The sequence below is a fragment of the Cygnus olor genome, chromosome 3 (genome assembly GCF_009769625.2).
Source record: "Cygnus olor isolate bCygOlo1 chromosome 3, bCygOlo1.pri.v2, whole genome shotgun sequence".
NCBI classification, from domain to species: Eukaryota; Metazoa; Chordata; class Aves; order Anseriformes; family Anatidae; genus Cygnus; species Cygnus olor.
In genome coordinates, this window is record NC_049171.1 from 71,625,790 (window position 1) to 71,697,878 (window position 72,089).

Sequence of the window (72,089 nt, forward strand, 5' to 3'; positions counted from 1 at the left end):
TCTGGCAGTGTGGTACATAGCCCTGTCACCTGGGGTGAAGCAGAGTCCCTGCTCATGCATGGACAACGGGTAGCCCCTTCTCCTGCATGGTATGCATGCCAGCTGGGGACATGGCTATTTGCAAGTATTTCTGAAAGAGAGGGGAATAGGAATAATTTCAGAGACCACAGTTTGGAGAGGAAATACCCATGAATCATGAGCATGTTGCAATGCCGAAGACTCAAGTCCCTCCTGTGTGTGTACTAAAATAAAATAGCAAGGCTCACTTCTTAATGCAGGTCTTAAAGCAAAAGCACAAGCTCGTCTTCCCTCTCTGTACATAAAGCTGTTGCAGAGATGGACGTTCCTTTTGTGGCCAAAGGCCAAACTGTTGTGTATGAGGATAGGTGGATAACTTTTGAGGATCTTTCCCAAACCTGTCTCTTACTTTTTTTTTTTTCCCCTCAGAGTTTTCCTGTGTATTTTATAAAGCTGTTTCTAAGAAATAATTCTTTCCTGTGTTTTTTTCCTGCTCTGTATCATCACATACTGATTAACACCAGGCTCCACAAGCTGCCTGCTTCTGAGTCACTTTACACTCTACATGCAAAACTCCATACCAGCTCAGTTAATAGAGTGTATGTTTTTTCCCTTGTGAGGCAGCTCCCAGTAGGTTATAGGCAAGTATTTACACTTCACAGTATGAATGCTTCATAAGCATCCTTTTAATTGTACACTGTGGTACACAGCAGAAATTGTTCAGGACTGCTCATTTTGGGCCACGTGGCATTGCAAGCATAAATTTTTCATTTACTCCCATCTGTTTCCAAAATTGTTTTTTCTGGAAAAGTGATAGGGGCTTTAATCAAGCCTGCAGAAGGTCAAAAAACAACCCCTCTAATTGAAGGCACTCTTGGGAATTCATTTGGAAATAATACTCCTCATTTTTTTGTCTCTGTGGCTGGCTGCCAGTGTCGAACCACAGAATTAGAGCAGCCCAGCTCAAATAAGCCAGCTTCTGTATCAGGTCCAGCCAGTGACATCTCTAAACCTTTCCATTTGCTGATACGAGGAAGATAATGGAGAGAAAGTGTGCAGCTGAGGTGGAGTATAAGGATGTGCTGGAGGTGGCTTAGCTGGATATTAGAAATGCCTTCCTTTTGAGAATAATCCCCTGCAGTCCATACTCAAAGAACCAGAGAGAGAAAGGAAAGGGCAAGTGACAGTTGTTTCAGAAGAAAATCACTGTGTACATTGCTCCCCTGTCTGGGGCTCACAGGGTACAGCTTTTCCTACGAATGTCCCTGCTGCTGTCAGCTTTCAAAAATCTCAGAGACTCGGGGAGACAAGCATGTGTGGCTTCTCAGATGAAAGCAGTGGGTGACAAGCAGTGCACAGCAGCCACCATCTCCATTGCTGGTGGCTCTTGGCTAGGCTGGAGCAGAGGCACTGCTGTGGTCTCAAAGGCAGGGTGTGCCTGTGGTGCTGCGACTGATCCAGGCTGGCCAAGTTTGCCGAGAGGCTGTGTAAATAGTAGTTAGTATCTCTCACAATGGCTTAGTTAACAGTTGATGGAAGATGGACACATCCCACATGGTCTCCTGCAAACTATCCCTTCAGCATCTTTGGTGCTGCTCCAGCCAGAGACAACCGCCGAATAGTCCTCCCCCAAGCCCAGCCTCAGCGCTGAACCAATATCGAGACATGATGATAGTTTGTCACCTTCTGACAAGTCCCTTGGGACATCCAGTTACCCACAGGCACACCCATGGAGACACAGGCCTTTTGAAATTTCGTGTTGGCAGACCAGGAAAGAAATGCCATCAAATTAGATTATTTTAGGGAGCTGCCAATCTTTCTGTTAACTTGAAAAGCTTAGATCTGAATGAATGAGCAAGCATTTTCAGATACCAAAATGGATTATATAGGATTATTTAAGACTTTCCATGTTCAAGAGAAAAATTATTTTTAACAAGAGAGATTGGCCTGATGTTCTTTCCTTCAGTCAGTTTGCTCTCATTTCTTAAAAGCCTCTTGAGAATTTTTCTCACGTAGAAAAACAGGGAAGGATTACAGATCCATAAGAGTCTAAGGCATAAATGAAGTATTTTGTTAATTGTAGGAACACAGAGATTTGTAATGCTCCTAAAAGCTGTTTTCTTGCACCATGAACATAAATAGCTACTTGAACATGTTCTTCAGAGCTGTATCTGTCATGCAGTAATGACTTGTTTTTATGGGATTTTATACCCTGTCACTCCTAACAGCTTGGGAATGGTTTGGCATTAAGAGTGGCAAAATGACAGTCATCTGTACTAATGTCCTCTGAAATTGTCCTCATGGGCACTTGGAAAGGTAGAGGAGGAATTGTGTTGAGAAATAAAAGAATTTCTCGTGTCCACAGTGAGATTTAAGTCATGACGTCTGTCCTGCCCTGCAGAGCTCTCGGACACAGACTGGGGAAAATCTGCTGTTCCCAGGATTTCCCCTTTGAGGCCTCCTCATCCCACCTATGGAGCACAGCCTGACAGCCCACTGCAGAGAGCCAATGCCTGGGAAACACCATTCTTCCAGAGTGAGATGCAACATTTGAAAGCCAGGCACCATGTCGTCTGTGTGGACTTGAGCTATTTGCAGCACTTGCTTTGGCGAATTAGCTCTCAGCTCCTCCAGCTGGTATGGACTGGACTGTCCCAGCTGTGATCTGCAGCTGGGCTCTGCTCAAGTAGATGTGGCAGGAGGATTATATGAAGGGGAATTCATATAATTCATAATTTGTAATGTATGGACATGGCAAAGTAGGACAAGGATAACTGTACATTTAGTCTGTGCCACATCTGCAGTCATTGGAGGGAGAGGACTGGAGGTATGGGAAGGTGACAGGGATCGCTATTTGCCATTCTTTCTCCCTCCCTTTTTCTCTCCTGTGACAGGCATGATAAGGCTTCATAGCTCCAGACCTGCCCCTCCTTCTTGGGTCCTCAACTTTCAACGTGTCTTCACTGCTGAGAAATCCAGTGTGGGCTTCGACATCTCTTGTTCAGCTAGTGAAAATGCTGGCACAGCTGATTTGCTCTAGTTTTACAGTTGTTCTATGTGAGAAGATCAGTGGGATGTGAAACATGTCCACTTTCCTTCATTGCTCTTGAAATGGAACCAGAGGTACCTAGAGCAAAGGTGCATGCACAGACATGTCTCTGAAGGGTTTCAAAGCAAATACAATCTTAAGTAACAGAAGCTTTTCCCTTTGACCAAAGTACAAATGCAACATGACTTGTTTGCTTATGACCAGGGAGAGACTGGAAATGTTGTCTTTTTCAATACAATCCAGCTGTAGATTTTGTAAAAGAGTCAACAGCCCTGGATCTTCAGGAGAAACATGTCCTCAGCACAGCTGCGGGATCCACAGCTGCTCTCTTAAAATTAACCATAGGAACGTGGGGCTGGAAGAGATCTCAGCCTTGTCTGGTTCAGTGCTGTGACACCAGGCCTGACAGATGTTCATCACATCTGCTCTTCAGACCTTCCAGTGAAGACTCCGCTGCCTCCCCATCATTGAAGGCAATCTTTCCCCAAACCAGAATTCACTATTTTCCCCCATATTGATCTGAAACCTCCTTTGCTGCAAGTTTCTTCTTGTCCTCCACTGTCAGCTATGAAGGAAGTTAGTATAAGAGGAATGGGAAGTGTTACAAGGCAGAAGTGAAAAGCACAGATATAAAAAGGAAAACAGGCAGCCAGACAGGAATGTTATAGAGAAAGGTCAAACAACTATACACAATCAAAAATAAAAATGAGTCAATAGCACAATTTTGGTACCATCTCTCTGGTTTATTAAAATAATTTTAGATTGATGCTTGTTCTCTCCTGTCTTGCCAACAAAGTTTATAGGAGTTCTCTCAATGCCCAGGTCCAAATTGTAAATGAAGGAAAAAAAAAAAAGAAAAAAAAAAAAAGAAAGATATGGAGCAGACCTCTGATGAGCTGGACAGCATGACAGATAATTGCTGCTTGCACGTGCGTGGTTAGACATCCTGGTGTGCACAGAGATTCTGCTGAGACTGTTTCACTTGGTTTCATGTAAGAAAATCAGGATGGAGAGTGCCAATAGCTCAAGCTTCTCCATTATTCTCCAGGTGAATTAACCCTTCAGAGGAAGAAACCAGATTAGTCTGAGGCAGTCAGTTCCTGACAAGATCGTGCTGATGGCTTTTATCACCTCATTCTCTTTTAAGCCTTATTAATTGGTTTGTTAACAGCCTAAGCACCACGGATATCATGCTGATGCCCTAGTCACTAAAGGACTAATTTCTGCTTCCCACTGCTCTCTTTTGATGAAGGGGTCTGGGTGCTCTGGGGCTAAGACAACATCTGCTGGTGAAACACCTGCCAAAGAGCAGGAGGGTACAGAGTGATGCATACGGTGGTGTCCTGCACCACAGCATGAACAAACCCCAGAGCCTGGCTGCCTCATTACTTCAGCAGGAAGAGATCTGAGAGTAACATAGTGCATTTTTATGTGACAGCCCAGGCTTACTGCAAGTGTCCTTCCAAACCAGGGACTTCTCTCCAAAAGGATGCTGGTTTGGGCAGCTTCTCTCAGTAAACACAGTTTTCGGTGCCACAGATGACGTGCTCTGAGTCACTCCAGTACAGCATGCTTACCCAGCTCACCACAAAATCCATTTTGCCGTACGTCCTGCTCGGTGGGGAGGCTTGGCATGCTTGTGACCCCTAAGATGGTGGAGCAGAGAGCTGAGGAAGAGGGCAAGGAGCAACAAAGCTGGGGCTGTGCTCAGGCAGGCTGCCTTGCAGGCGACTCTGCCCCTTCCCACCCAGCTGTCTGGGGCAGCTGGCAGGGCACAGGAGATGGCTCCTGCAGCAGGAGCTGCTGAATATGAGTGAATGGGGCTGCAAGAGATGGTACTGCTGCCCAGGTCCTCTTCTCTTGGCCCAAGAGAGCAAAAACAGCAAATACAGGGTGTGCTGGTGTCCCCAGGCAGCACCCCTTGGGGATGCCCCAGACTCACGGGACTGTGAGTCTCCCTCTTGAGTCCACAAAAGGTGTGAGCAACCTGCAATGATTTTTTTTGTGGCATGTGACATAGGGATATCTTGGTCCTCACAATTTCCCTGCTTTTGTGCTCTTCTCAAACTCACTGGGCTATCTGCCATAGGCAGTTTGGACTGTTGTGGGCTTCTGGGTGGAAAATGCTCTCTGACACTTGTGGTTTGCTGAGCCTAGACAGCAATGCAAAGTTAAATGGCTGGATGGCCGGTGATTTGGCCCTGATTTTGCTAGGGTTCTCAGGCTGCCAACACCTTGGCAAAGCTTTCAGAAGATGAAGAACAGAAACTTCTAATAGCTTAAATCCAGACTTCTCTAAATGACTCAGAGGCCACTACCATCATGGGTGTGGAGAGAATGGGAGGAGGACCTAGAAGAAAACCAAAACAAATCAAATAAAAACAAAACAAAATAAAAAAGATGCCTCTGGGCAAAGTGTCAAGTTCTGCTATTGGAGACTGCTAAAGACATTTCTCTGCAGAGTTCTCCAAGATTTGCTCCAAATTCATACATCTTCTGATGTAAGTTGACTCAGGGTCTTTCTGACAGGAATGCTAAAATGAGGAGATCTTCCCAAATAAAATTGCTAATATTTCAAAAAGTGAGTTTACTAATAGTCACCCCCAATTACTTGGTCTTATAGAGGCCGGAGATCCAATTTATACTCAAAGATTTTTTAAAACCATTGCCCTGGAGGTATGTTAACATGTTTTTTCCTCAAATGCTAGTATCAGCATATAAATTTTCCAACATAACTGTAGTAGGAGATTCCTAGAAGGTGCTGCCTCTATATGCTTTGGGTAACAGTGTCTTAAGCATAAGCTACCTCTTCCTGAAACAGCTGGTTGAATAGGCAGATTCTGGGCCAAGTTCTTCTCTCACTCATTACTAACTGTCCTATTAACTTTAATGGATTGGAATAGGCACAGTCCTGTCCCCTCTAAACCAAATTAAACTCTTGTTTTCAGAACAAAGACTTGCAAGGACAGAGAAATCCAAGCCTGCAGTACTGGCAGTTCTAGGAACTTCAAAGAAAGAAAGCCAAGAAAACCACCTAAAAGTCTTATCCGAATAATTACATGCCTTAGTAGCATGTCAAAAATCATGTCAAAATATAAAGAAGACTAGGTAAGTGGGAAAGAAGTTTTCAACATGAAATATATATAGTCCTTAAAGGCAATATTTAACAATGTTTGACAGTTCATTTCATAGGTCACGAGATCCTGAGACTTGTGTAATTGCCAAAAAGCTTCTTCATGTTTGTGGGTAAACTGGGGTAAAAAAAAACATAAAGTAACACTGTAAAAATCTGGGTGAGGTTTTCAAAAATACTTGAACTGGTTCTAACACAGTTCCTTCCTGTATTGCATTGCATGCATCTCAACGTGAGAAGAGTCACAGCCAGAAAAGGCTTTTGAAAACCCCTTAATCTTTTCTCCAGCATTCAGTTTCAGCACTCCCATGTAGGAAAATAGTGTACTTTCTTACCTTCAGACTGTAAAATGATAATGATTGAAAGCAAGTCTAGTTGCACTGACAATAAAGGCTGACTTGTTCCTTCTATCTGCATGAAAAAGACAGTCAAATAGATGATAGTTACACATTTTACTCAAAACCTTTAGCACAATTTCTGAAACGTGGTTGGGTCCCATCAATACTGCAAGACCATAGTGGGTTCATACCTGAGCTCCTTCAACTTCTGCTTGTGGCACTTGAAAGGTCCAGAAAGACAAGTCTCTATTCTTCACAAAGACTTTCATTACAAGGCTGTTCAGAGTCCATTGATGAAAGCCTTTAAATGAGAAGAAGCATGTGATGTTGACAAAGCTATGGCAAATTAGTCCAAAACCAGAACTGAGTGAAGAATTCGGCAAAGATTTTGGCTTATCCTTAAATCTGTTATGATTATATTATGTTTGCAAATATTACAGTCACTCTTCTGGGGTGAGGGAGTCAGAACTTTTATTTTTGACAACATTTCCTGCAAGGCAGTGGTGAATAATCATGTAAATGTGGTATTTTCAAAAAGCATTATACTGAAGCTGCTCCTGTAGACATTCAGATGTGGCTGAAAAGAGAGTCAATACAATATGGCTCTGACTAACTAATCATGTAGCTCAAATATTGGATCTCAGATAAGTGAACAAATAGTTGTGGTGATCAACTTGTGAGCCAGTCGCGGACAGATGTTTGCCTGTGGAAAACATTCAGCTAATAGTAAGTATTTTGGGAGGAGTCGTGGTCTGTTTACAGGCAATTTCTGGTGTGAGGGGGCTATATTCATCAATTAAAATGTTTAGTCTGAATTGGTTTCCAACTCTAATTGAAGAACTAGCTAATCTGGTTTGTAGCACTTTCCTTTTAAAGAGCTCCAACACACATGCCTTTCCTTGCTGCATTGGTAACTGTGCATGAGTTTATTCAACTTCGTCTTTACTGAAGGGTGTGGTATGCATGCTGCTTTTCTTGACCTCTCATGCTGTTTGACAGCTTCTCATTGAACTCTTTCTTAAAACTTAAGAAAGAAGGAAATCAGTAAGAGCAGGAAACTGTAGCACAATGAAATAACACTAATAATATCACATAGGTCTGCCAAACCATGACAATTCCCAGCTGGTTGCAAAGTGGGTACTGAGTGTAAGAAGGAGCATCCTCACCTTGTGCCTCCCCAAGGAAATTGCTCTAATGGGACCCTGACAGGGTCCCAGAACTGGGTTTCACTCTGCATGCATTAGCTCCCTCTGCCAAGGAGACCCCCCTTTCCCTGGAGTGTCCCTACAGTCCTTGTTTCTGCTCCGTGGTGAAAGGGTGAAACCTCCTGTCCCACTGCTGCTGTGTAATGGAAATGATCTGCTGTAGACATCATTGTGCTGGGTAGCTGCAAAACCATTGTAAACCAAAAAGCACCACTGATGAAAGCCTTAGGGTAGAGGAGCAGAAGGACTCTCCAGATCACACACGCTGCCAAAATTCTTGTCAATCTTTGAAATGAAAGGCTTTCAGAAAGGTCTGCCCCAAAAGAGAAAAGGCATTCTAGGTGTGGGTTAAACCTCAAATGCATGTTAGAGATGAGAACACTAATTTCTGCTTTTACAATCTGGGATATGCCTTGAAAAAGGTGTACAGTGTAAACTCTGCTGGCCCTTCCCAGGGGTGTGAACCTAGGATCACACCAGCACACACTACCTGCCTCCTGGTGTCTCAGGGCTCACACAAACTTCAGCCCACCACAGGGTGTTCTTCACCAGGAAAGTCCCAAAGCACTTCCCAGCTGGGGCTGTCCACAGACAACTGCCAGACTGGGACAAAAAGAGTGGGTGCCCATTCCTCCTTGCCCATGTTTTCATGCAGGAGAAACCCGGGTCAGGCAGGAGGAGAACTGTGCCTTCTCAATGCAACTTTGGCCACTGCTGCTCAGCTCCCTGCCTGTAAAATGGAGCCACCAAACATTCACATAGTCTGGTCCTGGCAGCCAAGCCAGCAGCGTGAGTGAGGACTAACTTGTGGCTCCTCACCCTTGTGATTTTCCAGGCATTTGAGAACAGCTGGATCCGTCTATAAGGGAAATGTGACACACTACCTCTTAGTTTTACTGTTGTTTTTGGCAACAGGGAAATATATTCAGCATGCTCCATTACCCAATACCAGAAGATACACGGTGTTCTAATAGAGAATACAGCTTCAGCTTGCATCCCCTACTGTAATGAGCAAGGCAGATTTGAAAAGTATTGCACCTCATGGCAGTTTAACTGTATATACAGTATTTGGAAAGCATCAACAGCTAGAGAAAAGCCAATATTGGTACTCAAATATCTCTGAAACCACAGACCCTGTGACTGGAGTCAAGAAATAAAGCCAGTATTCCCACTCCATGAGGATTAAAACAAAAGTCATTCGGGAATCTGGGGTGTTGACCAGGCTGTACAAACTGATGGAAGGATAGCGTGTGTTGGGATAGTCGTGGACAAGCCAATGTCTCGTAAAGTAAGAACTAGCTGGTGCTTGTTGGATAAGCTTGCTACTGAAATGCTGGAAATCTCTTTGTCTCGTGTTTTAGTAGGCAAGCCAGATGCAGTAAATTAGGTAGGTTAGCTGGGGTGCCAATCTCAGAAAGAACGATTTTCTTTTGAGTCAACTTTATTCAGATTTTCTACTGCACTAATGATGATAAATATCAGAGGTCTGAGGTAACTAGGAGAATGCAGCTAACCTTCCACAAATGTTTCTCTCTACTCCACAGTCAAAATGAATGGAGGAAGCAGAAAGAGCAGTCCCTGATTTAGTGCAGTATCCAATGTCATTTCTCAAGACACTGTCCCATGACAGCAAGGAATGCTGGCCTTGTTCTCCTTAAGAAAATGGTCCAAAACAATGCAGGCTAATAAAGCACAGTCTTGAAGGCTCAGAAACCTGGAAGCAATGAAAACAACAACAAAAAAATCACACGATATTTTTAAATAATGATTTCAAAATAAGTCAGATAAATAAATCTGACTGACAATTTCTGGGCACATGGCTGGGCAGCACAGCAGGCTCAGACAAGCCACGGCAGCGTGAGATTTGGTGGCTGAAAGTGTCTGAATTCCCTTGCAGGAGCTGCAGCCGTGCTGGCTCAGCCGGTGGCACACACAGAAAACAACACACCATGTCCGGGCTGGTGCACGGTGCTGTCCTTAGGTCAGCAGAGAGAGCATCCCAGTGGCTCTCCATGTTGAGGGTTGGCTCCATCAGTGCTCCAGCCGAACACCTCCACGTCCACCAGTTTGTGTAGCCACTGAAACACAGCCACGACCCAGAACCAGCCAGGGAGCTGGATGATTCAAGAGCAGGCTGTCGGCAGCTTGGAGAGTGCGAGTGAAACACCAGCGCTTGGAAAACTGAACAACATTTTTCAGCTTGTCCGCAGCTCCCCGAAAGGAACGCTCCCCAAAGCAAAACTCCAAGGCTGGATGTATTGTAAATGATATAAAATAATTGTGAGATTGGCAAGCCAGGCCAAAAATGTAGCTGCACAAAGCTCTTTCCCAGACAGCTGGAAGTGTGCGTGCATGCCTGTAAGGGACTTTCATCCCCTTCACAGCCCCAGCACCTGCTTCCTCCCCAGCTGGGCAGGGAGAGGAGGAGCAGGGCTGAGCCGAGCTCAGGTACAGTCTGTCCCCGGGAGGTATTTTCCGAGACTGCGTGTCCTCAGGGAAGTGCTGCAGATCCTGTGCTCTGAGCGTGCCTTCCTGCTTGGCACCAAAATTCCCCATTAGTGTGAGCGACAGGAGCTGTGCTGCCAAAAGGAGATAGTTTAATTACTGCTTCACACCCTCCTCCCTTATTGAAGTGGCTGTAAAACTGCTCACTGCTGAGCCTGAGCCATCCCAAGGAGTTGAGTGAGTGAAATATTTAAGAGGGCTATTTATTTAGGCATCAGACCCACATGCTTCATTCACAGCTGTCTGCGCAGCTCTGAAGCCATCGAGTATTTCCATATCAAATAATACGATTTATTAGGACTGTCTTGAGTCTGTATGTACTCTCAACCATCTCCACAGACCAAGTCATGGAATCGGATACAAGAGGAGCTGGTTCAAATCAAGGGGCGGCAAAGTGAGACTTCCCCAGACTGAAAGGCGCTTGCACCAGGGCTTCTGAACTCCGCTGTTGAATGTAACAGCTTTCATGAAACCTTCAAGGGTGGGACAAGACAGGATTAGTTTATAGGGAAACAAGGAAGTCAGCTTGCATTTACTTGCTTAGAGCACTAGTTTGATCATAGCATCTCCAGAAATGTTTGTCTCAGTAAAAAGCCAGTTCAGCTTCTGCAAGATGGGAATTCCCTTGTGCTATATGCCAGCACACTGTATATGGAGCTGCTCATAGCCAGTAGTCTGGTGAGGCCCTCAGCAAGGAAGAGGGTATGATTAATAGACAAACAAAGAGGCAGATGGGAATAGACAGCATGAGATGCTCAGACCACCAGGAAGGCTGGTTTTCAAGATTAAAAAAAAAAACAATACTTGGGTTCAATTGCCAAGCTCACTTTTGGGAAGGGAAACTAGTTTTTTTTTTTTTTTAAAGAAAAGAAAAGAAAAGAAAAGAAAAGAAAAGAAAAGAAAAGAAAAGAAAAGAAAAGAAAAGAAAAGAAAAGAAAAGAAAAAAGAAAAGAAAAGAGAAAAGAAAAGCAAAGAAAAGCAAAGAAAAGCAAAGAAAAGCAAAAAGGAAAAGAAAGGAAAGGAAAGGAAAGGAAAGGAAAGGAAAGGAAAGGAAAGGAAAGGAAAGGAAAGGAAAGGAAAGGAAAGGAAAGGAAAGAAAAAAGAAAAGAAAAGCGAAAAGAAAAGCAAAGAAAAACAAAGAAAAGCAAAGGAAAGCAAAAAGGAAAGGAAAAAAGGAAAGGAAAGCGAAAAGGAAAAGGAAAGGAAAAGGAAAGGAAAAGTGAAAGGAAAGGAAAGGAAAAGGAAAGGAAAGGAAAAGGGAAAGGAAAAGGAAAGGAAAGGAAGAGGAAAGGAAAGGAAAGGAAAGGAAAAGGAAAGGAAAGGAAAGAAAGGAAAAGGAAAGGAAAAGAAGAAAAAAGAAAAGAAAAGAAAAAGAAGAAAAGAAAAGAAAAGAAAAGAAAAGAAAAGAAAAGAAAAGAAAAGAAAAGAAAAAGAACAAGAAAAGAAAGAAAAAAAAAAGAAAGAAAAGAAAAAAGAAAAGAAAAGAAAAAAAAGAAAGCTCTGAAATCTCTTTTCTGTGGAGTGAGTGAGGCAGGGAAGTGAATGAGGAAGAAATGCTTGAAACACCTTGGAAGAGCTAATAGGAGCATTGGAGTATTGTGGCTTGAAACAGGATGCAATATCAGAATATTCTAAAATACTGACTTTTTTTTTTAACCTGAAAGAAAGAAACAAAGGTGTATCAAGAGTTCAGAAATCTGGCTGCCATTTTCATGTATATTTTGGAGGATTAAACCTTCCATCTTCAGAAGCAGGGTCATATGTGGGAGTAGGATTACAGCATCCAGGGTGAAAATAAATCCAACCCCATTGACAGGCTTCTAAATGGCAAGTAGAAGAACCCCAACAACGGCTATGTCATGCAGAAGGCCACAAACCCAACCTGGAGCAACCCAGGAGGCAAGACAGAGACACACCAAGCTAACAGAGCCTCTTGAAGATAGACTGTGTTCCTGGAGATGAAGGAAGAGCAAATACTGTGCCCTTTCTTTAGGGGAAGGGATAAGCAAGACTGATGGAATTACAAACTAAACAGCATAATTTTAGTTATTTAGAGAAGGATCTAAGAAGCCATCAAATAATTTATTTTGGGATTCCTAGAAGGTGAAAAAGAGAAGGACAACTAACACAGATACCTCAATGACAAATCATTTCATCCCTTCATTCCTTCAAGGACAGAGTAACAGATCTCGAGAATGAGGAGAGGCAGAGATGTAATACATCCTTACTTTGTGAAGCTTTCTCCCAGTGTTTTGCAAACTATCTTTATAAAACAGCTTGGGAAACAGGAACCAAGTGGGTACAAAACTGGCCAGAAAACCAAATAGAAGAATAGCTGTTACTGAGGCAGCTTTGCACTGGAAGTTGGGTACTGAATAGGACTCTCCCGGGGACGGCACTATTCACTGTTTCAGTGACTGGAAAGATGAAAGAAAGAATGTGCTTATTAAATTCAGATCTCCTGCCAAATTTCCAAAATGCCAGAAGACAGGGTGAGAGTTCAAAGTGATCTTGAAAAGCTGGAGCAGAGGTCTGAAGTAAGTGATGGAGAAGGAGAACAACTCAGCAAACAAAACATAAAGTACCATGCTTGGGTAGAAAAGAAGAAAAAAAGTGTTTCTATACGACTTTGAATAATCTGGCAAAATTATAGGTCTGTAGAAGTCTTAGGGATTAGCCATGATGACAGACTGTCTGTACCCGAATCAACAGTGTCAGAGAGTTGCAGAAAAAGAACAGACATTTTTCTGGGATGCATAGGCAGAATTGTTGTCGGGCATGCAGAGTTAGGGAAGACTGAAAGACAGGCAGAGGTCTTGTCAGAAGAAAAGACTGAAAGGAGAAGCAATAGCTTCTACATATGGTTTTACATAAATGCCTTTGCAGCTTCATTTTATGTTCTTCTGGAGCCAATGAAACAATGACCCAAAACAGTGGCAAAATCAACTAGCCAAGCTGACAGGCTGCAGGTATGGTGTGAGATAGGTCCAGGCTCCATATTGTGAAGCACGTGAAATCAATGCCAGCAGCAGTGGCATGAGGATAAAAAGCTCACAAGCCTGGCAAGGCACTATTAAGGACAATGCTGGTCGGACTCCAAGGCTTGTGTGTGGTGGTGCAGCCCACAGCTCTGACCCTGCAGGCACACCCTGCCCACCTCTTTGGCAGCCTATAACTTTCTAAAGTAATCATTTGAGAAAAAAATCTTTACAGTCCTGAGCTAAGATAAGAGCAAATTCTCAGGGACCCTTTCTAAATATTGAGGGAAATGAGACAAAGATGATCTTCATCACCATGAAAGTTTAATAGGCTACTTTGAGCATATACATCACTCTGAGACAAGCAATAGTTTTGAAATTTGTCAGGAAGACAGGGAATAATAGTGCTCCTTGAAAATCTAATGACAAATGATAGTTAGTTGATCAAGCTATGATGTCTGTGGTCACCTAGTATTTTAATAGCATTAAGTTCTAAAAAAGATTTCCAGCACCTTAACAGACAGCACCTATGTGCAAGTGTAACATTCCTCAAATCGGATTTTGAATGTCTTATTACATTCACGCTCTTGCCCTCAAGAAACCTGTCAGAGCTGACAGGGTGATTTTGTTAGTAATGAGGGGTCAGTGATACTGCAGTCCAGGCAGTGTCTGGAGCCAACAGAGATCTGAGCTGGCGCGGCAGAGCTAGTGCTTTAAAAATAAACTTAGCCCAAGGCACCAGTGAAGCTTACCACCAGTGCCTTACTCATTCCACTCTTTGTGTTTAAACTATAATGATGGACACAGATTTGCTATTGCTTCAGGTTTAGTTACAATTAATTAGCACCTTTCTAAATGCCAGATTTCCTACAGGAACTGCTACAGCTCCTAGGAAGATTGGCAAGGATTAGCATACATCCTATGGGGCTTGACGTCACAGATGATCTGCTTCTTCTCCAACCAACTGCTGCATATAGATATAACTACCTTCTGGTAAAGCAATTGCTGTAGGAAAGTAGTTGAGGAGATTTGTGTCTTTAGGACTTTGTTTTGTAAAAGCAGCACACCAGGGATCCCAAGGGAGGGCAAAGAGAAGCTGCTTACGAGAGAAAGAGGAGTCAGACTGAGTGGGGAAGGTAATAACGACTGGCTGTGTGATACAGAACACTGCAAATAGAAGAGAATAACCATGATAATGCTCCTGGACTGACACCAGGTGATCAGCAGCAGTGCAACTCCCTGGGCTCTGCTTGTGGCCAAGGCTTCTCCCCCAGCATCCCTCCTCCTCCGTTCTGCCACAGCCTGAGGTGCACCTTCCTGCTGTGACACCGGTGTCCAAAGCAGCCCAGAAAGGAGGCAGAAAGAATGCAGAGAGTCAAAAGGGAGCCACAAAAGTGAACTGAGAGCTGGGCAGCGGTCCTTGCAGTAGGAGATCAGCATATTCAGTCTTTCCAACGGGGCATGGGAAGGTCCAGTGGCTGGAAGCACACAAATTCATGTTTGAAACAAGGAACTTTTCCAAGCAGGATGAGAACTACGATGCAGATTCATCACTGACTGGATGCCTGAAGGAGAGATTGACTATCTTTCTAAAGGATGCACCTGGATGCAGAATAAATCTTTTGCCATCTGTGTGTGCAGCTGGGTCAGGCCAGATGGCTGCACTGATCATTTCTCCTGTTGGCATTTAGCGTATCTGTTGGCTCCCAACCCACAGACAGGAGGCTGCCCTGGCCTCCCTGCAGCCCACATCACGCTCCTCCTGCTGCTGAGGGACGTTTCTGCCCACCATCTCCTCACCTTTCCAGTTTCTGTCACAGTACAGACCCAGATGAAGTTGTAGCCACCACCAGGAGATAAACCAGTGGAATGTAGTAGCCCATGAACCACCCAGGGCCAGAGCATGTCCCATCCCCGCTCACTGTGTTTTGGAAAGTGCACACCTGGGTTGTGGACACGTCCAACATATAATGAGTGCCATCTGCTGGCAAATGTGGATAGGGTATTGGCGATAAACAGCATAAACAGCGTGGGATATTTGAACACTGTACATATATGTCCTCCAGCCTTTGGTACTGCAATGCTGGATTTGCTCCCCCAGCTCCTGTTGTGCCATGGCTATAGATGCTGTGGATGTGATAGATGGATGGTACAAGCCTCATGCCTTCTTTCACTTTCATACATGCATGTGTGTGTATATGGTTTCTATTTACTTTATTATGTAAAAAACGTGACACAATCTATGTAAATCCATTGTATTTATCTTCCCTGGTAAGAACCTTGAAAGATATGAAAATAAATACTGGTCACTAAGCATCTCTTTTTTTGTGCAATTGTTGAGGTGTAATCATGCAGCAACACCCAACCCTTTGCCAGGCAAAATAATTTGTGTGCAGGCACTTCCAAACCAAGTGCCATTTAAACAAGAGTTCTACAGGGATCCTTTGCTTCTAGATGTGAGGACTTAGCAGTGCTTAGTTGAGGTCACTTTTTTCCAGTGATGGGATGGTGTGAATCCCGGCAGAGTACAAGACAACTGTGTATTATCTATGAGATAGTTGTACTCAGTAAGGGGAGACAAACGCCTGGCTATATATGCCTTATCAGCTAAAAGAGCTGAAGTATGGTGTTGATTCAGAGGAAACTAAACTGTAAAGCTTTATTTCTGTTATAACCTGCACATTTTACCATTTTAATTTGGCAAAATAAATATTTCCTTCCTGCCAGTTTTCCAGGGACACTGCCTTACTTGGTCTGCCTGAGGATCCTTGAAACTTCCCAGAGAGTAAAAACATGTGCAATGCATATGAGAACCCCGGTTCATAGTTTCCAAGTGAGCCTAAGTTAGGCATTGCTTCTTTTTCCGGAGAAAGTAATTGCTAGTGGTGGTGTCTGAATCCACCAGCACCATAGATCTGATGTTGAAATAGTTTTTTCTCACTTGAAGGGTGCAATGAGATGTAATTTTCAAGACCAAAGTTGAAGAAGCTTGTCAACCTCAAAGAAAATTGGTCTTGCAACAGCCCTTGGGTGTGAATGTGAAAGCTCCAAGGAATGAAAACCGTGTGTAATATTTCTGCTGTTTTGACTTGAAGTCTCACTGCATTGGTTGTTAGGAACTTTCCAAGCTAGTGGAGCAAGCACTTGCTGAGTTAAGATCTCCAATGGACCTGTGAAGCCATAATTTTGTCAAAATGGGGGAAAAAGAAAATATATATAATATATATATAATATATATGTATTATATATATTATGCAGAATATATATATAATGGGCAAAATGGGGAAAATATATATTTATATATTATATATATAATATATTTTATATATGTATATATTTTATATTTGTGTATGTGTGTGTGTATATATATATACATGATAAAGTTCTCCAAATGTCAGTTTGGTCATCTGCTGTGTTAACATGTTATGGGCAATGTCTATAAAAACAAGTGTTGCCACAAACATACCCGGATACATGGCTTTTGTAAGATGTTACAAAGACAATGAAAACTTGGAAAGAGAAAAGTAAAAAAAAATATTAAATCAGCTTCCTAGGCAGGAAGGTAAGGAAGAAAATAAAATTGCATTCCAAAGAGTTATTTTCACAATAAAAGCAACTCAGTGCAGGCAAGCTGAAGGGGATTTTATTTGCATTCTCAGAGATACACGGGCTAATCAAGTCTGAAATCTGTAGGACCTCCTGTGTACTATTAAACTAGACAGTAGGAAGGGAAAGGAAGTGAGGTCCTCAGAGATATCTTGAGGTTTCATTCCAATGAAAGAACAACCAGAATAACTCTAGGGAAATGGCTGACTATGAAGAGAGTGAAATGATGAAGGACAACATTTTGTAGTGCTGACGAATTGACTTATTAATGGACAAGAAGAACCTAAGGACACTGAAGGTCCATAGGAAAAACCTAGGGAACTCATCTCAGATTAAGTCTATTTCTGTACAGACTTGTATAATTTATTTTCAAATAAGCAGTGAAGAATTTAGCCAGCTACTTTCTATACCGAACTTACAAAAAGCTCTGCTTTTGGCCAGGCTAGTGGGATGAGTGCATCTGTTGTCTGTGTTTGCATTACTGCTTGCATGCTCTCGTGCCTTGGTGGGTGTGCGGTGTGATCTCAGGTGAATCTGGCAAGAACAGAGTTTGCTGTTGCTCCATCTCAATAACAGAGTATGAGCAAACAAGCCCCTGGAGGCGCATGCCTTGGGGATGGGTTTTGGAATTTTAAATTCAGGTCTACATATGCCATTAATCTGCAAAGATAAGATGAAAGGCTGGAATTGCCAGATCCCAGTTGCTGGAAAGAGACTTCCTCTGGCAGATGTAAGGACCGCCTAGCAAAGAGATGATGGCAAGACATCTTACAGCTCTGATGCTGCAGACTGTACCATGGTGGCAGGATCCAGGCTGACATCCAGACAGCTGAGAGAGCTTTAGACCTGGGCAGCTGGAATGAGCCCTCTGCCCTCTCACAGCATACAGTGAGAAGCTGAGGTTTCAAGCCATTTCCAATATGTCTTTACTTTCACAGCAAATGCAGATATGCTAAAATCTTGGTGTTGCCCTCCCTCAGCACCTGCATGTGTACTACTTTAACCATTTAACTATGCTGTTAACCAGCCTAGCTTATTAACGTCATTACCAGGAACCTGCCTGGGACTGAAGGTGGGCAGCGTTGCACTGTGTGGTCACCAGATATTCAGACAGATGGCTTTCTTGCTTCACTTGATCTAAATTTACTCTAGCTTTGGGAAGTGAGATTAAATGGCCAAGCCACCAAATCCAGTGGTGATGGGAGGGTAGAAGAGGACCAGAGAGCTGATCTGGGCATGCTTGTCAGTACAGGTGTCTCCTGGGTGGGAAAAGACGGGTTAAGTACCACTGGGCCAAGCAGAACACATAGCTCAGAGCCCGTCTGAAGGCAGCAGAAGTTTTACAACTGACTTTAGTGTTATCTGGCCTTTGCTTAAGTATCCCATACAATCCACAGAGGAAAGGAGCAGGATGCAGAGTGGTCATATTAAGCTGCAGCACAGTCCTTGGCTTTGCTCACAAGGCCAGCTAGGGAAGAGCTGTTAACAAAATGTAATCGGCACAAGGGTTATATCTGTGTACCTGTGGGTGCACATTTGCACAAGATCACAACTCTTTGAAAGGAAAGCCTGTCACTGCCCACTGTCTGTCCTTGCCCTGTGAGCCCTGCGGTTATGGAAACATAATGGATTAAGTCAGCAGCTTGCCAGTTGCTAATGTAACAGCCTATTTTGACCCAATTTATTTACACTGGGAAAAAATAAGAATGTAAACTTCTTCCACAAACATTTACTGTATATTTTTACCAATGTGTTTTTTAAAAATAATCTCCAAGTGCACTTCATGATTACTACAGTATCTAACTATTTATGCTCATACGGTAACAGGCAAGGAATGAAAGTAGATGCATTGTGAAGGGGACTCCATTCTTTGAGATTTGTTTGTAGACCAGCAGCTCAAAGTGAAGAACTCACAGATGCTTCTAACTGAGATGGAAGAAGGACAGAGAGATCCTAGCTATGTAACATCTATTAAACCTCTGCTAAATGACTTTATAGTCTGTTTTTTAGAGATCACACATAAACAGAGATTTCTTGTTTATAAACAATCCTCTTCATTTCAGAGAAGCATGCATCTTGTTGTAGACAACAGCAAGGGCTGCAAGCGGTTTTTGCTACTGCTCTTCTGATCTTGTGTACTTGAAGTGACACCCAGTTTCCTGCCCCTCCATGCTTAGACTTTTAAATAAGAGCCTATAAAATTTGAAGTGGCTGAGGATAAGAAAGAGCAAAGGTTGTGTATGTTGGACAGGGATGTTGTAACACGTTTGCTCCACTTGAAATCTGAGCTGGTTGAACACGGTCGCACACATCTTCAGGTCCACCTGCACATTTGGGGGATCTCCAAGGTTTCTCATGTGAAGGTGTATTTCTCTGAAGGTGGTTGGAGACTCCAGGGACAAGGAAGTCCAACAGCTTTCCCTCCTCCAGCTGGGTGGCCTATAGACAGCTCCTGCAAGGGAAGCAGGCAGTGCAGTCTTCTCTCCATTATTCAGCGTAGCGAAGGCTTGATGTCCTGCTTTTGTTGCAGTCCTTGCTGGGAGCACTGTGCAGTGGCAAGAAGGGCAGCTGTAATCCATCCAGACACACCAGCTCTGGATTCACCTTCTTTTGGCTGGATCGGGGCTATTCCCTGCAGAGCTGGTGAGCAGTGTCTGCATCACATCCTCCTCTGGTCTGGCTGCCAGGAGGCTTTATTAGCTCTGACTGCGTGGAGCCACCTGGGACTAGTGCTGGACTGGGGCACTGTACTTCCCTGAAAGGCAGGGCTCTGGGGACGGCGGTGCAGATGTGCTCATAGGGCAGGTCAGTACACAGCTCAGTGTTACTGCTGGCATTACTTCCAGCTCAGTATCAGCCATGCTGGCTGAGATGGACTTCCCAGGGCTCCTGGTCAGAGGCAGTGCAGGCAGCCCAGATGGGCTCCGGCCTGGCGGGGCTGATAGCACAGGTCCAGCACAACCACACTGATGCAAGGCCATAGGAGCAATGCTGCTGCCCTCCATGGGGTTTGCAGCTTCCTCCAAGCACGTATGTGATTCAGAGAATCCTACCCTTGACACTGAGCTGCCTGCAGGTACCAGAAGTGAAGGCCTCGTGCAGCTGTGAAATACAATTGTATTTCTACATGTACACATCCCCCAGACAGCTTTAATCCAGTTAACAAGTGCAAAGGGCAGTGGATGGGAACCCTGTTTTCCACCAGCATCACGCTGGAGAGGGCCCTTCACAGATGAAAGCCCCCTGCTGTTCTGTCCTGGGAAGGCCTCTTTGACATGACTCTCACTGGAAGACTGAGAAAATATTTCCAGACGTGGCCAAATTTCTTTCCTCCATCCTACCTTTGCATGTAGATACTCCCTACTCTACCCTACCCTGCCCCTACCCCTCATCCTGATCTTATTTGTCAGAGAGCAAAAATGGAAAATTGACATGATTTGTTTAATTTTGTAACATCAGTTTTACAAATGTTGTTGGTTGTCTAGCTGGATTTTCTGGGGGAATTTGGAATGTTGGAAATAAAAGATTGTTTTTGTTTTGGGATAAATTTTTTGGACTCTGTAACAGTTTCTGTCTTTTCCCCATAACTCTTGGCAAGAAGACTTAAACAAGATGAGGCGAAGAACTCCAGATGAATGAGCCTGTGTGAAATTAAAGGATTGTTTGTTTTTGTTCAACAAAGTCTAATGAATTAGTACGTTGGAATGTTCTCTTCATGGTGGATCAACTTCTGGTTTCCAGACATTCAAGTCTGGACATTGAAGAGAAGACCTTTGTGCAGAGGTCCTTGTTTTGAGGACTCTGGTTTTCTTGGATGATATGAAAACTGGGAATCCTGAACGTATTGTGATCACTTTCAATGTACTGGTGCTTTTCCCAGCAGATGTCTGAATGTTTATGATGCACATATATTTACGATGCACATAAACATCCTCAGCTTACAAAAGGGAAGCTACAACAGATAAATAGAAAGTCAGCTTGTGTTACTCTGGCAGTTTCCTTTGGAAACACAATGCATTAACTCCTGTGTCAGCAGACAGGCCCTCTTGTACTGAACAAACTACCTCCTGAATATAATACCAGCCTGAATAAATATCATCTAACAAGTGGTTTCTAGACACGAACAAAAAAAAACAGATTTTAGAACCTTACTGAGGATGAAAAGGTGAGCAAAGACAAGAAAAAACACGCAGTAGATGAAGAGATAAATTCCAAGAAAGTTCAGTAAATGAGTTAAAAACAAAGCCCGCTTCTGGCTTTGAAATGACCGTTGCGGAGGCCTGACAAGCAAAACCTTTAAACTGTCCAGTGGTGACTCTTGCAGGTAACAAGATAATAACTTTCACCCTTTTATCTGAACCTTTCGTATGCTGAAAGTTCACATCATCAGAACTTGCAGTTCAGCTGTCCTTTATATAGATGTAAGACGGGAGAATGCAGTTTCTAAGCTCTAATTAAAAAACAAACAAACAAACAAACAAAAAACTCCAGTGGTCCCAGGTCTTAAAATAAGGTGATGGAAATGATCATTTAAATTTCTGGGACTGAGTCCCACCAACAGATAAGAAGCTTGAAAAGGCAAGCTACTAGCTTAGTTTCTGAGCACGCAGTGAGAGGCTTAGACTACTGAAGACAAATTTATGAATTTATTTTCCCCTTGGTCTTTGGCTTCTTGTGCATGCACTCAAACCTGTGGGGTTTCTTTCATGCTCCTGTGGACCGAGAGGTGCTAGCAAAGTGATGGATCATGTCAGTGTTGGGATCCAGGCTGGAAACTAAGACTGGAAATTTGCCCCCCACAGGGTCTACCTGGTCCACCTCCCCACATGACAGAAGAGGAAAACAGAGCTGATGAAAGTACAAGAGCTCCTGATCACTGTGAAAAGCTGCGCTCAGGACTGGTGTGTCCCAGGAGATGCTGGCTGCCTCCTTTCTCTGCTGGCTTCGTCACTCAGGCACCCCCCACACACACACAGAGAAGTGTTACAGACACGGAGGAATGAAGCACAGCGGATACATCTCCTAACCAATGGAAGCATTAACACAAAGTATAGGTGAAGGAGCTGAAATCTCCTCACACCATAAAATGCAAAGCTTCAAGCAGCATTGTGGAGTCACACAGCAAGAAGATCCCAGTGCATAGCTGGTAAATGTCCATCACACATAAGCAGCATAATATGGAGCAATTTACTGATCTGGGAAGGGAAGGCAGGGATCTTGCAAGATAAAATTCACATCTCCTTTAAATTAGCTTTAGTGAGCAGTGATGCATCTGTGCACATGATGTCTGGAACTGACCTTATTAAGCAGACTGGTAAATTTAGCATTACTTTTTGTAACCTTTTTTAATGTATATTTTTCAGTTTGCTGTTATTTTAACAGTGCAACTTTTATCTTCATTTCCTAAGTAATCTTAAAAATCAAATGAGTTAAAGGACAGATGGGGCTTTAACACTGTTGTTAAAGAATCACATTCAACAAGCAGGAGTTAGCAGTGAGCAACTGGAGTAAGATCTACTTTGTGGTGAAAGTCTGTCCATGTAGCCCAGATGAGTAAAGTCCCACTGTAGCTCATGGAATTGAAATAGTTAGCAGTGCCCTGCTAGCATGTCAGTTAACCAGCCACCAACAGCAGATTTCAGCTGCCAAAACATAACCATCTAATGTCACCTGAGACACCACAATACACGTGAGAAATATGCACAGGGATCATAGATATGATGCAGAACATACAGGAGACCCACACCTTGCTGAAGCAGCACAGGGGAGCCAGATGTGGTATAGAAGGGGACATAAAATGGCACAAATTTAGGCAACAACAAACATATTTAGGCAACAACAAACATATTTAGGCAACAACAACTCAAATGACTAGCTTACATATGTACCTTTGCAAGAAAATCTCCATGCACAGTGTGTCTCTGTGAAATCAGTCAGTCTTGAGATGTTCATGAATCCAGGTATTTCCAGCAGGTTGTGTTCAGGGTGTGCACAAAGCTACTCACAGACCTCTGAATAAATGTTGCATACAGGTACATGAAAGCAGTCAGGATCAAGCAGTTTCTATCTTGGGCTTCCAGTTACTGATTTATAACTTCTCAAAAATAAAATAAAATAAAATAAAATAAAATAAAATAAATAAAATAAAATATAAAATAAAATAAAATAAAATAAAATAAAATAAAATAAATAAAATAAAATATAAAATAAAATAAAATAAAATAAAATAAATAAAATAAAATAAAATATAAAATAAAATAAAATAAAATATTAGATTGAGGATCATGGTAGGTTGAAATCCCTGAACAAGACATTACTGAGGGCTGAAAGTATTCTGCAGTCTCACACTGTTTCTGTGTCCTTCCCAGCCACCTACTATTGGACACAGGCACACAACAGTCTGCCCATGTAGGTATACTCTGGGTCTGATCCAGAAGGTTTACTGACATTTTTGTTTCAGAATTTAGTAAGGGAATTCTCTTAGTAACTTCAGGCATTTAAAAGTTCAGTGGTCTGAGACTAATCAAGGCACCCAAGCCTCCTCCGATAACCAGTGAGGAGAAATAGGCATCTAGGTATCCTAATGCAAGAAGAACTGCACCTGGAGGAAGATTTTCTCCCCAGAAGACTATAGTTGACTTATCTGGGCTTAGGTGACTAATTTTAGATACATAAGGGAGGAGATATGGCTCCCACTCACCCCATTGCCAGGCCTAGAGAGAGGTGTAGGGGGAATCAGAGGAGAGGGCTTCAAGTGCTAAGAGCTTCCACTCCGATCATGAGAGACCTCTTGGCACCCAATAAAAAGAAAAAAGAACATGTTTGATTCAAAGTCTTTCCTTCCCACCCCCATTCACTCGCCTTTTGATTTCAGGTTTTCCTGCCAGGATCCGAATAATCTAGAACATACAGACTGGCGTGGTTCCCTCCAGCTGACAGACAAATGGGAGGGAGAGGGGAGATCAGCTCTTGCTCCTGCCAGCAGGCCTTACTTTAAACAAAATCACCACCTCATTCCTTAGATGCAGCAAGACTCTTGTAAGCTGCTTAGTGTGCAGTAAGAGCGGCACAACTGGTGCACAATATCGATGCCAGCTCAGTTATAATATGATATGGCACTAATCAGGAGCAGCGGCCATGATGCACTGTTTCCCCTCCTATCTGCTTGCTCAGAAGACAGCACACTGCAAGCTGGGCTGTTATGTGGGTTTCCATGTAGTTAGCGCCTCTATATATGCTAACCACAAGTCAGTGGGACTGTTCGTATTCTTAAAATTAAGCATGTGTTTAAGACCTGACAGTCCCTCTGTATCCATGTGAGGCCCTGGACCCCGCTCAGGACAGCACGACTTTTGAACTCCTTGAAGAGTTCACCACTCTGCAAGCTGATGGTGCTCAGCTGTACTGATCAGGCCACCTCTCCGGAGCAAACAGCCCTGCTCTGCAGTGTCGGCATGTCCTCGGAGACATTGCACGGGTTGTTCAGTGACCTGACAGTGTTCAACCTGCAGCATTCCATGAATTCATTTTCCTACAGTCTATCATGTTCCCTTTCCCAGGGATCACAGCCTCCTAGCATCCCCACTGTAAATCTTGATCATAAAACCCAGCTCATGAACTAACCCAGTCTTTTGCTAGCATGTTCCCTCAAGTTTTAATGAAAAGCAACACGTGCAGGCACAAGAAACAGAAAGTCTCCTTCAGATTTTTGTCTTTAAGTCATTAAGCATTGAAGGAACAATTAACCTCTTAATCTTCTTCTATAGGCAGCAGTTTTGCATTGCTACACAGCAGGAAAAAGCCATTGTCATCAATAATACACCTTATGTATTACTACTGGTGTAAACTGCTATAGCTCCAGTGAAAGATGTAGAGGTACTTGGTTTTATGTCAGCTGAAGGTCCAACTCTAAGCCAGCCTTTGTGAAACAGATGGCAGCTCATTCAGTACAGCTCATGATGTTATTCTATTGACATTTTAAAATGTTTCAGTAGCTAAGATAGGGTTTGCTTCAGTAGAAAAAGTCAAAACTGGCTTCTTGTGCCCAAGTTAATGACATAACTTTTTTTTTTTCTTTCTGTGTACAAAAATAATATAAATAACAGTCTTGCTAACGTATCAGCATTTCTTAGGGGTGATACAAGAACAAAAAATAGTTCCAGAAAGCAGCTTAAATAACACACAGAGCAAGATAAAATCAGAGGTGTGAGGTTATATGAAATTTCCACGCAAAGATTTCTTTAGGCAGCTACCTTCTCAGACTTGTGCACAATTTTGATTCGAGGGATGAACAGAGAAAAGGGAAAATGAGCTACCCATAAATAAATTTTTAAAAAGCCTTTGTTTTTGTTTTTGTTTTCCAGGTTCTTAAAGATATTAGTGATTCACAAAATTTTATTTTTCTAGATATCACTGCCAATACTTAAGCATTATTTTTATCTACAAAGGTCACCTGCTGTGCATATTTTGGGTTCAGAAATAAAGATCAGATATAACTGGTACACACACATTTGTGTTCTTTTCTGCATGTGATAGGGTGTGCAAGCTGATTTTTTTGACTGAGCAGTGAAAGCAGGCAAACAGAATCCAGGGGGATAATCTGACTAGCACGCTCGATCCATCTGGATCACATCAGCTTTTTTTTTCTCGCATAAGGATATAAGAAAGAGGCAAAGGGAAAACCTGATGAAATGCTCCCTCAATGCAAACCTCAGATTAGCTGGCCACTTACATAATCTTTGGGCTCATTTCATAAAATATGGCCCTGATACTCTTCTAACCTCACCATACTACATGATTTTGAACTCAACCCACTCAAAAGCCTATTTAGCTTCTAGGATGCTTAATCAAGCCTGTGAGCAAAGTATCCCTGAGGATTTCATCACACGAAGTGCATTCTAGCAACTTTTAATGAATACTTACTGACTTAGCTCAGCTACTTTAAAGTTCTGTTTAACAGTCATTTAAATAATCCTCTTGCTTATTCAGGACCTTTTCAGCAATGAGATCATTGATGAGAACAACACATGAAATCTCTGTCCTGTTTGTTTCTGGCCGAACACTTGTCCTCTCACAGAAAGAGAACAGAATGACCATCCAGTCCATTGCCCTACCCTTGGGAAGGAAGAACTGTGTAATTGCTGGCTGGTGCTTGTCTAACTTCTTCCTACAGACCTGCAGTGATGGAAACTGTATGGACTCCCCAGGAAATCTGTTCAAAAGCTTCACTATCCATAATGCTGCAAGTTCTTCCTAGTGTCTTTTCCCAGTTAAGTACTGAACAGTTCAGTCAAGAAATAGACCCAATTTCTCTTGAATCAAGAAGCCCCAGTGTAAACTTTCTGGGGCAGATAAGTCAAATTTCTTCTAACAAGGAGGAATGTGTGGCTACATTTTTTAATTTTCATTTTATACCAATACCAGAACTGGAATTAGCAAAATGGCAGTAGAATGATTATATGTTGGAACAAGACAAGAATGCTCAGTTTTGCAGATGTCACCAAAAAAAAAAAAAATTCAAAAAAACCCAACACCTCCTTCTGGAATATTTTGTGTCACTCAGCCAAAGAAGAATAAAGCACAGTAGGAAGGAAGTAATCACACTTGAAGCTGCTGACCTGAAAAGATCTCCACACCTCCAAGGTGTGCTGTTGTCATTGCAGAGGTAGAAACCAGCAGCAGATGTTGGATTAAACAGATGACAGTGAAAAGTTCCAAAACTGTGATCCACGAATAAGCTAAATTAGTAAGGATTTCGGCAGCTCTGTCTGTAATTGATGTGGTGTAATACTGCCTGTCTGATCTTTTAAGACTAAAACCCTTTCTTCAATTGTGGGTAATGTTTCCTTGATGAGCAATAGCAGTGAAAACTCTTTGTTCACTGAAAGTTCTGTTTCTGCACCTGCACAGCTGCACCTGCCCTCCTTTTTTTTAATGTTGGGCTCCATTGTACCAGATTGCTGGGACACAAGCTGCCGTTTCTCAAGTGTTTCCCAAGAAGGGGTAAGAAAACTCTTGCCTTTAACAAAGTGATAAAACAAATTTCTGCTCTTCTTAAACCAATGCCATCTCATGGGAGCATGTCAGATGCCTCAGGTTTGGACATAGTCACTTAGATAGATCGCACTCCATGAGGACAATACTGCATTATGCAGCATGCAACCCCAGAGGCTGGTGCAGTTATCCAATATCTATGGTCATTGCACTAATTCTGTGCTTTGTCACACCATCAGAATTGCATATGTGGGGAATACTGCGTGGTTCACAGTTTAAACTAGGCTTTGGGCTATATCACAAAATATGTTCTCCTCCACTTTCCTTCCTGCTCTTGCACAAAAAAGAGAACCACCCTGTTCTCTCAATGTAGTGGGTAAAGACACAACTCCCAGTGGCTCCAGCACCAAGATTTTCTTATGTAGGGACTGTTCCCTGGCAGACTGATTGCTGGTCCCTTCCTTTTCCTTTCTATTATGCACAACAGCTGGGACTGATATGTATGAACCCATCTGTATCTGCTACATAAACAGCCTTTCTGAACAGAGCTGATGGGAAAAAACGAGCTATAGGACTTGGCTTTCTTTAAGCAGCACAACAGAGCTAACTCCCCATCTCATGAGACCAAGAGAGCTGATACTCCTTGTCACAGGACTTTTCAAAAATGGAGATGCTGTCTAAATTAAAGAGGTTTGGTCCAAGATGTTTCCAAGCACGAAGAATGAGAACTGGCTTGTGTAAATATTTTCACAGGAGTTAGTAAAGCTATATATTTTTGGCTTGACTTTCCCTTGTTATACAATACTAAGCCCTACAACAGCACAAGATCAAAGCTCACCCTTTGGGAGATGGGGAGCTTGAATATGCCTGTTGACCTTCCAGCTCCAGCTTTTCTGGGGGGAAGACAGCTGCCTCTACACGCTACTTGTCCCTCGACTGCTTCTTCCACTTTTGTGCTGCCTGTCTGCCCTTACTCTGTGCAGTAACAACAGGAGAGATCTGCTCCACAAGTTCCTTAAGTCACTCCCTTCCACAGTGCCCCAAATTTCAGTTTTCTGTGTCAACAGAAGTCAATGTACAGAGACAGATTTTTTCAAGTAGCATTTTTCCAGTCCTGAATGGTCTGGAGATAAATTAGTATTCAAAAATCTTTCTTTACAGTCCATACATGGGCTAATACAGTGCTTTGAAACTCACTGAAGCTAAGATGATCTGCATCTAACCCATTCTGTCCATATGGTTTATTTAAGTCACCATGCGAGTCAGGAATTTAGCACCTAGCAGTGAGATACCTTTCGAAATCAGCTTGTAAGATTTACTCCTGTCCTGTCCAAACACAGATTGTGGGGGTCCTCCCCTTCATATGGTGCCCCAGTTCCCATCAGTGTTTTATCTCAACTGGTGGCTGTCTCTCCAGCAATCAGACTGCCCTCTGGTAGGGTAAATTCTTTGTGAGATCCTGGTGCAAGAGTAGACGGGGGGCTCTGTCCTGGACTGAAACCAGAGAACATGCTGAGGGATGGCTGTATCTGCCATAACCAGGTGTGCTCCAGCAGCCGCACCTCCAAGCATGCTTACAGACGTGGCAGATGTGTCAGCAGAGATCTGCCAGCTCCCCTGCTTAGTTCTGGGAGCCACTTTAGTCTCTGGCCAGCTCTGGGCCAGAGAGGAAAAGGTGTCACAGCACTGTTTCCCATCACCTCTGAATAAATCTCTCCTTTGCCACATTAACCTTAAGCCTAGCCTGATAAGGGTTGATCCTCAAGTGTTTCTGACAGGAAAAGCTGGTTTGCTTTAATTTGTGTATTGAACAGCAGCTCTTGGTGTGCCAAAGGCTGCTTGTAGCAGCTGATTATTTCCACATGACTATCTACGAGGCGGAGCAGCCTGTAGTGCAGCTACCTTCATACCAGGACCATAACGCACCCAGCAGGGTTAGAGCTGGGCTGCATGGGGAAAGGAAAAGGGCCTGGAAAAGAATGGGCAGGATCAGGGTGCCCAAGCAAGACGGTGAGCCTATTAGACTACTCACATCATTTCTCTACCAGTCAAGACAGAACACTTTCCAACAGGTAAAAACAGCAAAACCAGCATATTTTAAAGTATAATGGTACAGCTGAAGTGGTACAGCCCTTCATATGGATGCACTCACTGCTGCACAGTATTTTGCATATTAAACGTTGCAGCTGCTCTCTTGCTCTCTTTTATTTACAAATGTCTGCTTGTTGTGAACCACTTTGAGATTTCCTAAGCCTGTGTTGGACAGGTTGCCTAATCCCTCTATTTTTTTCTCCCTAAGCCTGTCATCAGGCAGAACCTTTCCTTGCTTCTGCACAGCCAAAATAGTCCATATTCAGATGACTTCTTTTGGGGAGCAGGGACCAGTCACCCCCCAAGGCACAAAAACATGGAGCCAGACAAGGCCCAGAGCTCTGCATAAAACTGCCCCTTGGGAGGAGATGCTCTGGCCCTGGTTCCCTCCTAGTCCACAGAAAACTTTTGCTAATAGTGGTGTGGAAACTTTACTTCTTCTCTCCTTTCCATGAATGTGCTACAGTGCCAAAACCCAAGTTAAGAACATGCCTCTGTCAATACGCTCTGTAAATCTATCTCAAAATAGTCATCTTGGTCAAAAGACATTTCAGTACTTTGGTTCAAGTGCAGATGATCTCATAGGGGGAATTGCAACAAAACACAGGCATTTATTAAAGACAGAAGACCTGGAAAACGGTTAAAAACATAAAACTCAGGGAACCATATTTATATACATCAGTTCAATATACATATATTTTAATTGTTCCCAAATCCCTGGTCCCTTGTTACGACACTGTTCAAAATCTGATGCTATCCCATCTCTATTCAACATAGCAGCGGTCAAATAGAAAACTGCATTTTTCCAGAGACTACATAGAAACGGGGTTCAGTTTATGGTAACAAGATAATTAAAAGATGGCAGTACATATAGCTTAGCCTCTGATTCTTCATATTTGGTTTGGCAAGTGTTGTAGGATGCATGTTACTATCAGTAATACTAACAGATTTTTAGACCATAAGCTACTGCACTGGCACTTCTTGGAATATGGGCTGCGCAGGTTTCATATCAGGATTGATCAATATCAAGGATGACTAGAGCTAATTGTACAAATCTTTGGCTTTAAAGAGGTTGGTTACTCTATATCTATGAAAGAAGTACAAAATTTGCCCCAGTAATAACAATGCAAGTCTGTCACTTCTAAAGTTTCGTAGGTTTTTTTGTCAATGCACATCCAAATGAGTGGGTAAAGATAGGAGATAAAATTAAAGTAGCCTAAAATTTTTGCAAAATCAAATATGGGTGCAATATTCATTCTAATCAGAACTATTTTGCTTCTCTTCTTTAAAGAACTGTTGGTAATAGGAATATAAAGTTGCTGCATTCTCTTCTCATTTCCACATTTTTGAATGCTTTGGCTATTGATCTGTCTAAGAGGAAAAAATAAAAAAGAAAAAAGAAAAAAAGAAAAAATAAATAAAAAATAAAGGAGAAATTTCTTGTCTCTCTAAGACAAAAATAGCAAATGTCATATCTGACAAAGAAAGTCCCTTCCTTTTTTATTGCTTCCCAGTCAAATTTTATAAATAAAACCTATTTTATTAAGGTCAGTGTTCAGTTTAGAAGGAAATGTTTATAGATGTTACATGCAGCAATGTGTGATTATACAGAAATACCTCTGCAGGGGTGAAGTTGCAACCTCATGTAAAGATACCTTAAGTTTGTCACCCTTGGTGGCTCCGGAGATGCTCATGAGTTCCAGGCTGTGTCTTGCTCAGAGATCAGGTGTGCTGGCAAGTGTGTGGGAAAGCACACAGCCTGTTTTGCACAACTGTCTGTCACTTGAACGATCACAAGTTTTAATAACTTTGTGACAGTGACACATTGAACATGCATGGGTGTATGACAGACTGTTTTCCTACATTCCTGGGATGCTGATGTCCGAAGATAAATGTTATGCAAGAACTGAAAACAATATTAACCCAACAAGGTATGCTTTACCAAATGGCCATTTCACAGTATAAATGCAAATGTTTTCTCTTTGCTATAAATCTCATTGGCCATCCCAAAATCCTGCATAATCTCAGATTTTTCCCAGACCAGTAGGAATGAAAGATCACCTGTGATTTTGTACTACTTATCAAGATTTTGTACAGACAATAAAATTTGGTGCCTTGGCTTTGTTTTTTAAATGGAACATGCTGTAATTTCTATTCAGGCTTCAGCATGTGCCACATGAGGTTTCACAAAGTGCCTCTGCTCTCTCCCATCTTTTAACACAAGTTACATTCTGGCAGGGTGAAAGAAAAGCTCCTGGGGAGCAGAGATGAAAGGAAAGGCATTCCAGCATGATCAGGGCTAAATAGATGTGAGCTAGCTTTTCTGGCAGAGAAGTCCACTCCAGTCTCAGTCCTCAGGGCACCCCCAGGTATCCTCAAGTGGAGTTTGTTTTAGATGCCACCTCCTTTAGAGTACCAGTTATGTACCTATAACACATGTACAATTGTAATCATAAAGCTATGGAAGTTATAAAGCTCTCTCTGTAGGAAAAGTAGGTTTCCAGCCCTTGTCCTTCTGGGGCCAAATCCAGCACCATTAGGCTGTCTCCCTCTGACCTGAGTGGGATGAGAATGCATCTGCTGTGCAGACGGAGACAGAAGTCAGCCTCTGACACTTACTCAGGCTTTCCCCAGGCTTTGCCACTGCAGTGGGTGCCAAGGACTGGACAGTCTCTGTAACACCGTGCCTGCTTCCAGCAGGCCCCCGGGAGAGCTCACACTTTCTCCTCCCTCCACCCTTCCCAGCGCCCACACAAGGGGGAACTCAAGCACGGCCAACATCAGTAGGTTATGGGCTACGTGCATGGACCTGCCAGCATTCAGCAGCATGGGCCAGGGAAAAGGTGCTGCAGCATACCCAAAACATGCCATGCGGGCTTTCCACAGAATTGCTGCGGGCTGTGGAAATGCCCTTTCCCTAGAGTGCAATCCAGGGCCTATGTCCTGTCAGTGCAGCTACCCCATGACAGTTGGTGGGAAGCAGGGAGACAAGTTTGGGAGCAGAGGGTTTCCCAGGAGAGGACCCTCCTCCAGGAGGACTCAGGGGACCCTGGCCTCAGACAGACACCATGAGAGTGTGGATCCGAGAGAATGGCTCCCATCCCTCGTTGGGTGGCCTGGGTTACCACACTGAAGCAGACGGGACAACCCTGTGAATCACAGAGTACCTTCAAACCAGAGTCCTTATGGGATCTATACTTAGTATTTCATTCTAGTAAATACAAAACCTGAACTGGACCAGCCTGGCGTGGTTCTGTGTCATGTTTTGGTGTGTGTAGAGTTTGTGGAGCACAGCAGATGGAGCAGGGGGAGAAGAGGAGCTGGTTACCAGCCCTCCCACTTGCAGCTGTGACCCCAAATCTGGCTGCAGAGCTTAAATGAGGTTTAAAATTTGACAAAGAAATTCTTCATCCAGGAATCAACGTTGATTTGCTCACTTGTAAATGGTGGGACATAAAGATACTAGATCTGGTCTTCAAGCCTTGATATGGACAAAGCTTTCTAGGCCTCCTGGGTAGTTCTGCCATGTATGGACCGCAGGTTAAGCTCACCAGAAGACTCAGGTGTTATAATGCCAAACCTAAGGGTGCCCAGTTGGCTCCTCAGCTCTGACCAAACACTAGGCAGTGTGCAGGCCAAAGTGGACATCTGACAGTGAGACTCAAAGATGTCAGCCAGGCTGCTAGAAAGACAAATCCAGGGGACACCCTCTCCCAAAGGGTGTGACGCTGGCCAGGACAGCACCTATTCATGCAGTGGGTTTCTGTTCTCCTTTACTCTGGCTAAATCTAGAGTTTGTGAACAAGCAGTGCGCCCTCATAAGAAGCAGGTATGAAGAAGATTTTAGAAGAAGTCTTGTCAGGACTGGTAAAGGCTGTCTGAAAAAGTATTTTTATCATTTTAGTGTTTCTAACAGGGAGTTCAGGGATGGCAGAAATTCTCAGATAATTACTCTCTGCTTCAGTCATCTCTGCAAAAAGAGGGTATGTGACAGAGTCATCATCACTTCTTCATAAATGGGAATGCATCACAAACAATGACAGAAGCAGAATTTTTGAGATGGTGTCACCGAAGCCTGGGGTGGGGGCACATTGTCGGTTTGTGCTTCCACACATCCAGAACTCACACGTATGACCAGCTATATAAATATAAAGGACCATAACTCAGAAATTAAAAAAAAATATATAGAAAACCTAATCACAGGCTGAGGAAATGAATACCTGGAAATCACTTTAAACAGATTTTTTTTTTCTCCCCAAGGGCCAGGGAGTGCTGCCCGCAGAGGAGGAAGGATTTCTCTCCCAGAACACCTGGGTTCCACTCAAATGATCTCTGTAATAAGTATCATGAAAAATGATAAATTACACCTACTTGGACTGTGTGCCTTAAGCAGTTTACATTTGCAAGATGCAATGAAATCTTCTAAATGAAAGATAATACATGTGGTGCATGAAAAGAATTACACCCTTTGCTAATTTCATTCCAGAGGAAAGCTCCTGCTACCTGGAATTGCAGTGTATGTACTGCAAAACACAGACAATTTGTGGGACTTTTTCTTTCATGGTGATCAGATTTTTAAAATAATAAAGTTCAGGAAATGAGCACTCTACTCTTTCTGGATCTTTGAAGCAGTTCTAGGGAGACATCTTCCTCTCCAGTAGAGAAAGCACAAATCCCGAAATGTATATCTTTCTACAAATCTTGTGCTGGTTAAGGTAAGGTAGCTACTATGATTATTCTGAAATTCACTGGTCCTCAAACAGTCTGAAAAAATGACCTTACAAGAAGGCTACAGAGGTACGAAATGCTCAAGTTTGTTTCTGTGACAGAGGTTTGAGATTCCTCAAACTGGCATGTCTGGAGGGTGTGTTTCATCCCACCTTGGTATGCTGTGGATGTCCCCACTCCCTGTGGCCTCAGAGGAGGGAGCACTCTTCTCCAAAAAGCTCATCTTTTCCCCTGTACGTGAGAGCTCTGCAGTAGCACAAGAGCACATTGGGGACTGACACACAGCTCCTTCACCTTGTTTTTGTCTTTGTGTGGGTGGAGAGCGCTCACTGGAGCTTGTTCCTTTTCCATTTATCTTCCTGGCTTTCCAAAAAGGATGATCAGATAAACTCTCCCAGAGGAGTGGCCTGTAGCTGTATGTGTGTGCAGTAATGATGTTATCATGCTGAAAGCCAGTGCCTGATGAAATCTTACAACGGGATCAGCTGGCCAGGCAATCACAGCACTTTGCTGTTGTGAACTAGCTCCTGGCAAACAGAGGGAAAAGGGTTATCTGTGTGTATGCATCATGACAAGAGTGGGGTCAGATCACCTTTCCATGTGATCCACCTGAAGCATATTTCACACGGTCCTAGTGAAGGCTCTGGACCCTGAGTGGATGGGTTCTTGGCCTTACAGGTAGGGAGAGGAGATGGGGATGAGGATGGGGGACGGGGGAACAGTGTGGAGCTTTGTTCCTTCATTCACGTCTCTTGCACATCACTGCTGTTCTGCAGACCTGCTCCAGACTGACACTCATAGCAATGAGAACAGAGTGAAGTGGGGGGGTTAAAGACAGCAGAGAGGCATCCTGGTGACTACTCACCGTTCATCACCAGGCACCATTTCCTTGCTGGTGGCATTAGTTGAAATAGTAGCTGAGCCAGGTATCCCACAGAGGCATGTAGCCTCCCACAGCCTCCCAAGTGCTGAAAGCCACAGGAAAACCTTGAGGCACCAGCCCATCACCAGTGAAAATGCCTGTGGCAACCCAGAAACAGGGGGTCGTGGCTGGCATTGTATGTAACATTAAAGATGAGGGCTCATGGGGGATTTACATGGGCTCTGCTATTCCTTTTTCTGGTCCATTCCACTGTTATCTCAAGTATTTACCAAAAGCAGGACACCTGATCTGTGCTGTTACCAGACTCGGAAAGAAATGATGTTGCTATATGACAAATGTACAAGGGAGCTTAAAGCTCTTTTTGTTCCAAACTTAGAAGAAGCCAAAATGCTTTCACAAAGCAGAATACAGTCATAGCTTCCATCTCCGTATCATACTCTCTCCTCTCTGTGCTTGAGGAGCTATCCTATTAAAAATACTTTTGCAAACAACTATATCCTTGCAAAACATTGTCAGCTTCAAGCCAGTATCTGGATATAAAATAAAAACTGTCATTAAAATGTTCAAACCAGCTCTCCACTGTAGGTTTATCTGACTGCAAGAATAGGGTCTGCTTTACATTTCACAAGTATTAAACACATTTTTTCAGATATTTAACTGAAAAATACAGAGTACTTTAATGCTGGAAAAACACTTGGCAATATAGTTGTTTGGATGCAGTGCAAAAGCAACTGACCATAGGAAATGCTTTTTTTAATTAAAAAAAAAAAAAAACTTTTTTGGTAGAAAATGCAATTTTGTCAAAAACCAAACTGCTTTGCAGATACATGTCGGCATCAACCAACCTTGTCATGAGTCCAGGATGGAATTTTTGCTGGAGAAAAGCTGTAACCCCAGAATAGCCTGATAATTACCACATACTGTCCTGCCTCAGCCAGAATAGACAGGAACTTGGAGCAGACAGGATCCTACTTCTTGGGGTCCTGGTAAGGACAACAATCATGTGGGGAAAAGTCTTTAGCTCTCTTGTAGTTTTTTTATTAAAAGTTTCGACCAGACTCGTGTTTTCAGCTTTATTACTGCAAAAAGTGAGTAAAAACAACTTAGGTTTTCCCCTAGCAGAGTTATTTTCACTGCACTGTGTGAGATGTCTGTAGGGAAGGTCCTGGCTTCCCACTACCATCAGAGCCTGGGACAGCAAGGACCAGCATGTTCACGCTTGCTCCCAACAGCCCTTTGAAGCATAAAGCTGCATCTCCAGACAGACACCAAGTAAAACCCTTGCAATTTCCTTCACAAGCTTGCACGCACTGCTGCCGCTGCTGCAGGCATGTTTCCAGTCCCAGCATGACTGTCGTCTTCATTTATCTCATGCACATTGATCAAGTTACTCTTTGATAGCCTGCAGGGGAAATGGGGCCTCATCTACTGACTGCCAGGCTGTTGACAGCAAAACACAGTCTATTTCCTTTGGGTTTGTGGTGTTTTGGTTGGGTTCCGCTTCACTTTCGCGTATCAGTCAAACAGCCAGCCTTGACCGTGACGTTCCAGTAATTCAGTGCAATAAATTAAACATCTGCTGCAGGAAAGGGCCCGCGACTGATGTTGACATTGCCCCATTAGGCCCAGGGAGGATCCTGTGGCCTGTTCCTCCCTTGCCAAAATAACAAAAGAAAAAGAACCTTTTTTAAAAGTTTTTCTGTCATTTGGTTTAAAAATGGCATTTTTAATTATTTAATTAAATAATTAAATAACTTTAATTATTTAATTATTTCAATTATTTTGAAAATAAAACACAGGTGCACCTGTGCAAGGTGTGCAAACCTCAGCCTCAAGCATGTGATGACATTACTGCAGGTCAAGAGGTCTCTCTGCATGGGCTGAGCAGAGCTACCTGCCCTATGCATATCTGCAGAAATTGCAAGGAAATGACATTTCTCTTAGCCATTTTCCTCCTCAAACCATATTAAAATGTATTGCTCTGTCTGCCATGCTCCAACAACACCTGCATGGACAGTTACCATGACAGAGCTGACATATGAGTATCTTAGTCCTTTGCATGTATTTCCTTCAGTAGATTGGCTGTTGATAAGACATTTGTCTAAGTCATTTTTCCAAGCAATTGTATTCACTGAACAGTGAAAAGAATGAAGAATAACCTGGTTAATCTGTTGCAGCTGCCATAGTTATCATCACTGTTTTTATTACCATTATTGCTATTATTTTTTGTTTATCAAAGTTTCCTTGTTCCAGGCATTGATATATGCCTGGAGAGAGTATTGTCTGAACAGACACTGTCTAAACTATCCTCTAAGTAGAAAAGGAGGGTTGAAGAAATGGGTTTAATGCACAAACAGACTCAGTGTGATGGCAGCCAGCATCACATCAGCTGAGATGGTTGTTGGGGTTCTGGAGGGAAGAAGGCAGGGAGCTACCTGCAGGGGGAAAGATGGGGAGGAAAGGTGATGGGAGAGGGAAGTCACTGAGGGTTGCGTTGGTGGGCTGTTCCTTTCCAAGGTGATGAATGCCAATTTTAATATGAGAAAATGTAGAAGTCCCTACAAAGAACATTATTTGAAACAAAATTTGTCAAATTACAGTGTCAGAGAAGATAAGCCCAAACTCCTTTGTAAGAAAAGAAGAGCATCTATAAAAATAAACCCAGACCATTTCTTACCCTTATATGTCACCCGTTCCTCAAGTGTCAGCATAGCTACAGTGTGCTGACTGCTGTGACACTGTGTTAGAGAAATTACTGGGAACATCTGGAAATACCATCTGCTTGTATTTGCTCGCTAGTTCTTTTGTCTGGGTTCATTAACACTGATACTTTATAGTGGTGTTCCAAAAATACTTTTGTGTAGCAAGCCTCACCATTTCCTCGTGGCTTGGCTTCATAGCACTTGGCAGTGCACATTCCCCCCCTGCCCCTGCTGGGACAGGCTTGGTGATGGTCGATGGAGGGCTAGACCTTTGTTTAGTGGGCAAATGCAGCTTTTTTTGAAGAGACAGGAATGTGATCCTTTGGCAGGGGGTTCATCAGTACAAAAATAGGGCAATCCAATCTTATGCATCAAGGTTCAATGGATCAGCTAAAAACATAGACAAATGTATGTCAGCACCAGCTCAAAACATTTTAACATGCCTTTATACTCAGTGACCTATAACTTAATTAGGGCTATCCAACAGCAATCACAGCCTCAGCGTCGTGGTGGATCACAACAGTATTATGCAGATATACCCCCCAGTAACTGGAAATTAGCACAGATTTTCTAGCAGAGTAGCTGTCTTCTAAACCCAACTGGAAAGCAGCCATACTTCCATACTTCTGTAATTCATTTTACTTATCAGGGCTAGGGTTGTTTTGTTTGTTTGTTTGTTTGTTTTGTAGTTGTTTATCCCAGAACTTCAAATGCCTAAAACAATGCCCAGAAATACAAAACTAAAGGATATGAGGAAAAAAAGAGATCAACTTTACATTTCTCTAATTCCCCGTGGGTACGGCGCTTATTTATTTATGTGAAGAGCTGCCTTTGCTTAGTTTCCCATATGACAATCCTTTGCTCCATCTTATCTTGGAGTGACTCATAAGAGGGGTCAAAAGGTGAGGAGAAACTTTATGGTAACCTCTTCATAACCCGCTTGTAAAGTCTGTTTTCTTTGGAGTCTCCATTTGTATTTGCAATCAGTGGGCAATTTCCCCTCATCTCTCCATTTTCCACCCCCTTCCAGTTTTAATTGAAAACTTGGTAAAGTTAAGGTTCCTTTTGTATAAAAAAAAAAAAAAAAAAAAAAAAAAAAAAAAAAACTCCCTCTTCCTGCTCTGAATTCATCTAATTCCCCTTAGGCCATGTCTTCAACTACTGGAAAATGGCAAGACTTCATTGCCTGTGCAGGGATGTCCATCAGTGCTCTGAGAGGGCTGCTACCCTGCCCCAGGAGGGGGTGGTGTGCTGGCATGGCCAGTGATCAGCTGGATGGAGTCCCTGGGGGCTCCTACCCTACCTGTGCAAGACACATTCCCTAACTTTCTCCAAATACAAAATTATTTCTGATTGAGACAATGTATTCTGATATCCTGAGATACTTCTCAGGTTGGATTTGGGCTGGAGAATTCTGCAGTTAACAACAGAGCCTCTCAAGCAAGGTTATTGGGGAAGATGCCAAGAGGGTCCCAGCAATGCCTTTGCCTCCCATTTCCTCTTCAATTTCAAGTACAGTTTCCCCCGCAGCCATCCAGCCACTCAACACAGGTCTCCAAAGCAAAGTGCTCAGTGTCCCACCCACCCCACCCAATGCACATCTGTTTGCTATGTAAGACCACCAGCCCTTCCCTGTTAGCAGTCATGGCCCTGCATCATTTCTGCTGACAGAAGAAGACAAACTACCTGGTGACAAGGTCACCCCCAGATCCTAGGCTCCTGAATCCCCAGGCAAACCACTACTGTTCAGAAAATCCTGAAGTGTGAAGCTGATTTTCAATGTGGGTTTAAAGACCATTAGAGCTAATGGAACTAAGCATGTGGATATCATTAAACTTACGCTGATGGATTTAAACAGGCATGTAAGTGTTTTGTTGAACAGAAACTTGTGAACATCAGCCTAGCAAGACATTTTCATTTAGTGTTCAAACAAAATAATGTTCAATACAATATTTTTCAAACACAAGTTGATCTTGATCATACAAAAGTGTATCTGTCTCCTGCAACAGAAATGTACTAAATGGAGTGGAGAGACAAAAGAACACAGAAACTGTATTTCCTAGCTTTTTTCATTTGATTGATGAGGAAACACATGAAGATGCCTTGGAGAGGAATCTGAAAAGTGCAGGCAAAACCAACGCACTGAGCAAAATGGAAATGGTCCTTGCTTTTGCATTTAAATACAGTAATATCACCTCAATGTTAGCAGCAGCAGATTTTTCCACTCCCCATCTGCTAGTATTCATTTTAATTCCTGAAGTAGTGTACTATGGAAAATATGGGGTCAAGCAGTCCTTGTTTTTTTCTTAACTCATGTGTTTCTTTTTTTCACCCATAGAGGAAATGTTTCTGTTTCTACAGTATTTCCATTTTCAGTGGCTTGTTTTCATCACCAAACAGAGGGAAAAAAAAAAAAAAACAGTAGATTTTTTTCTACAGACCTAATGTCTGAGTCACAGTACAGAAGAGTGTGATGCACCTTGTTCCAAATGGCATCAGTGTTGCATCTTTCCAGACATTATTTTTCACTTGGCCAGTTATAGGAAAAGTAGAATCTCAGTTAAAAATCAACAACTTTTACATTCTCCATGCATAACTTTACTTCAAGCTACAAACCTCCTACTAAGCTGCCCCTTTCTGAAGCTGCTATAACATTTCAAAGTAATTCATGACAACTGAACCATTTCTTGTAAATAGCCTTCTTCATTTTAAGCCTTAATTTGAGAAATATGGTTAATCGGGACTGAAAAAAAAATGTATATATATATAAACACATGTTTAAGTGTTTTCAGGAGTGAAACCTAAGTTGATTTCTAGTCAGGAAATATTTATGAATAGAAACTGATTTGAGGGAATCTTTCTCAAATGCCGGCTTCGTAGGGAGATTTTCCTTTTCTAGTACCTCTTCAGGCAGAAGGTCCTCAATCGTTGCACATATCTCAGGTGCTGGATGCCATCAGAGCAAACATTTTTCTCGGGAATATGAAAGTGTACAGTGGCTGTTCAACGTGTGTTCAACAGATGAAGTTAAAGACCATGAGAGGTCATCAAACAAAACACACCAGTTTCTTCCCCGCAGTCATTAATTTTGCCTTCAGTGCTGTTTCTCTCTGCATCAGGTGTAACATGAGCTGACCACCTAATCTGTTACAGAGGTCTGCTGTCTGCATGCCAAACCCTTTGCAGTGCCTTTGAAAGATGATATGAACAAATGAGAAGTCTTGCAAAGAACTGTGCAGAGAGATTTGAGTGGATAAATTCAGGAAACTCTTGGCGTCAACAAATCAAATGAATAAGTCCTGGTAGTTTGGGCCATATGGTCTAAAGGAGCTGGTTTGACTATGTGGTGCACCGTTATAAAAAGCTGATGGCAAAAATAATGCTAGAGACTGGAAACGTCCACTAGGCCAACTGGAGATTTCCCCCAGGCATGTGCCCCTGGTGGGGTTACTTGAGATATTTATTGCTCACTGGGAAGGACAGGTAGCAGATCCTACGGAAAGCACTTTCTTTTGTTTTAAAATAAATGCATTCCTTTTCCTGGGAGAGAGGCAGATTAATAAGTAGTTAAAAACTAGTCAATTTTTAACACTGCCACCATCCCAGCCAGTACCTAAGCCCTTTTAACTGGCTTACACGTCTGCCCCTTGCCCTCACGACCGGAGCACAGCCCTGGGCATCAGCATGAGAGGTGGCCAGGCCTGGACCTGGAAGCCTGGGGACAGCGAGCAGCAGCCTATGTGCTAGGTGTCACCTACGGACAAGTTTTGGGCTCCTCTCCCATGCACACGATGACTGCTGGTGGCACCAGCAAGCCCAGAGCAGGCGTCAGCACCCACCACCAGCTGAGGCCCTGGCTGAGGGCATTTACTGCTAGGAACAACAGCTAAGAATAACAGCAATTAAACTTTATCTGTTGCACATGTCACGCACCGCAAATATTTGCACAGCACCGTATGTGCGGTTGTATGAACAATCATCTGAGTGCCTCCACATTTCCCAAACCACCATGTCAATTCCAAAATGTTGTATAAACACACTGCCTGTGGCGCTCCTGGGTGACAGTCAGGTCCTCTGACAAGGGGCTGGTTGTTTCCTGAGGAACAAACGCATGCCAGGGGGCAGCAGTGAAAAATAGGCGTTAGGAAAAAACTAAACACAAAGCTGGGAGAAAGGCGCGAAGGATAAACACAAGAGGTCCAGTGGACAACTGCAGTGACTTCACTGACAGGAATATCATTGTGGCAGAAATTTAAGCCAACAATGAGCACCTACAAGCAGAGTTTATTTATCACTGGAATTTATTTGATGGCTACAGAGTGGTTCCTCAAACAGCTGGTCATGACCATGCGCTTCCATAAGCAAGGCTCTGGTCCCCCAGCTTTGCCCTTCTTCCCGCACATCCCAACACTGCCCATTTGCTTTGAGTTGTGGGCTTGCACAAAAGCCCCACCCAGCACTGGATTCAGCCCAAGAATTCCATGAACACCAGCGCTGAAAGGGCTGCAACCTCAACAAGCTAGTAAGCAAGAGCTGTTTCTGATTTTCCCAGGCAGAAAGGTTTGTCGTGATTTTGACAATGGTTTCAATAAGACTACTGGAACAATCTTTCTTGTAAAACTTACCAAAAACTATCTAAAATCTCTCCACTTTGGCTGCCTTAAACAAAATTGTTTCCAGCTCCTTTAAATAACTTTTTTTTTTTCTTTTCAAAAATAAGTAAATTTTCTATAGACTGGAGATGTTTTCAGCTCTGTAAGCACTCACACCTGATGTGCTTTATGACTAAGGCCAGCCCCATGAAAGCCCACACACTGTTCATAATCACAACTACTTACAGCAGCAAGTTCGCAGGTTTTGTGGGAGGGTTCCTAATGAGTGTGCATGGATGGCAGGCGGTCCAAAGTAATGTCCCTCTAATACACATATAAGTGTGATTTGTTTCCAAATTTGGTAAAACTGGTCAATGAACAGCAGTGATTCTTGTGTGGGAAATGCTACAAAGTGAATAAAATAATTGAAAAAAATATACATCCTTTTTTGTTTCGCTTAGTCAGCACAAAAAGACCATACAGCATTACTTTTCTTTCATGACACTTTGCATGAATGTGGATTAGGCACGTACTTTCCTGGAACCTGATGTTCTGCACCATTCAATTTTCCTTTCTGTAGTTATTTGCTGTGTTATTTGTGCGCTCATGGAAAAAACGTGGGAGTCCAAAGGTGGGCAAAATCACAGCACCAAGTTCCTGGGGATTCCAGGAATAATCTGCCGGCTGCTGAGTAAATAACTGCATCCTGTTTCAAAGGCCCTCTAAGGCTGTATTTGTGTTCAGCCTTCTTGTTCTCGCCTCTCCTTCTGTCCCTGGGCCAAGGCGACCGCTTGACACCCGGGTGTGACTGGGGAGCAGGAGACCACCCTTGACTCAGAGACAAGCCGGCACAGATGTGCAAAGTGCTGACATGGCTGTGAGGAGCCACTCGGTTTGCTGGCTCAGCCCTTCCCTTCCTTGAAATGCCCAGCTCCATAGACATCATCCTGGGGACATGTCACCATGAACCTCCCATGCATCACAGCATGCTTTTGTGTCCAGGGATCAACAAAACCAGCACAGCAGAGGAGCAAGCAGTGTTTGAAACACGCACAACTAAGAGACTGAACTTCTTTCAACTTAAATTTTAGGCCTGCTATCTCTAAGTTACAGGTACACAGCTGTAACACTTGGATTGCTACCAAGGTGAAAGCTGGACAGGCTGTTGACAAAACAACCCCCACAACAAAGTAGGAGTGACCGGTACTTCATGATTTAGTACAATTCAGACACAGTTCTGGCTTATTTTTCAGCCTGGTGGACATACCGAGTCCATTTACTAATGGCCTGAAAAGTAGGAAACCATTTATTACAGAGGTCAGCTTTTGAACCATACGCTGATTTTTCATAACAACACTGGTGTCAGGCCCCGGATGATTACTCAAAATGTAACTCGCATTCCCACACTGGATAAGGATAACATGTAGGAGTCATGAGATGAATTTGTAAAATTTACACAGATGCACAACCTCCAGCTGCATCACTTTCCACCCCAGAGAGTCCTTGATGACCAGCAGGTGAGCAATCAGCCGCCCCAGCCCACTCCCGAAGACCAGGCATGCTAGAGGAACTGTCTCCTCTGCCTGCATTTCTCCTTCCCTGCAGCCAGCCCTTCAGGAGCAGCAATACAAGCTAGGATTCCTGTCAAAGCTCCACCTCCAGCAACCACAGATCTCCAGACTTCATTTTCTTGCTTGTCAGGGTGCTGTGCCCATGGCCTTAGCCCTGCGCTTGTGGAAATCCATTTCCCTGCCTCTGCCATCAGCTGCAGCTGGTCTTGGAGACCTGCATCCACCCTACATGCCTGGGGACATTCCTAGAAAATCCTCCTTCTGCTGATCAAGTTTTCTGGAGTCGAAGGGGTGGAGACAGCAGGCTTTGTGCCCAGGGGATATGGTGGGAACTGTGGGGACTGACAAATCAAGGATTTTCTGTTACATCCATGTGAGCATAACCTCCAGTCACCAGCCCAGCATGTGCAGCCATGAAGGCACTGCTGCACCGAGAGACTCTTAGGCACCAGTGCGGGCAAGCAGCCCACAAGCAGTAGCTAAACATGAGCTCTGTGCAGCAGCCCTCTCTGTCCAGTGAACAGGACCGTGATAGAGCTGGGAGCCTGCTCTCAGTGAGGCTGCAGATGATCCAGCTTGTTTATTCATGCCGGACCCTCCCAGTTTCCCTGGGAGAAGCCAGGTGTCCTAACAAACCATTAGATTGCTCAAACAAGTGGGCTTGCTCAGGGGCATTGCTCCTTTCTAGGTCATATGCAGGGAGGCCAGAAGCTTGTTCTCTGCCTTTCAGTTCTCTGCTTATCAGTCTGAGCCTGAAAACAAGAGGGGGCAAGAAAAGATTAATGTCAGTTGCTTTCAAACAGTTTAGATCAGATTGTCAGCTTTGGAGTAGAATCCTTTAGCTGTGTTGGTGTCAAACGAAACCTGGCAGTCAGCAGAGGTGAAGGTTACTGTGTTTTGCCCTTTCTCATCTTGTCTCACTCAACAGAGAAGTGCCATGTAACCTTCCCAGAGGTAGCAGGCACCTCCAGCAGCCACTCAAGCATGGCTGCACATCAGGGCTGCAGCACCTTTTTCTAAGCCGTGACATGACCAGAACTCAGAATTAGAGCACATAAGTAGATAAGGAAAGCAAATGATTCAGGTCATATAAAGCACTAAGAGAGCATGATTCCCCTCTGCCTGGCACCTCACCATGCACCTTAAGCTTTAAAAAAGTAACAGATACCACCCTGTCAAAATAGCATGATTTTATGCCTTTTGAGTTCTATTGAGAATGATGAAACAGGAGAAACACAGCTGTGGAGGGGTGGGTTGCAGAAAATAACTGCTCTTCTGCTTTCTGCTGCTCCTTTCTGTCTTTCCCTGCCATGTTTCTGTGTGTAGGAGTGAGAATTTGAAAGTCCCTTTTTGTATCCATGTATTAGATTCTTTTGTGCAGCATCTCTCCCAGAACAAAGGTCATTCCCAAGGATAAGGGGAAGAGTCACAGACAGATTGATCTCCGGTCCTGTGCTGAAAATATGGGTAGCTTTCCTTTTTGCATCTCTGCTTCACATTACAGGTAAGTGTTAGGTGATAACACATTAGCAGTGAGTTATCCCATTTTGGGAAAACGAAGAACAGAGTAAAAAACATACTCAGTCACTTATGGCACATGGTTTGCGGCAGCAAGCATCTGGAACATACGTTACTCTCTTTTCATTCCTTACAAAGCTTATACTTCAGAATCAAATCAGTAACGGTGTGTACCAATTTTGTCTTGTGCCTAATGTGAATGATAATAAAAGTAATAATCCCATTTTTTTATACTACATATCAGCTCCACTGAAACCATATTACATTCATTTTCTCTTTACAGCTTTGTTTTAAAGGCTGCAAAGGAAACATAAAAGTGACATCCAAACCATCTGCTCATCAGCATTTCATCTCCTTTGCTCCTATCTCCACACACACAGGAAAATCATCCAGCTGTCTGTCTGTATACATGGACATATATAATCTCAAACAGACAAGGATGCGTGATATTCCTTCTGATGCCAAAAATTTCCTGTGAACATCATCTGATTAAACCTTAAGCTTTTCTGCAACAGAAAAAAAACCTACGTATTCTGGGAGAGTTAGATCATGGGATTTACACTAATAAAGCTGATGCAACTTGATGTCAAGCATTTATCTTCTTCTGATAAAACTTTTTTGGAGTTCAACATATAAATCTGTAATAAAGCAATTTTAGATGACACTAAGATACTGGTTCTTCAGCCAAAGTTAACAAAAACAAAGATTGAGGAAATAAAAAATTCCTTTACTAAGAAAATATATGAAAAACATAATACAAAATGGAAATAACCACTACATTGCCAGTAATATAACAGCCAAACCTGTCTATGCTTTTCCCAGAATGCTGTCCTGCCTACTTAAAAATAGCAAAGGACTTGCATTAAAGTGATTTGTTGAGTTCTGAAATTCATTACAGCAAAAAGCCTTTCCAATAGTAACAAGTAAGCCACTCAATCCCACATGTCCCAGAACCTTATCTGTGAGCTATTGCTAGAGCACAGGGGGAACCGCTTCTTGCCTTTCACAGGCCTGTGCAGCATCCTGTGCTGCATGAACACTCAGAGGCAGCAAAGAGTTAAAAACCAGAATCTCATGCCTTTGGTTCAGAAGCCAAAAATTACTTCACATTCTTGGGAGTAAACTAATTGCCAGATGCACATCAGAGTAGATCCATGTGTAAAAACACAGTACAGAAAAATTCCTAATTAATGAAGGGTTGTGCAGCTGATGCACCCATACTGCCCAAGGTTCCTGCAGGACCTACCAAAATATCCAGCTCACCCAAGCCGGTAGCTATTTGCGCTCAGTGTAAGTGCAGATGTGCTACCAAGGGAGGTCCTTGCTTGGTGGGCAAGGCTGAGGTTGCTTCGGGTTTGTTTTTGAGCAAACACCTGGAAGTACCATGGGGCAGAACCAGGCCAGACCCAGGGGACTGGGCTTAGGCCAGATGCAGAGGTGGCATAGGAGGTCCGTAGCACCGCTTGGAGGCCTCAAGCATGGAGCTGGTCACGTCTGCACCTCACTTCACTGCGTTCCCACAGAGACAACATGTCCCCATCTCACCTCAGGCTTTGCCTCCTCATTTTGGGCCATCCAGGTGGGTTTTTGGTGAGAGGAGCGTGTACCTTATTGGTGAAGGCTCCTCTGTTGTAAGGGGAGGTTGGTCAGTGTGGGGAAGGGCAGTGAAGAGGGAATGCCATGGGTGAGGGACAAACCTGCCTGAGGTACTTCTGGCCCCAGCACTTGCTGGGGGCCTGGTATTTTCTCTTCTACCCACGCTGGCTTCAGCTGCACTGAGGAGATATGGCTTCGGGGAGGGAACAGGAAGAACCTCTCCTGTGGCTGCCTCTCCCCTTGGGCCTCGTGTTTTGTTTGAATTTATCTGCCTTCAATCTCCAGCCTTTGGTTCCTGTTGTTCAACAGGATTAAATCACTCTTCACCACCCTGGATTTTCTCCCCAAGCAGGAATTCGCAGGAGAGCTGTTTTCAGGTTGTTTTCCTTGCTATGTTGTGTTAAATTTACAAAGCCCTTAAGCATCTCAGAGTACGGTATTTGCTGTGCTATTTGACTGCCTCGCCTGTCCCTCTCCTCCAGGTATCTCAGTTTTCTCAGAATCTTTAAGAGATTTGTATGCCATCATCCACAATGAGCCCATTTGTCCCATGTCCTGAGACAACCTCACCCTTCATTTGTCATTCAAATGTTTTTGGGAAGTGAAGGGCATAGAGAAAACATCTGATTTATCTTTATGGTCCTGATTGATTTAGTGCTGTCAACAGGGACTAATGGCACTTTGACAGGTATAAACGGGGATATAATTCAGATTAGCATTAGCTCTTCTTGACACAAGGGAAACAGCACATTCTTCTGGTACCAAGCACAAACACTCTGAAATGCCAACATTTACATAATTTGCCTTACTGCTCCCTACAAATTAACTGATGCTGCCACTGGGCAAAAGCAAATACCAGCATGAGAACACATGCTGAGCCTATTCCCAATGTCTGTTAAGTTTGTGCTAGTTCACACTTAGCCTATGAAAGACGTAATAATAATAATTTTCTTCTTGCATCTTTTTTTTTTCACGTTTTTGGTTAACACCCTAGAGAAAGTAAGTGTGAGAATAATGGCAAATAAGGCACAAACCAAAACTGCAGAGCTCCAACTCAGTTTCAGAGAAGGGTTCAGGGATGGGGAGGAAAGGGATCTTCTGTAAAAGTTGCTTGGCATGACCCAGTAAATGACAAGTGGTGGCAGAATGGTGTGTGCCTAGCTGTGCCCCTAGACAGTCTGTCTGCCTCTGAAACAATTAAAATGCCACAGTGTTTATGACAGAGGCCAATCCTGAAATACAGTCAAGTATAACCAGGCCCAGCTAAGTGCAAACACAACTTCTTGGACTCCATGCCCCAAATCAATCTCCTGGGACAAGCTGGCTCCTCACACCTCTTCCTGACTCTTGGAGTGCATTCCTTTTTCCTGTTTCTTTTAAAATAGAGCCAGCTAGACAGTTCCCAGAGGTGCAGAACGGGAGTCAAAATGCTGAGCAAATGTAGATGCACGCCAAGGTGTGTGCTGATCTGGCGGGACCCTGGTCCAGGATTCCTGCTTCCCTTCTTCTATTTCAGCAGAACTAATTTCAGCCTAATAGGATTTTTCAGTCATCCTGACTTGCTCATGCTGTAAAGGCACCCTAAAGCTGCAGTAAGAATCAGGACTTCTTTGGAAGAAGACCTTGCTCTTGGCCCAGAAAACTTTAAAAAAAGTGGTCCATATTTGTCTATTCAATAACAATCTTACCCAGCAGATTCAGGATTCAGCAGCAGCATGATTCATTGCTTAGTGTACTCTGAGCTTATGTCTATGGTAGCCGACCACACGATTTTCTTAATCTAGTGTAATGAAATCAATGGAATAATAGGAAACCCTTCCCTTCTTGACAGCACAAACATCAGCTGATTTCATAGTGTGCTGGCAAGAAGAGATATTAGCTGTCAAAAAAAAACAAACCAAAACAAAACAAAAAAAAACACAAAACAAAAAAAAATAAAAAGAATAAAGAAAAATGCTACAAAATAGAAAAACAGCTCTCCAATAATCTGTCCTAAGATTCAGGTTGGATGAAGATAAAGTTTTAAAAATCATCTTTTTACTTGATGTTTCAGATACCTTCTTTCCTCCTTTTTCTCTTTCACAAACAAGTGTTCTCATATGGCATGTTTCAACTCAAGACCACCCTATTCCAAAGCCTCAATATGATGCAGAAAAAATTGTATATGTAAATCCAAAGCCAATCAGAAACATTTGCTGCCCTTTATCTCAGCTCAGACATACTGGTGATTAGCTATGGAAAAATGTCATCTATTAACCTAAATAACACACTTTCTCACCAAAGTGCTGAGGAGAGCAGTTTTGGTGGCTGCACTAGGAACATTCCTGCAAGGAAAAGCTCACAGTTCTGGAAAAAAAAACATCTTGAATACTTTGTTTTCTGAAACAGAAACAGCAAGTTGTGCAAAGGACGTGCCTGTGGGAGCCAGCAGGCTCTGGGTGTCAAGTACAGGTAAATCTCCCTTGGAAAGGCGGAAGAATTTTATCCTAATTTTATCGTTTTTCATTACCAGTGGAAATGTGGAGCTCCTGCTATTCCCACCTGGCTGCAAGGAAGCAAAATGCCCCTTTGGCATGTTTTGTGCAGGGGATGATGCTGTGCATTGCACTGCTCTCCAAACCCAGAATGACAGTCTTCTCTAGGCTCCACTGTGGAAAAGTGGAAAGAAAACACCAAAGCTCTTTTCTTCCTAGACATGAGGAAAAAGACAGAAAAATCAGTATTCTTCTGCTTGTATATCCTTCAAAAACAACAACAAAAAATTCTTCTAGAATTGCCAAGGAAACAATCCAAGAAGAAATGTGCACTACTCTTAGACTTCACTCAAATTACGTCAGGCACCTTCACGTGATGGCAGAGGACCCAAGGCCTTCAGTTTGGTTGTTCCCCCCAGATTTGTCCATGCCTTATGATTTCAGCTTTCAAAGGGACCCCTGAGTCCAGTTTTACAACAGCACAGGCACGCTTTGAACTAAACCGTCCTCAGAGGCCCAGGCAAGAGCTAGCAAGGTCTGTGAATCAAACAGGCTTAAGCAGATTTGTGGTGCCTCTTCTCCTCACAGCCATTCTAACAAGGAGATTTCAGCTCAGGGAGGAGCCTGGTGTGATGGGAAAGTCTTGGGTCAAAGGGAAGCCCCATGCACCTGCTGCAGAAACATAAATCAGTAATAGCTTTGTTTTACCAGAAAGCAAGGGCATTATTTCTAAGAGAGAGAAAAAAGAAGTTTCTCTTGTGGTGTGGCAGAAATGGTCCTGTACTGTTAGTTTGGGAGAGGCAATGCTCAATAGAAAGATGAGGTTACAGCACGGAGCAGTCGGCAGTGACCAGTGCAGAGCAATGGGAGAGCAGCTCGTGCTGCTCTGGGAATGCACGTGGGAGCTGTTCAGTGCACCTTGCATGGGGCATTGCTAGAGAGCATCTGGAGAGCATCACGGAGCCCAAGCTGTTTTGCATGAGTGGCTGTTTGAAACAAATAAGTGTATATTCCCTTGCAGTGATTGCCTCACAAGATGTTGTTGAGAGGGAAATGTAAACATGCTGTGTCTGAGGAGTTTTCAGAGGGTTAGATGAGTGCTCTGGCAGCAGCAGTCCAAAATACATTTGGTGTGCGTGCATAACTTACATTGTTGCTGTTCCAGTCCTGTGTATGTTGCTAAATAACTTTCCAATTGTTTCATTGGTTACATTGCTCTCAGTATTTGGCTTGACTTTTGTTTTATGTCCCAGTCCCCTTAAAGCCTGGCTGATGGAAAATCCATAGCCCTTTCCTGAATCTTATTTAGAAGAGCCCTTTTTTGTCTGTACTTCTGTGAATCTCCTACTTCCCTAGGGATTTTACATGTCATATCTTACCTATAGAAAAACAGTTACTTTTAAGATTTCAAAAGAAAAAGTTAAAGGAAGGGCTATAAAATTTTATCATTTTATATATACCATATCCTATATACAGGGTCCTACCTACAGGATCATTTTTAGCATAAGAAAAGGAGGTTAAGGGGTCCAGTTCATGACACAAGTGTGCTGTGCAGACTGCATGCAGAGCTGGGTGCCTGGCAAGGTGCACACCATGGCCTATGTGCCTACGTACGGAACTGCCCCAAAGTGGGCACCCACGCTGTTAGTGTGGCTTGCCAGCTGGCATGGGAACCCAACATCTGCATTTTCAGGACTTCCAGACCCTGCTTATCCCACCATAGCAGAGCTGAGGAAACCTGGGCTGTCAAGTGTCTTACTGTCTCTCAGTTCACCACTACCTAGACTGACTGGGAACAGGGACATGGGAGCCTGGAAGCTCCAGCCTCACCTCTCCTGAGGAGCTGGGAGAGAAGTTGGATGTTTGGGAGCTTAGGGTCCTGCGACTGCAGGATCTTAGCTCTCTGGAAACCACCGCGCAGGCTGCCAAGAGGAGGGGAAGCCATCCAGCAGCCTGCCAAGAGAATTGAACCCATCAGCATCCCAAAGGGTGACCTGGTGACTTGCTGGGACTCTGACATGCCTTACTGAAAGTGGGCTGCCTGCATGATGCATACAGGGGTGAGCCTGGAGAGAAGCATCTGTGGGGACCTGAGGGGATGGACTCCTTCTCCTATGCATTAGGAAGTACAGTCCTGCAGCTAGACACAGCACAAGGCACAGGAGGCACCTGAAACTCGAGGCTTGTGGGGGCTTGGAGGGGGCTTGCTGGGCATTTCAGTTCCTTAGGTCTGACCTAAGGCTTCAAACTGGAAGGGCTTAAAATATGTTGATGCCAACTCATGCTATATTAATTATGTTTTGGGCTTTTGATGGTGTCTGTAGGGATCAGGAACTATTCTTTATTTTTTTTTCCCCACTTCTTAGTACATAACTTCAGAAAAGAGGTTTTTGTCCTTAGGTGATGTATTGGAGATGAGCTACTGGGATATGTTTGTGCTTCTAGGTACTAAAAAACTCCAAACCCTGGTGCCTGTCTTGCTCACATGGGATTAGGGGAGTAAAAGGAGAGGTTAGGAGACAGGAGCTGGCTTTCTTTGGGATAAGGTATGTTTCCTAAGATGATCTTTTCTCCTAAGATTTTTTTTTTCTGGCATTTAGAGACCTAAAATATTGGCAACCTCTTTGCTTTATCTCCTTCTCTTTTCCTGATGTACACTGTACACCTTTTCAGGGTTTTGATCTTGTAAGATAAATTCATTATGCTCGTTAAAAGCTACCAGTAGCTGTTTTTGATGTATGGGATGTAGGAAGCAAATGCTGCAGGAGCCCTTCTGCACTCAGATCTGGGGGCAGATGTCAGTAACCGCAAGGGAACAGACCCAAGAACTGAAATGATCTGTTCTGCTCCCCACTCTAGCACAGGGCAGGGCTTTTAGAAACATTGCAGAAGAGTCGAGGAAAAGTTCTGGGCTGACAAAGAGTTCAAGGACTTCTTATGACTTGCATTGCAATGTGAACCACTGACTGCCACAGACACTCAAGCTGCTTTGCAAAAATAAACCACCTCATTTTTCTTCCCCGAGTAGCACGGAAAGACAGGAGACAAGGCTGACGCCTGAAAAGCAAACCTGTCTGTATTTCGTAATAATAAGCCACAAGACCAGTGACGTGAGAGTCTGTTGGGAGACCTGGAAGGAGGACTCTAATTTTTGTAATATTTTATTTTATTTTATTTTATTTTATTTTATTTTATTATTTATATTTCTTCCACTCCATACAACAAAGAGCTTTGCTCTGGTTTAGCAAAGAACTTTTCAGGATGGCAAATGCTTGTGTTGTCTCTGCAGTTCTCCAGACCCTCGGAACAAGCCTGTTACACACTGACTCCCTGTGCTGCCAGGAGTGGGATCGCCTGGTGCCAAGGTAAGGTGTTCCCCACATGAGTCCATGTCACAGCTGCCCCACTCCATGCTCTCACAGAGCCTGCACTTCTCCGTCAGCCATTCCAAACGGAATGAGGGTCACATAACATTCTGCCACACAAACATGCCAGGTCAGAGACAAGCCCATAGAGTGCAGTTAACAAAAAAATGGAGGGCAAGGCTCAGAGGGAAAATACCCAGGGGTCACACATGCTAGCTAGGAACTCCTGAGTGGTCACCTACATTTAATTATTCTTCATTTTACATTGCACCCTAACCCCTCGTATTTATTTCATGCTCCCATTTAAAGGAATGTTTAACTTAGATACAAAAGGTGAGCTTACTGCTGGCTTTCGTTTGACTGCATTTATATGAAGTTTCCACCTTCTACTTTCTTCCCTGTGAGCAATACCATTTGGTCACACAAACCCAGCTTATACTGTTAGAGGAGATCTCTCTAGCTCACACAGCTGGTTCCTCTCACCTCCGAGACCCGCTGAGCCCAAGGGGTGCAGACTCCATAGGCACATAGGTTTGTTGTTACTGGGCTTGGCACTGGGCAAGTGCTGAAGGCTGACAGCCATGCAGACATCCTACAGATGAAGGAGCCTACCTGCTAAGCATAAGCATTCCCCGTAGACCTAAATAGGAGGTGACTCCTCAGCAAGGTGATCCCCATAAACTATAGCAGTGGAGGAGCTTGGTTTAGTGTAGCTGGCATTTTCTTGGGAAGACTTTCTGTAGCAACAAAAGTTAACTGATACAAGCCTGTTGGTGGTGTGTGTGTAAGAAGGGAGCAAAGAGAAAGAGAGTACAAAACCAAGATGTCCCTAAGCCGCAGTAGGATGCTGCGTCTCGACAAACTGTGAGTTGGAAATATTTGTGGTGAAGAGTTTGGATTGCCCTCCAGTGGCCAAATGGGATTTCAGAGAGCAGCACAGGTCAAAGCCTGTGTCAAGAGAAAAGAAATTCTGAGGAAAAAATCAGCAACTAGAAACAGCCTCTTATTACATCTATCTAATGCATATTTCACAGGATGGTGGTATCTCTGTCACAATTATGGTAGCACATCTCTTACAGATAACTAATATCTGTCATCTTCCTTTTCAGTCTTAACTTCTGTATTGTCACTCTCCCGTGATCTTGCAGACATTCGCAGCTGTCACCAGCCGAGCACTGGTCCAGCTGGGACCTTTGCTTGTGGATGAGGGTGGGACAATTTTGTGCATAAAGCCAAGATCAGCAGTCGGTGCAGTATCCAGAGAGACAGGCCAAACAGACTGCATGCAGCAGAAAGAACGGTCTTCTTAAAAGCACAAGGCAGATCACCAATAACAAAATTCATATAAAAAAATAGTGAAGAACAGGCTGACTTCACTCAGTAGGAAAGAAAGACGAGAGAAGTTTGGCATGCTCAGTTTTTTTTTGTTTGTTGTTTTTTGTTTTGTCTTGTTTTGTTTTTCTGGGACAACACATTGTCCACATCCATTTTGGACAAGGCCTCAGCTTTTATCTTCCAGCTACACATCTGGCCCCTGAGCAATTTTCTGCCTCTCGAACATTGTTCCTGAAGGATATTCCAACATCAGACCAGCGGCATGAACAGGGATTAGAAAGACTGTGTGAAGGGAAATCAGCTCCTGGTGCATCCTGGTTTCATTCAAGCTTCGTTGGCAGGACCTTTGCAGAAACTTCCTGCTTCCTTGCCATGCTGCTGCAGGTCCGTTTCAATTAATGAGCAAGGCAGCAAGCTGTTGGTTGTAGCTCAGAGAGCTGAGTGGCAGCCAGAGAGATACCTTCTCCTTGGAGGACCAAAAGCTGTTTGGTACTTGGCCAGTCAGCCAGCCATTTCCAAATGAAGCCTTTGAAGTCTAGGTGCTGATTTTAATCAGCTGATTTTAGTTCAGCGGAGCTCTGTCACTTTGAGACCAAAAATCACAGAATTGCGGGGCTGGAGTGGTTGTCAGGAGAACACCTACTCCCACCATGCACTTGGCTCTCCTGTCAGATATATGTCTGATTTGGCCTTAAAAATCTCCAATCACAAGACTAAAAAGTTGCTGTAGGTGTTTTTCTGAAATTCTGGATCTTCCTAACAGTAAGAGGTGTTTCCTGATGTCTAACCTTTAACGCAAATTAAACCCATTCTTCCCATATCCTTAGGGGCGTAATTCATCATAGTCTTTTACAGTGATGTTTTAAGTACTGGGAGTCTTTCATCATGTCCCATCTCAGGATGGTTTTTTTGTTTTTATTATTATTATATTTTTTTTCTAGATTAAAAGAAAGAAAGAAAGAAAAAAGCAGTTACTTGATCCTTTTCTCATAGGTCATGTTTTCCAAATTTCTCCTTGTTGGTCTGTTCTGGATCCTATCCAATTAGTCTCCATCTCTCATCAAGTGCACAGCCCCAGAGCAGACATAGTACTCCAGTAAAGACCTCACCCACACTGAGCAAAGCTAAAAAATTACCTCCTGTGGATTACAAAACACTCATGTTATTAGATGCCAGTACAAAACCGTCTGTGGTTTTTTCTGCTTTCTTTACAACATCTCGTTGGTTTTTTTTTTAATTCAAGAATCATCAGTCTTTACAGACCCTTCACCAGCTTCATCTCCTGTTCTGTAGTACTAATTAAACCTGTTGCAACATCAAGAACTAAACTGGATGTAAATCCATGGAAATGAATGGTATAAGTGTGGCAGCAGGAATGGTGTAATAAAAGCAGCAAGGAATAGAGTCAGGACCAAGGCCTAGGCTGAGTACCTGGTTTACTTAGACTGCAGAGAGCTAATATATCCACTATGCGTTAGCTTTGCTGTCTGCAGAAATGCATATAATTCTTCATATTCCTCCATGGAATCAGATGTATACTTCTTATATCTGTTGTTTCTCATACCTTTCATTTGTTTTATGAAGAGTAAGATCAGAAAACGTTTGAATAAATTTAGTTCCTGACCCTATCCCTAGTATTCATATCTTTATTCATGAGCAGTTCCCTCACATAACCCCATGAACATCAGTAGGAACTGGATCCTAAATCTTGCCCCCATCTTGCACAAATGGAGTTTAGAGCACATATATGTGCTCTGATCCGTTAAGGGTGTAGATGTACAGATAGTGACAACCTAAAAAATTACTTAGCAGAGTTTTGAAAGGCCCTTTTTAGATTTACAGTTTCTCCATCTTGTAGTCATAATTAGTGTTCTAGATATTGGATATACAGAGGCCAGAGATGTGGAACACTGGGTGGGTACTGCCTGAGATGACTCCTGCCCAATCAAATTCTTTAAGGACTTGCTCTCCCTTCACCAGTGAATAGTTGCTTATTCCTGTTTTATGGAATAACATTTGGCCTATTGGTTCTATAAATATTGTTCTGTAACTGCTTTCATTTCAGTCAGTTTGGCTCAAAATATTTTTTCTATAAAACTTGGTAATGCTGCGAGTGCACTTGAAAATATTTGTGTACTTTGTTTTCCACATAAAATACATTTTATGTGCTACCCAGCATAAACACCTAGGAAATACACAGGTAGGTCATTGTAAGAATGATGGAAAATAAACAGGGGGAAAAAAATACCTTGTTATAACGTTCAAATCACTTGTCCCCAAAGATCAAATGTAAATCATACATCTGGGAAAGCCCAGAAAGATAAGAGGAATAAGTGCATTTAGACACTTCAGCTAGGGAGACGTTTTGTAAAGCTCGCCAAGAGGAGGTCACTGGTGACCTTGAATATTTAGACATATGACTCATAGATAAATGGATACTTGAACCATCAAAAAACAAAAGATTAATCATCTGTTGGCCTCTCTCTTTTCTCTTTCTGCCCTGGCCAAAAAAAAGCCCTGCAGTGGTGTGGTTATTTTATTTTTTTCCCTCTGATTTAATTCTTCTGTTAATATACAGTAAAGAATCAGACTTGAGCTAGGAGGAAGCATATCTTCTGTTTACAGTAGCATATGTTAAAAGGGGGTCCTGAGCATTGAAAGAGGGGTATGGGTGTTTCACCATTTTAGCAAGTGCTAAAAAACTTGGGACTAACCTATTTTTAAACAGTTCTCTTCAAAAGCCCCCCCCAAAGTATGATATTTGCGCTCCCCACAGCAAGTATGCAGTTGCCTCACAAGCATCAAACTACAGGACTAGTAGATGTGACCAATGCAAAGGGCCAGAGGACTAGAAGAGGCTCTCCAGTTTAAGAGTGTTAAATATCTCAGTGGACTCACACAGGCTGCAGGTTTCACCTGGACCCATCCACTGTTCTGCATCCTCTGTATGGCTAATGTGACAGTATTGCCTTGGCATCAACAAATATCTAATACAGTTCATGCCTTTGGCTGAGGGTCTTGCCTCTTCCAGCTGTTCACTGCTGCAAAGCTATACAGGATTTTAGACAGTGAAACATACAGATTTATCATTTCTCATCTGCCTCCTGTTGCAGGACAATTTGCCCTGCTACACAAAAAAGCCCCAGCTGTTGTTATCCAGATCGGGCTATATCAGATGAACCCTTGCTTGCTGAGATGAGATGTGAAGCGATGTGATGTAGGCGGCTGGTCCGAATCCCTACTTCCAAGTAATGCAAGTTGGAAGACACATTTGGATAGCTCCAGCACATTGATAGTAAAAGACAGAAATGGATGTTTTTTTTTCTTTTTTAACAAATTTTGGCTTTGGCTTCTTTGTCAAATTCTTTCTTTGTTCAGAGACAACCTTGGCAATCACATCACAGAAATGAACTCATGAAATTCAGTCCGGAGGACAAAAGCTGGCATCCTTGTTCCTGTGCAGAGTGTGGATTTAATCTGAACATCCGTGTGATTGCTAAGCAAACAACTCACATCTGTTGCAGGGTGGATTTGTTTCTGGTAGCTGGGATAACCTTTCTCACCTGCCATTTGTGGGCTGGAAAGTTCAGCATCATAAATCATAGCAGAGACACAAGTATTTGGGGAGGTTATTTGACAGCAAAGCCACAGTGGAATGGTTCACCTCTACTGAGACAGTATTCCTCCCCAAGTAGCTACTGATCAAAGCCAAGATATTTTGTAAAAATCCGAAGAAAATCATTTATAATGTCTATTAGATTTTCCCACTACCATAGCAGAAATTTGCAACTACCTACCAAGAGGAAGTACTGAAAGAGGTCATGAAAATAGACTAACCCAGACATGGGTTATTCTGTTTAAAATTAAATATATGTGTGTGTAAAAAATAAATAAATGTGAGCACATCAGTAATATCATTTGCTTCTGCTGGAAAAGGTGTAGATGCAGTATCTCTGGGAAATAGGATGAATGATGCAGGTAAGCTCTGATTTAAGACCCAGCAAAGTCAATGGTAGGCTTTCAGGACTTCTGCAGTATATAGTCCTCACTCTGCTCCACACACAGCTGGAGTCTCTGCTGAGTGCTGCCATTTACTGTGTCTGTTTCATTCAGCCACTTACAGCTGCATTCCCTCTAGCCATGGAAAACCTTGACCCTATCAGTCTAAAGACCACGTCATGAAGCTTCACCGCATATTGAATCTAATATACTCCCTCATTTATTACTATGACTTACATGAAAGACGTCTAATTCCCTTGGAGCTAGTGGGAGTTTGGCTTTGTTCTCTATTAAAAAGAGACGAAGAGTCAGTGTTTCCTCACTTTTTTTTTTGGCTGAAGACACAAATCCATCCCCTTGCATTTTATTTACTTTTAGTTTGTTTGTGGAGTTTGTTAGTTTCCAGGGGAATGCTAGGCAAGAGAGCAATCGTCATTTACAAGCCTATTTTCACAAGGAAGTGTTGTTACAGCTGTAGTCATACAGGGCAATCTATTTGTGCCACCACAGAACGGTGATCCTACACATACACAGTACTGAAATTGGTTGCTCTTGGTACTTACATGGTATCTATGATAATAAGATTAATCTGCACAGCGTTGATACTACCTTTTGCAATTCAGTTTTGTTGTACTTTGCAATGTCTGTTCTCATGGTACCCCCACCTCTATCTCATCTCCCTTTTACTAGAGCTAGGATAGTGCTAAATGTGTGGCTGCTCTTCCTCAGTGAGGTTGCTGCACATGAGTATCCCAGGAAGGGGATTTTACTGGATGAGGAGGTTGAAGACTAGGAGGTTTGGGAAGAAGTCTCTCTGCCCTCAGCATTCTCCACAAGCTGTCCCAGGTCCATAATCAGGTCATATTTGGAAATCAGAGGTTAATGGAGAGACACCGTCCCACTGGCTTCTGTCAGTCTCTTGGGTGCTGTTGATCCCTTGTCCAAAATCCTTAAGAGTTTTATGGTGCCTGGTGATATTGCGATACCTTCATCTGGCACCAGTATTGTGAAAGATTGAAGCAATATCCATAGAAATATGAAATTCATCTGAACTTCTTCCATTTTTCATCCAGGGAGATCTGTCATCAATAATAACAGACCAATTGGACTCAGTGTCAGTTCATTTGCCAGCAGGAGCAGGGAGATGATCATCCCCCCATACTCAGATCTGGTGAGGCCGCACCTCAAGTACTGTGTTCAGCTTTGGGCCCCTCACTACAAGAAGGACATTGAGGCCCTGGAGTGTGTCCAGGGAAGGGCTACGAAGCTGGTGAAGGGCCTGGAACACAAGTCCTGTGAGGAGCGGCTGAGGGAACTGGGGTTGTTTGGTCTGGAGAAGAGGAGGCTCGGGAGGGGGGCCTTATTGCTCTCTACAGCTACCTGAAAGGAAGGTGTGGGGAGCTGGGGGTCTGCCTCTTGTCGCAGGTAACTAGTGATAGGACTAGAGGGAATGGCCTCAAGTTGTGCCAGGGGAGGTTTAGATTGGAAATTACTTTGAAATTTCTTCTCAGAAAGAGCAGTCAGGCATTGGAACGGGTTGCCCAGGGAGGTGGTGGAATCACCGTCCCTGGGGGTGTTCAAGGAAAGGTTGGACATGGTGCTTGGGGACACGGTTTAGTGGGTGATATTGGTGGTAGGGGGATGGTTGGACCAGATGACCTTGGAGGTCTTTTCCAACCTTAATGATTCTATGATTATGTCAACTATTTTTAAGAAAGAAATAATGCCGTGATCAGTCTGTTTAGCCACTGAATTTTCCTCAGGTAGAAAAGTTTTGGGGTCATGTACAAGTTTAATCTGGTCACCCCAGCATTAAATACTTTATTTAATCTCCACAATCTAGCTTTCTGTTTTGTATAGTTTATGAAGAGCATATTTCTCTGAGTACATATTTGAAAGGGTGTGTTCACCGTAGATGTTGTTTGTTAACATTTTTCCATTCCTGTCAGCTTTTTATCCCTACTTTCAATTAAATTGACAACTGAGAAAGGCAAAGAGTATTTTGACTTATGGACCTACTACAAACAGTAAGGCAAAAATTAAAATTAAAAATATTCAAGTTTGACCCATTTACCTGTCAGATTACTGTTTTCAGACTGCATTTTCCCACTACACTTTGTTGCAACCAAAAGACGCCAAAACATATGTTTTCTGTTAAATACAGTTCTTCCATTCCAATGCTTTTTTGTTATGAAGATCACAGAAAAATAATTTTCATGAAGTCTCTATGCATCAGAAAACTCTGTGAAATTAGGAAACTGCAGGTGAAAAAATTAATATTTTCCTTCAATGCTTTCAGATAGTTCATTCAGGCTACTGTTTCTATGCAGCTGCTCTATAGCCAGTTTCTTTCATTCCTACTCAATGGCCCTCGTGAGTTGACCAGGAAGATGGCTTCTTTCCAACCTTATCATGAAGAGAGTGTTTGCAATGTGAAACCCAATGTGCTCATCACCCCCATGATGGTAGTGTCAGCTCACTCCAGAACATCTCAGACCTCAGGTACTTCCCTGCTCTGTTTCTTCAAGGCTCTCAGACCAGTTCCACCATTCTCCAAGAGGCTCCCAAATATGCTCCAGCTGACCTACGTTCCTCTAGCACACACCTGTAGCTGCTGCTTCCTTCTCAGAGGCAGCCAAAGGAGGACTAATAGCCTCATGGTTAAACTGGGAAATGGGAGACCAAGAATCAGTTCTTTCTCAGCCTAGGACTGGTTGCATGTATTGTACAAGGGAGTGTAGCTGACTCCAGAACAAATCTCCCCCAAACCTAAGCTGAGCTCTAACTTTAGCAGTCAGGATGTGCAACAAGACCTATACTTTAAGCTCTGAAATTATCTTTTGAACTCAGCCCTTAAATGAAAATCATGACCCCTGAAACCTGAACAGATGAGGTAGAACACCAAGGCCAGAAGCGAGTATAACCCCACTAAAACAGAGGTCAAAATTATGTTTGAAGTCTTACTTTACTGTAAAGTTTTAATGTAAAAGAAAACAGCATAATGACGTCTTATATGTCTGGCTAACACTCTGTAAAGCCTGTTTTATATTACTACTCAAAGCATGTATCATATAAATGACACTCTCACACTGACATGTTTACCTCAGTGTGTTGTCTGCATAACATGTTAGATTGCTTTTACAGGCTTGTCAATGAATTCTGGCATTTATGTCGCTATACTTACTGAGGTTGTAGCTTGAAGATGTATAGATAAATTGTGAGAAGATTCAGCAGACCAAAAACCTGCAAAACAGTTCCCCAGGAAAGCAAATACTGAGTCTGATATCTCAGATAGCCTCTTTCAATGCAATTGTAAGATGTTTTATGTTTACACTTCAGATATTTAGATACATGTCCCTCAATGGAGATCTGTGTCTTCTTTACTCTTGCAAGAATGACATAAGAGATCTCACCCAAAGTTCAGAATAATCACTGGGAAACCTCTCACCAACTTAGCAAACACCTTAGATAAGCATCTAGATGCAGCAAAGGACTGCTGCTTTTATTTCACCTAACACCCTCTCAGGCACACTGAGAGCTACACAAATGTCTGCAGTGGCTGTTCTTCTGAGTCCGGTACCTCAACGTGGCTTCTTTTAGCATCACGCCGGTGTGCAAGGAGGCCCAGCCTTGCACAACCTTTGCACAGCAGCCTGGCAATGCCAGCACAGCCTTTGCAAGAGAGGAGGCTCTTCCACACAGAAGTCTTTCATGGCCTTGCTGAAAGGAATGGGTTGGCATAGAAAGACACAACTCAGAGATTCATATTTGGGGGAATTAAGCAACCCCATGAGGGAACAGGGAAGTGGCACTGCAAAGACTCCTGTTAAACCCAGAACCCCAGGAACAGGCATCTGAAATAGCAAGCAAGTTTACAGTGTGATGGGGGAGAGTTGCGAAGTGATTTGTAAAAGTCGTTGTAAAAGAGAGGACTATTTCAGCTAGGAAGATAACTGGAAAGTGGGATAAAAAGCAGCAGGGATGTGTGTGAATAGCATGATATCATTCTGATAAGATGGCTATCTTTTAGACAGAGGAATCACAGTCAGCCAAATCTGTCTGGACATCTGTATAGTGTCACATAGGAATTATTAACTGAAACTGTGGAAATGGGAATCAGCACAGAAATGGTTAGGAGATGAGGACATGCCTGAGTTGATGACAAGGGGTTCTCCTGCAAAGAAATCTAATGAGCTGGGGCAGTTTTCTCAGGAATGAGGTTAAATATCAGTTCAGTGTGATCACTGGCAGAGAAAATGGGAATGCCTAGTAGTATTTATTGATGTCAAAAAGCTGGGGGCATTACCAGCATGCTGTGATGCCATATGGGTTAAGCCCAATGACCAAGAGGGCCAAAGTAATAAATCAGAGCAAAGATTAATAACGTACAAAATCCAAGCTCTTGTGCATGGTGATAAGTTACCCAAACTTCCACAACTGTCAGGAGTCCTGCTGTCTGAAAATGTGACTGGGAGAAGACCTGTCAATGCAGGTCATGGGATGACCCAGAACTCTTGGGAAGGAGAAGAGAGGGGAAAAGGCTACCCCAGGACATGCAAGGAGAGGGCTTTGCAATAAAGACACAGAAAGGAGAGCTCCCACTGCACACAGACAGCCCTGTGGAGACCTCACAGGTTTACTGCATACAGCTTTCCTTGGCCATATTTGCATTGGTAGATACACTAAGTGGAAGCATAGCAGGTGCTGATCCCGGGATTATGGGGAGGCCATCTAAAGACATCAGACTAGGTAAATTTGGCTTTCCAAGAAAAAAAAAAAAAGAAAAAAAAGAAAATAAAGAAAGCAAGGCTGAGAACAATTATGACTGTTGTCTATAAATGTAGTAGGGTAAAAAACAGAGAGGGGAAAAGAACAGCTTGAGCCAAAGTACAAAGTTCAAATGATTGTTAACTGGACGTAGCTACCCTTACTTGGGGAATCATGAGCTTGTTTCTCAGTGCTAGAGGAGCCCTGTGCTGAAGGGCTCTTCATAGAGGTGCAGTGAGGACAAGAAGTCTCCCTGCTTCTGTAATATCTAATAAGACAACTGAAGGTACCAGTTCCTTCCGGCTCCCTTAATGACATGGGAGTAGAAGTGACCCTGCCTGTGCCAGTTCACATCATGGCAAGTGTGTGCTCTGCCCTCTCCTTGCTGTGTAGTGCAGAGCCTGAGTGGCAGTACCAGATCCCAGCATCACATCCTTCCTGGAGGTAGCAATCATCCCTCTGCACACTCAGCTGCAGTTCATTATCTCTGTGAGGAGGAAACAAAGTATTATGCTACGTTGAGTTACAAAATGTCCCTAAGCGTCTTGTGTAAAGGACCAGAGAGTGAATACAAATTACAAAGGAAATAAATTCCAGAAAAAGTATAAAATAAACAATACTGAATTTATTAAACTTGACTTTTTTTTTTTTTTTTCAGTTTACAAAAATTTCAAAAATCTCCAGAAAAATGTAATGGGCCAGACTGAATTTGTTCCACTTGGATAACAAGCTTCCTGAAAACCCTGCAAAATAGCTCAGAATGTAGCTTTGGCTTCACGGGAAAAAGTAATCACTGGTTGATAAAGAAATCTCTAAATGATCTCTGCCCACCACTTCAGTGTTTTGCTTAAGGTCTGCTTTGTCAGGGAGGAAGGGCAGGAGCAGGGCTGCCTGCCAGATTACTCATTGCTGGCAAGAGGATATGAATCAGTGTTTGCAAATCTACAGTGTGCTGAAAGGAGATATTTATTGAACTGAAACAAAAGGTTAAACTGCCAAGGACTGTGATTTTTTTTCCAGGGCTTATGTACAGAACTAGATCATAGTCTAAGTCTGAAACTGAAAATAGTCATGCATGCAGTGAATTTAGTAGGTTCAGTAGCAGACGATCAGTTTGTGTTCCTGGGCTGGTTATGCACAACATCTAAACCCAAACTCAGTCTAATTTCTTTGTCAGCTCTAACTGTGTGCTGAGAATTGGCCATGGTGGCAAAACTGCACAGAGAAACACATGCTCGAGTGGAGCCTGAACTGCCTTTGGCTCTTCTGGTGTTATCCAGCCTTACTTTGTTGGGATTTTCCCCTGGATAAAAGATCAGGTTCCTACATGCTACTGGTTCCTACTATCAGGTTCCTATTGAGGGTTATCGATGCCTTTGTGCTGAGAAGGAAGCAGGGTTTTATCTGCCTTTTGACAAGTGTTGTGCCAGCTGCACAGTAACATACCATATAATGAGCCATAACTACGTGCCCGTGGTTTGTCATGTAATGTGCTGCCTGTACCAAATACCTCAGCAGCAGTGCCAGATATCAAGGAGTGAGGAGCACGGACAGCTATGAGATCAAATGAAAAATAGGTGGAATGAATCATTCAAAATAGTGAAGTTTTTAATTTCTTTGTGTGGTCTCGGAAAAGAATAGGACTGGCTGTCCTGCAGGGCCAGTTGTTGCTCTTTGTTTTCTGAAGTCCTGCAGATCATTTAACACGTACTGGGGCTTAAAATCTGTATCCGTACGTTTTCATTTTCAGAATGGTTCCCATTTTGCTGTTTTTCCACCTTTCCTTTCTCTCTCTGTTGGCAAGGAGGAAAAAAAAAAAAAAAAAGAAAAAAAAATCTGGAGGGGATGGTGTAGAGAAAGGGCAAAACCAGAAGAAAAGTCCTTGTCTGCTGAAATTCAAACAAACCAAGGCTACATTTTTCATATGGCTGTTTCTTTGGAAGAATTGAACACTGAGATTTCAAGAAAAGGACTAATTTACACTGAGAAAACAGACTATTTTTTTCCATTTAAAAAATTTAATTGGCTTCATGCAGTAGTTCTTGAAGAGGTAACCAAAGAGATGTAAAAATGCATGCATTAGTAGTTCATATTCACAGTGGTTTCTCACTAAAACTCATGTACCACTGTAAGACGGTCTAATACAGTACTGCCTGGGGACAGGATTGGAGTGAATGTACCTTAATCCCAGGAGGAAAATATCCCCTTCAATCTTTTTTGCAGTTACTCAAAAATACCTAAACCTGCCTTGAATCTCTGTGCTCCAGGCCAGCCGAAAAGGGAGCCAAGAACTTAAGGATATTCTTCTCTGAAAATAGCATATTTCCCCACTCAAAAGAGAGAGAAAAAAAATTCATCAGTCTGACAGACTTCCAGAAAGCAGTGGGATTAATTTATAGTTGCCAGGAACCAAGCTCTGTTTCTTTAGGCACCAGCAAGAAAGGGGCTATTTTACATCCTTGTTTACTTAGCTAATGAATATAAGAGACTGCTTAGCAACCTCTCATCAAGCAGCATGAGGCTCACCTTCCTAAAAGCAGACACAAAAATGTAGTGCAATCATTTTGCTCTGTTTTAATGTGTTAATAGAGGAAATTATGACACTACTGCACATTATTTGGACGTATTATTTCAATGTTTTATAAAGGTTTCAGGCTCTTTAAAGGTACATTTTATTTAATGTTAATTATGTGCTTTTCCCTTTTCTACTCAATAAGCCTTTTATCTGTTACATCCTCATAAAAAGCTTGTTACATTGAGTGTATTAAAGTATATTGCATTTTACCCCATTTAGCTTCATTGACAAAGAGCTCCTAGATTATGGCAAAACTGGTTTGGCTTGGGGGAAAGGAGACAGAAATCAAACACATGGAAGAAGTAATATAGGCAAGCTCTAAGATGTTGCATTAAAGTGAACTCTGAAGTCACAACTGCCATCTTAAAGTCATCAGCCCTTAAGGGATGAACCAGCAGCCTCTGCTTTCTGTAGAGGGCTTAAACCAGAGGGCAGTTAATATGCAGAGAACAGTGCCCTATCACCCCAACCACAATATCCAGTTTGCACCATATTATGCCTGCTTAGCAGGAAATTGGGGTCACCTGAGTGTCAGGCAAAATCAAGGACAGAAAGAAGCCCGCTTGGTGGCCTCCTGCACGCACCTACTGCCACAAAAAAGGAGGGCAGACCTGGGCTCGGGTCCTTTGGTCTTGCAGGCAGCTGATGGGCAGAGAGGAGAGCAGATTGCTTTGGCTTCTGCCTGAGGGCAAAACAGTCCTTCCTCCCACGACAGCCTGGTAGCTGGTTGCTCTGTTTTACAGTTGCCCATGGTGAAATCCCAGCTCCCTTTCTACTCAAGATTTTAAAGGTGGTTCAAGCTGCTTGGAGAGGCACCTGGCTTTCCAGGCAAATTACTAAAATAGTTTCCTCGCATTATTTTTTCCCCTCTGCCTGAAGCCAGCAGGTAACATCTGGAAAACATACAAAACAAAGAGCAAATTGTCATTTCAAAGAGGTTAGTAGCTCTTTAGCAATTGTCTGTTAGCAAGGACGGTATTTGCACAGCTTTTTCTCAACCCAGAGCAGGCACAGAACAAGGATTTATTTACTGCAAACGTAGAAACCCCATGCAGATACAGGAGTTAATCTGCTCTGCCACTACCTCTCCCATAGAAGTAAGTAGTGTTGGAGCCTTCTAAAGAAGTGGGGGACCTTGCATTTCTCTTATACAGGTGTAGCAATAATCAAGGTACCTAGGAAGAAAAATTTCTGCCACAGAAAGCCCATCTCCTCTGTTTTAGTGAAAATGGTGAAACAGGAACAGATCTCCCAGCCATAGCAGCAGGGTGAAAAAAAAATTAATGACCGCAGGTGCTTAGGGTCTGCAGCAATGGGTCTGCCATACAGGAACCTGAGATCATTAATTCAAGGAAAAACAGTGCTGTGGAGGTGTAAAATTATTGTATTACCAAAATGCAGAGTATGTGACGTGGGGGCACCGGCCTTCCCTCTCCTCTTGTTGCAGGCAGAACTCCTCTGGGGAGGCTGCGGTGAGTGCAGGCGGTGCTGGCCTGCCTGGGGTGGCAGTGCCCCTCTGCACAGCCAGCCTGAGCTCTGCCTGGGAACACACAGCACAGGCAGCATCCATCACCTGCTCCTGCTTATTCTCCTGTGCTTACTGTGCAGGTGAAGCTGAACAACCCAGCCATCCAGACACAGGACTGAGAAACAAGGCAGGCATGCACAAGAGCTGTGTGAACCTGCCCGTGTTTGCACAGCCAGGGAGAGACAGGCAAAGAACCCACTTCTCTCACATTTTACTATGCTGGTCTAAGAAATTTGCCTCTAGAGCAACGGCTGCATGGTCAGGAGCTGACCAAGGATCCCTGTTTCTGCTGTGTTTTGGGATACAGCCTTGGGCACGGTGCACATGTGGCCAGCCGGCTTCCAGATCCTCTCAGCTGGGAGCATGAGCTGAGGAGCGTGTGTCCAGCTGCATCCCCCTGGGAAGATGTCCCGTGTTTGCCAGATCTTATAGATGCGTTTGATAAAAGGTCCCAGATTCCAACACTGCAGCAAGAGTAGGAATGAAATGGGACCTGCCCGAGCCATTTGACTCTCATTGTTTTTGGCACATCCTGATGTACAAATAAAAACATGTTGTGCCTATGAACTCTCAAAAAAATAGATCAACGTAGTCGTACTATAAGTGTATTATAAACTTTATGCAAAAGGTTAATGGGAAAGTTACTTAAAATTTGCAGAGACGTGTTCATTTGACTTGTTTGACAATGGAAACTAAGGATAAGGAACATCTAACTCTATTTCACTGAAGACTTACAAAAATGTTGAAGTAACATCTACAGCCAGGCATTTCAAAATAATGCATAATATTTTGTGGTAAGAACTTACAGTAATAATTAAATCAAATCTTCTTTCAACACTGCCAGTAATCTAAATGAGCTGAAAATCAAATTCATGTCAACAAATGATTTAACGAGCAACATTATACGGGTTGTGTAATGACACATGCGAGGACCACTACCGACAGGCCAACAGAGCCTGAGCTGTTCCAGCACTAGGAATGGTTCATGGATGCCTCAGTGGCCAGCTCAGTCCCTTGCACACAGCCAGGGAGTTTACATTTGGACTGGGCTGTGGGAGGGAGAGTCGGTGTGATCAGGAGACAGGAGGTGCAAGCAGCTCTCTGGTGCTCATGGGAGACAAAGAAGAGCTGTCATGTGGGAGAAAAACGTGTCTTTGCTAGGTACATGGAGGCTTTTCTCCCAAAGGACTTGGCATAATCCCAAGTGAGGAACTTAGCTTCAAAAAAAGCATAGCAACTTTGAAGGAAGCCTCAGTCTTTTCAGCAGGTGATGGGAAGCTGGTGGAGGAAAAGCAGGAGAGAGCTCTGAGGGGTGGGAAGGAGAAGAGTGGCCGGGAGGTGACCAAGGACCACAGGCAGAGAGAGTGTGCAAGGAAGAAGGTACAGGCAGGTATATCAGAGACTCGAGAAACTGGAGATAAACAGCAGGGGATTGTTTTCCTTTGAACCATCATGTCCTGAGTGTTTCCTGTTACCTGTTTCTTCCTCCAAGCTCCTGTCAGGAAAGCTTCAAGTAGCTGAGAAGAATGGAGGCAGAAAATGCTGAAGACCCACGTGAGAGACCTCCGAGGTAGACCAAAGACATATACTCCTGAAAAGACATCTCCTGAGGCTGTTGCTAAACAATACAGGATATGAAGTATAAAACACATTACCTGTATTGCGGGAAACTTTCAAAAGACAAGTACGTGAAACGTGATCAGTGCTTTCCTCTGCTGATAAATCAACAACAACAAAAATGGCATGATGATTAGTCTGACTGACTTGGTCTGCTTCATATGTGGTCTTGCAGAATGCCAGCTGAATAGATGCTGAGCCAAAACCAAACCAAAAATACCTGTTTCTCTGGGATGCAGATGCAGGTTTAAACCCCAGATTTCCCTTCAGGTTTTGGTTCTGAACTGCATCATTAAAACTCAGTGGGTCTGTCTAACCTGCAGTCACATCTGCTGTGGTAAGGTTTGGCTCAGGAAGCAGGAAACCTGGAAGATCTCAACAAGATTTTACCCTAAGCTGGTCCAGATCTGAATACGCCTGGAAGACAGTATCTGCTTTCTCTGAGCATTTCCCTCAGAAAAGATAAGTTTTGCTAGAAACTAAAGCCTGCTGTTTTTTATGTAATGGCTTATCTGAGCATCCCACTCACATCACCAAGCTGCTAGCCAGGTATGAAGAACGTTATCTCTCTGTAGTTCTCAACCACATCTATGATATTTCTCCTAAGTGGAGATGGTCATTCTGCCATTCAAAGGAAAATCATCCCTACCAATAATGAATCTGTCCAAACAACAATTAATTTCCTGAGCTGGCATGTCTCACCAAATTAATTTTGCAGCAGTCTGGCCAAAGTAATACTGCAGTTGCACTTTTTTTTGTTTTCAGTCAGCACCACACATCCTGGAGCAAACTTGCTTACTCAGATGTCATCACAACTACTCAGGAACTGTGATTATAAGAACTTCAGAAAACTGAGTTGAAATTATATAAGTGAGCTGCCTCACAGCTTGTTTCTTCCTTCTTTAGTGTAAAGGGATGGTATACAATCACACAAAGTAGTTTTGCTTACTTGGTCAAGTTAAGATTATAAACATGGTTTCTAAATGTTGCCTGAAGTGCCAGCCTTATTGGCTGATAAATGAAGCTCAGAGCCAAGATTTCCAGTTGTTCAAAAAGCCAGAAGAGGTGCTCAGTGTTGTTCCACATAATACTAATTCTGCAATATTTTAAAGTCATCTGTGCAGCTTCTGACCAACCAATCTCCCTCGCCCTGGAGGGCAGGCTATGGCATGGTATGATCGTAACACAGTGCTTTCTATTTGCTGTCTGTGACTTCAGCTGAAAACACTGCAGCATTACACATCTTGTGGCATGTCCACAAAAACTTACTGTGCCAGCAAGAGGTAAAAACCTGGAAAGCAGCTCTGCCTCATGAAAATCACAGACCTGCTGCCATGACATCCTGTGAGTTCATATCCCCAGAAAGGCATAATTAATACATCGAATTAAGTAAGAAATACCTTCACTTTTCTAAGACCCTCATCCACAGCCCTTGTAATCTAAAGAAGTCTTTGCATTGAGTTATTGCCAACTAAGCCAGTAGCTGTGCCATACACATATCATATTTCCTTGACAATCTGCATTGTAAGAGCCTCTTACAGGTACTCAGAAGCTTCCCAATCTTTAAAGCCTTCAGCTGAGATTTACATACTGTGAAGACGGTCTCATCTGAACTTTAGGCAACTAACTAGGATAACTCTCGCATAATGAAAGGAAATGGCTGAGAGGCTGAGATGCTCCACTCAAAGACACTTGTGCCTGTGAGCCTGGGACCCATCCTTGCTGGGCACTTCTGTTTCAAGGCTGAGGAGGAGGCGCAGGACCTGCAGCTGCTGTTCCTGGGAGCTAACAGCTGCATGGAGGCTCAGTACCACAGCAACAGGAATAGTAAAGGGCTGGAGCTGGCAGCAAAGCAGGAGAGAGGTAGAAGCTTGGAACAAGAGAAATGGGAGGCCGGAGTCAATGAAGCAATCCTAAGAGAGAGAAGATGGTATCAAAGGCTCAAGGCTGGTTGACATTTCACAGGAAACCTTAGTCCTAGCTTTTCTTAACTACTCAACTCTTGACTTGCAATCTGTATGATGTTGTTTTCAAGGAGAGTTCACATGTAACGACTACACACATGCTTTCAAGTGCACATAGTCCAGAAGACCCAATGAAGGGCTGACATCCACATTTGGCAGGTGCGACATATAAGGTGGGCAAACCACCAGGAAAGCAGGACGTCTCAGGTAAGGACTTTTGGCAAGTCTGTGGCAGTCAGAAGCAGAGCCCTGAAGGCAGGAACAAAGTCCTCCTCAGGCTGCCCAGATGCCTATCAGTGCCTTCCTGCCATGACACTGAAGAGCATCTTCTCAGCTGAGGTAGCTTCCACCATGACCACCCTCTCTGAGAACACAGCAAGACGAGGGCTGTCCTACACTGCCTTTCCCCCACCTCTGCAGGCCATGTCCCTGGGAGGCGTTGCAGTTCACCCTGGCTCTGATGAGGAAAAGCAAGTGCCTGGCCAGGAGTGCTCCACGCCTACTCATGAAGAAATGAGACCTTGTCTCTGCACTGTGGCACGTGCACAGCCCACAGCCAGGCCCAGGCCCCATGTGCTGCACCTGCATTCCTTCCTCTGAGCCTCCCTGGGGGCAAAGCCGCATTGTCCCTCAGCCCGGATCTCCAGAGGGCTTTCCCCAGGCTGGAGCAGCCTCACAGCCTGTGGCATAGGAGCTTCCAGGCAGGCAGCACCAGGGATCAGCTCCCTCCACCACAGCAGGAGAAGGGTCCTGTGGTCTGCTGCTTGCTGCCCGTGGCTGAGCCAGCAGCTCCACAGGGTGCGTCTGCATCAGCACCTCTGGTGATGGTTGTGTGGATCAGCGGTTCAGAGCACCCACCTCTGAGACCTGAAGGAAACCCCAGCTAGAAAGGCCAAATATCTAACTTTTCCTATTGCTTATACAAACTTAGCCCTTGGCAGCTTATTCCCCTTTTAACCAGACTGCCAGAGACGCCACAGAGCCAGTACTGCCACCGCCAGGGCAGGCAGCACACCATGGAGCTGGCCCTGGACATGCCCAGGTACTACCTTGCTGGAGCAGCACAGGACTCATCTGCAAACCTGCATGGGCTGACAGCTCTTGCAGGGTGCCTTTTTCTATAGGACACCTGCGGACAGGTGCTTGCTTTGTGGAAAGGACACTTCAACAGATCCAGAGATTTGAGTAACCTCAGTGGTACTCACTAGTGCTGGTTGACTTTGTGGTGTTCACCAGTTCGGCGTCTCCTCAGCACAAAGCTCCTTGTTCCCTCCTAGAGAGCTGTTATAGCCATCTCAGAAAGCTCTTCCCTGGAGAACAAGTTCACAGCCGGAGACGTCTCCCTGCTCATGGGCAGCGTGCCCCGCGGGGCAGAGCCAGCAAAGGGCTCTGAGTCACACATGAGCTGCCTGTCAAGGAACAGCTGGAGACACTCAGTGGTGCTGGAGTGCTGGGCTCCGAGGCTGCAAAAGGCATATTTGGGAGTTTCGTGACATGCCGTGTCCTTCAGAGCCAAAAGTCATGGAGTTTGTGGCCAAACAGATGGACTTTGCTGGGAGGAGGGGGTGGCCACCTGAGGAAGGACTGCAGAGCAACCAGAGCCAATGCCAAATGTGTAGGGCTTCTTAGCAACGTGGGATTAGCCTAAACATGCCATTGCACAGCAGATCTCTGGACATCCCCACGCTCTGCCTTACACATACTAAAACTCTCCCTGGAGTGCAGCATCCTCAGTGGCCTCCCGCCAGCAGCCTCCCTGCACTGCTCCATCCTGCTCAACGGAGGCCAGGAGCCAAGTCCCAGCAGCTCTTGTCCCCTTCCCACACCGAGTAATCTAACATGCAAACACCTCAGGCTTCCCCCCTTCACCCCCTCTTCCACATCATTGATCTGCAAGAGGAAGAAGAAAGTCAGAGCAGGAGTTTCTGAACAGATACACGTACCCCAGCAGCACATAAA

General features: G+C 43.5%; 2 long non-coding RNA genes across 2 annotated transcripts; one reads left to right on the forward strand and one right to left on the reverse strand.

Moving 5' to 3' along the window:
- Positions 1–3,789: 3,789 nt before the first annotated feature.
- LOC121068258 lies at positions 3,790–6,612 on the reverse strand. Its single transcript, XR_005818754.1, has 2 exons — positions 6,536–6,612; positions 3,790–5,417 (listed from the first exon to the last, which is right to left on the reverse strand). It is a non-coding gene; the product is annotated as an uncharacterized LOC121068258 (long non-coding RNA).
- Positions 6,613–6,733: 121 nt separating this feature from the next.
- On the forward strand, positions 6,734–11,162 carry LOC121068259. Its single transcript, XR_005818755.1, has 2 exons — positions 6,734–7,264; positions 9,288–11,162. It is a non-coding gene; the product is annotated as an uncharacterized LOC121068259 (long non-coding RNA).
- Positions 11,163–72,089: the final 60,927 nt, after the last annotated feature.